At 40.9% G+C, this 72089-nt stretch overlaps 1 protein-coding gene across 1 annotated transcript; it reads right to left on the reverse strand.

Annotated features, from left to right (window-relative positions):
- Nucleotides 1-31639: 31639 nt before the first annotated feature.
- On the reverse strand, nucleotides 31640-32703 carry OXGR1 (oxoglutarate receptor 1). Its single transcript, XM_036893675.2, is given in 4 exon segments — nucleotides 31640-32161; nucleotides 32163-32387; nucleotides 32389-32505; nucleotides 32507-32703. Coding segments are annotated over 4 exon segments (1020 nt in total). The 5' UTR covers nucleotides 32663-32703.
- Nucleotides 32704-72089: the final 39386 nt, after the last annotated feature.

Genomic DNA, 72089 nt, shown 5'->3' on the forward strand with positions numbered 1-72089 from the left:
CTTTAATATTCCATGAGTCTCAGGTTTTCACTGAGCTTGGGGAAACTTATAAAAGTTATGTCCTGTTGTAGGAAAATATTTGGTGCTCGGAACTAACTTGATTAGGCACTGGAGAGGACACAAATGATGACAGCCATTTAGCACCTAGGTAAGGAAATGAGAAAGCCAATTAAGAGAAATATTCTCATGGCACCAACAATGGCTTATTCAGATCCTTCTGGCAGTTGTGTAGCGTCTGTTCTAAAAATTATGATGTGTTTTGAAATTACTTCTTGAGTGTATATACATGGTGTGTCAGACATTCATGTAATTATGTTATTCAAAAAAAAAAAAGGTTCCAGTATCTGCGGATACAAACATGCTGATAACAAATAAAAATACCAACCTCCCGTTCCCTCCAAACTTGGCAACTTAAAGATGGTCCACACGAGCTGTCAAGTAACAAGTGCTGATGACAGCTTGGTCCAATCAATTGGTTAAAATACAATTATTTGGGAGGAAAATATTAAATTGTTTCTGTTTATCTGCCAGAGGCAATTTCCTGATTTTGTTTCAATAACTCCAGTCACGAAGGGCTGTCATTTGGAAGAACCAGCTCCGGCTGGTTGGTTCTACCCTATTTACATGATAGCCACGGAGAGACTGATGCAGATAAAGAGAAAGCACTGTCGTAATATCTAAATGAGCAGATATTGATGTAATTAAGTCATGTCGTAACTGGATGCACACAGAGTACAATCCTGTATAGAGTTCCTGAGGAGCTGTTACTGAATCTTTGGCCCCATGAGCAGAAGTTAAGCTCAGAGACCCTGGATTCAAGTACCCACTCCAGCATTTATTGGTTGTGTGATCTCACTTGCTATCTGTGCTTCAGTTTATTCTTGTGTAAAAACACATATACATATATATGTACATAGATATACATAATGTATACATGTGTTCACACATATGTGTATAGGTGTATATATGTGTGTGTATATATGTATATGTGTATATACATCTAATAGCTCCTAACTCTTGGGTTTGTTGTAGGGATAAATGAATGGATACAGATGAAGCAGAGCCATGCCTAACACATAACAAGCATTATATAAATATGAACTGTAATTTTAGTTAGAAGACTGTCATGAGGAGAATTAGAAAGAGTATTAATTAGGAAAGAGATAAGCAAATGTTCTTTGTTATACTACTGGGAGAAAAGTAAAGGATTTAAAGACAGTATGAGGTAATTGTAGAGTGGATACAAGACACCTTGGTAAATAGAGGGGGTGACTATGGGTTTCTTTCCTACTGTAGTACAGACACTGGGCTAGGCACATTTCCTATGGCAACTCAGACAGGCTTTCTAACAGTCTGAGAAGCAGTTGCTATTATCTCCACCTTGCAGGTGAAGGGATGGAGGGCTCAGGGGTGCTAAGTCATTAGCTGAGATCACAGAGCCCTAAATGTGTGAGGCATGCTCCATGCCTGTGGTCTGTGCTCTGCGGCAGGGCTCTCTCCCTTGAGAAGGCATGGAGGTGGTGGCACTGAGGCCAGCCATCTAAAGGAGAAGACTTTAAACTCTTTGGGCTCAGGACCACTTTACACCCATACAAAATACTAAGGACTTAAAAGAGCCTTGGTTAATGTGTGAAATGTAGCACATTCGATATTAAAACATTTAAATTTACTTATTAATTTTAAAATGACAAAAATAAATCCATCACTTGTTGACACAAACAATGTATCTTTCTTAAAAATAGCTACATTTACCAAAGCAGAAAATATTTGTGAGGAGAGGGGCATTGCTTTAGTTTTTCCAAACATCTTGTCTAAAGTTTATCTGAAAGAAATGATTAGAAATTTGCAGGCCGATACTCAGATTAACATGGCAAGCAAAAGACCTGAATGCAAATGATTTGGCTAAATATAAAACCTATATCTGAAAGTGTTTTATTTGTGAGGGGACATACGGTAACAGGCAGATTATGCCCATACAAACGGTACCATACAGACACACTCACTTGGTTTTTTTCTGGTTGAAGAGTTTCTTTAGATTTGACCACAGTCATAGAATTTTAATTAAGCACTCCTTATAAAATGATCAATGGGAAGAACACTTAGCTTCAGAAAAAGACCCAACACTGCATGAAACCAGTCCTATGAAAGTTTCTGAACTTCTTGGTGAGAGAAAATTTTATGCAATTACAAGTATGAGGAAAGGAAAAAGAAGAGGAAGCAGGGGGAATGAGATAAAGGAGGAACTAAGGTGCTGAACTGGTGCCACCAGTGTCTGAACTCACCACATTCTGACTGCTCCAAACAGCTCCCTCCAGGTGACTAGGAACCTGAAAAATCCTGGAGATTGCCTCTTAACATCAAGAATATTGTTCAGATCTTTTTCGAGGTCTACTATTTTATATATTTTAAGATGCACAATTGGGATGAAAATGTGCACAAGTGACAAGAACTAACATGTATTTAGTGCTCACTCTTACATGAGGCATTCTTCTGAGCCTGTGCAAGGATCCAGGTCAACTGGAATGAGTTCCTGAGCTGCGTGAGTTTACAATTTACTGCATTTCATTCACACAACAAGAAGTGCTAGTGGACAAGGGTAATAGAATAAAGTTATACAGTATAATATAACTAGTTATATGATTAAATAATGGGCAATAAAAATGCTAGCAAAGCGTATTTATCCATTAGAGAAACAGTCTGACCAGTGGTTAAAATTGTAGACATTGAAACAAATTACTTGAGTTCAACACCAATTCTACTGTTTACTGCTTCTGCGACCTTGGATGAGTCCCCTAATGTCTCTATGCTTCAGTTTTTCATCTATAAAATGGGGACAAGATTATAATTTCCATTGTTGTAAGGATGAAATGAGTTAATATATGCAAAGTGCTTACAGTACTATAAAGAATTTACTATCATCATCCCCATCATCACATCACTGTCATCATCATCATTATAGGGTCTTATAGTTCCTCTTAATTCCTATTAGAAATGTCTCCTCTCTAGTGCATGCCAAGCTAAGGACAGAGTAAAGAGTTAAGCAAAAGGATTGCTCTTGTAGGAGAGAATTTAATCCTCACTATTTCTGCTCACTTGGGATCCCTCTGACACACAAGGGGATTCTTTGGTCTGGAAACTGTACCTGTCACTAGAGATGAGTGTCTCATCCGAAGTTTCCATCCGTACTTCATCCATGTGTCTATTTCCAAAGACAAAAGCTGACAGCAGCCTCCGTGTTGAGTACTACCAACGTATGCTCTGTAATGAAGGGTTCCCTCCTTCGGTGCATTCTTCATTCTCCTTTTTCCTTCGATTCTGCCACAAGCTCCATTTAACCAAATAACTCACAAGATCATGTTCTATGCTTTCTTGACAATTTCTCCCTTGCCTTCCATTCTTCCTGGGAGTTTAAAACTAATGATTATCTGTTGGAATAAACAAGATATCGTGGCATCTCCTCCCCAGCCCACGTGCTCGGCGCTCTCCTTCCCCTCGCAGGTGCAGCCTCAGGTTCTCAGCTTCTCTGTGCATCAATGCTTATGAAGAGTTAGCTTGTGGCTCACAGTGATTTTGGTAATATGGAGATATTTTATACTTCAGCTGAAACAAGGAATGTGATTCACAAGTGAAGACATAGCATTACCTGGCAATTCATTTTTATCACGAAGTAAGACTCTAAAGCCGATATGCATTTCTTGCAATCTAGAAATAGACATGCACAGACAAGAGATGAACACTACTGCCACCAACGACCACCAGGGGCATCAATGCAAACAAGGGTTGTAAACTAACAAGCCAAAGGATGGGCCAGCTCACATAATCATTGCCTTATATCCCAGGGAGCCCAGGGCACAGATTCCTATAACAGGGGACCCTACTATTTTCCAAACAATATCCCCACACACTAGACCCCATCTCTTCTGATTCAGGGCTTTTTTGGAAAATTTTCTAAGCAGAGTAAGTTGACTGTTGATTTTGTCAACCAGCAGTGCTGGAATCTTTAATAGCCACTACACTACTTTTCATAAAGGACCTTTCTGGAACAATTTTTTAAAAAAAACACTGATATCAGTGGGCTAATTAATTTACAAGGTAGCTTAGAAATTGCTTCCTATCGGTGGGAAAATACATACACTTACTAATTTTGCCTTTTTAATTCATATCCAAAGGTCGAATTGTATTTTATAGAAAGAAATTGCATTTCTGCTTTAAATGCATCCTTGCTCTGATTTTCCCAGCTGTATTTGGCTAAGACAGCATTTGAGGCTTTTCATTGTCTCATGTACTGACGGCTTTCTCTGAGGCACTGTACTTCTAATGGGGGCCTTCTCTGCCCTCTAGTGGTTGTTGTGTTTCTGGCATTTGAGGCAAGGTAACACAACTGGGCAGTGAAATTTCACCTGGGGGGACGAAGAAGGCTTGGGCGGCGCTCATCCTGGCATTTGAAGTGGTTTCTGGACCACCTTCACGGAGAGACAGGCACTGCAGGACGACGTCACCTCACGTTCCATGTAAGCAGGTTCAAACTGCCACTTCGTTTTTTCCAGTCTTTTCCTGGGCTCCCCAACCCAGAGCTGCGAGAAATTCTGTCTCCTTTAAACTACGTTTGATAGTTTATCATGAGGACTGGTTATTTCTGTTTGCAAGTTGGCAGAGAAGAGGCTATTTCTGTCCTCACATTCTGACTCCTGGAGAAGAAGCTTTAAAATTCACTCCTCTGAGAAAATGAAAATGAATCGTGTCAATTTTTACGGCCACTGAGTAGAGCCATATGGAATTTTGTGGGGCTCTTCTTCCAGTTTTCAAGTCCACTGAACTACGTAGGAATCAGCTTATTGTTATTCTAATGATTGGGCTTTCAGAAACCAAGGTGATTTGAAAAATATGCTCTAAGATGTTGCGGCTGTGTGGCCTGAGGCAGATTTATTTTGGTACAGCCGCCAGGCCCTCATCATGCCTTCTGTAAATTTTGATCCCTAGTAATTATTGGAAACGACACCAACTCTTCTTAATTAACCCCTCTGACATAAACAGAAGGTGTGCTTCCTCCGTGCGTTTCCTTCAGAGGCCTGCGTGTTAGGATGGAAAAGATGTCGTTGCTCTGTACTCTCACTCCTTATTCACCACTAATCCTCCGAAGATTAAAATGATGAGATGGTTGTTCAGACTGGTATTTCCCGTTAATCTTAGAAGCAATGCCTATACCCTGATGGCCAAATGGGCCAGTTCCAAATCGGAAGGCAGGATGAGGGAGCAGTATAATATGTCACAAAATGTGTCCCATGTAGCTAAGGTGTGGCCACCAAAACCATTTTCCACAATTCTTACATCATGTTTTCAAAAGACTACTGTTTTAAAATTTATGTTTTGAAATAGAGCGTACACCTACCCCCATTTTCCCCCTCCCGTGACATTAGTTTACTATTGAATAATGAGAAAACAAAGACCCTTGTGCCCACTACCTTTATAAAGTTATGTCGCACTGTTTTGCAAATTAGTGTGTAGACGTCCTTTCTGGACAGTTCTAGAACAGAACTTCGTGCATCCCCTACTGATACTTCATAGTGTCCAACTTCTAAAACACTTAACAATCTGGTAGATCGGTAGCTCACTGCAGTTCAGTTTTTCATTTCCCTGAATTCTTCTGGGAAACATCTATGTATTTTTACGTATTATTCCTACTGAATTCTTTTTTTTTATTCACTCATAAGAGCTTTTAAAAATATATTCTGGATATGTAGGGTTAGCTGTTTGTACAGCAAACATCTTCAACAGACAGTCTGTAAAGACAGCATGAGGCTTGTCTTTTTTTCTCTCTCTGTGGTGTGTTTTGATGAATAGAAGCTCTTAATTTGTTTACATAGCTAAATTTATCAATCATTTATTTATGGTTTGTATTTTGGGGGGCTTGTTTAAAAATCCTTTCCCTCCCAAATTTTTAAAGATGGGCTGCGAAATCTTCTAAACTGTTACTATATTGTCTTTCATGCTTGTGGCAGAGAAAGCTAACTGCCAAGTCATCGTGCCCTCTGCCTTTTCACAGGACAAAGTTATTGTTGATAAGTAGCTCCTCAATCAGCGATTAGTTAACCCATCTTCGCATCTAAATGGAGCCAAACGACTAGTTCTTGCCAGTGGAATATGTGTAGAAGTGATGTGGCACTTAGATAAAAAGTGTGTGCCTTTTCTCCTTCCTCATCCATAAGTGTGCAAGGGTTCTGGAATACTAGGATTTGGTGAAGCCACCAATGCAAGGAACATAGAAGCTTGAATCACTGTTCGCAGATCAGCAGCCCACCAATCAGGACCTTCTGTTGTGGTAGCCACTCCATTTGGGGACTGTTTTGCTTCATCAGCTAGTATTACCCTAACCAACATGTAATTTGTTATCTTGAAGTGGGAAGCTACCTTAACAAATTCAAAAATATGAGCATTGACCTAGGGGATGAGTGGCAGGCAGCAAGGAAAAAACACAAAGGAACACAGAAATTCAAGAACTCTTTTCCATAGCAAGTTAGCAAGAACCTTTTGCGGTAACGCTGAAAGCAGATCGAGTGCCTGGAGGATGTGCAGCTGTGCAAGGAGTAGTTCTAAGGTGCTAAAATTGTTAGTGTGTATTGGTTTCTACTCATTGCTTACAACAAAGTGTAAAATGAAAAAGATGAGTCCCAGCAATAAGTGGTTGCCTTGAGAGCAGAGACTGAAAGGAAATTGAGAGTCCAGAAATGGAGAGTTTCAAGAATTGGCAAAGCTGTTTGTACACTCCAAACCATAGTTTAAAATTTAGAATGAAAAGGACGTGGAGCAACAAAGGTCCATTAGAAATTCTGTTACACAAAGGGATTAGGCCCTGTGGCAAAAATCAGATTAAGGCCAGTTTTTTCCAATTCAAGGTTGTTTTATGAGGTAGCCCCAAGGCACCTGTTATGGCATCGAGAGGGGCAACCGTGGGAGGTGGGCAACAGGAAGCAATGGTACAAATCAGAGTGAGAATTATGTCTCAGGAAGAGCTAATGTGGTTATTCATGCATGCGATTTACCGGGAGCAAAGAGATGGGGCACTGCTAAGTAGCAGGAATTATCTTGGTAAATAAACTGTAGGTCTGACTTTTAAAGTCCTCTCTCCTGCCTCCAAACTTGCCCCAGGAGGAAGCTGCCAGTGAAAATGCAGCCCCTTCAGGAAGGACTTGCTCCTCAAGCCATTTCACACAGGGCTTTAGGGCAGTGGTTCTCCCCAGGTGTGGTCCCAACCCAGCAGCTTCACCATCACCCAGGAACTTGTTAGAAGTGCTAATTACCCAGACCCCCTGGATCAGAGAATCTAGGCATGGTGCCCGGCAGTCTGTGTTGTAACTAGCCGCCCTGGGAATTCTGATTCTTGCTAAAGTTTAGAGGAGAAAGAATCAGGAAGTCACATCTGGCTCATGGGAAATGGTGGAAAAGAAGTTTCTTCTACAGAATAGAATTATGTCTAATCAAGGAACCCCCACCACAGCCAGGGAAGAGGTTCTCAATTCCTCCACGGCAAGATTTCAAAGTGCCTTTGACTATTGTCTCCTTTCTCTTCCTTTTTCTGAAGGAGCTTCTTTCTTGAAGTTATCTTCAATTTGCTCTGCCTTCATGTACTGGGGTTGAGGGCAGTCACCAGTCAGTTGTCACAGACAGATAACTAACCTTTTAATTCCTAGATAAACAGATATAGGCAGAAAGACAGACATGAGCAAGGTGGAGAGAGAATAAACCCAATAAAGACCCCTAAAAGGGACTCAAAGAGTTAACCAGATAAAACCAGAAAGCCAGAAAGGGCTCACAGAGTTAATTAGCTGAAGCATCAAGGGCCAGGAGTGACTTGAAATGTCTAGATGTTTCCCAGATGATAAACGAGATGAGACACTTCAAAGCACAGACACTCCCCAGATAAAGAAAAGCATCACAGTACAGGCACAGCAAACATCAGAGTGCAGCCCATGTCTTCATTTTACCAATCAGATCAGGTCCAAGGCCAAACATTGTCAATCAGGGACTTCTCTGCCCTGCCAAAAACCCCATAACAGAAGCCTCAGAGTAAGCAGGCTGCCGTTTAACTTCGGCAGGCCCGCTCTGTCCCTCTGTTCCAGGGTGTGATGATAAAACTTGCTTTGCTTTCTTGACTTTGGTTTCATGTCTCCCTCTGGCTTCCCTGTGACTCCTAACGGAGTTCCTTCCCAACACAACTAGACCGTTTGGAGAGAACCGTAACCAGTTATTGGATTGTGAGGAAAGGGCTTAAGAGGAAGACTGAGGGCTTGTGCAGTGGAGAGGTCATATGTTGAAATGCGTTGAATCCCCTACACTTATATTTAAAAATGAGTAATAAACACTATTGTGTTGAGACCATTTCTAATCCTATTTCTTTCATTGTTATAAATACATTCCATTTTTAAATTTCTTCATAAGTTAGTCAATTGTTTTATATTTTATTTTTTATTTTTCTATATATATATATTTTTGTAGATAATTATTTTTTATTGAAGGGTGGTTGACACACAATATTACATTAGTTTCAGGTGTACAACACAGTGATTCAACATATATATACATGATCATTCTAGCTACCAGCTATCACCATACAAAGTTGTTACAATATTTTGACTATATTCCTTATGCTATATATTACATCACGGTTACTTATTTATTTTACAATTGGAAGTGTGTACTTTTTTTTTTTTTTTGAGAGGGCATCTCTCATATTTATTGATCAAATGGCTGTTAACAACAATAAAATTCTGTATAGGGGACTCAATGCTCAATGCACAATCATTAATCCACCCCAAGCCTAATTTTCGTCAGTCTCCAATCTTCTGAAGCATAACGAATAGGTTCTTACATGGAGAACAAATTCTTACATAATGAATAAGTTACATGGTGAACAGTACAAGGGCAGTCATCACAGAAGCTTTCGGTTTTGCTCATGCATTATGAACTATAAACAGTCAGTTCAAATATGAATACTCATTTGATTTTTATACTTGATTTGTATGTGGATACCACATTTCTCTCTTTATTATTATTTTTAATAAAATGCTGAAGTGGTAGGTAGATACAAGATAAAGGTAGAAAACATAGTTTAGTGTTGTAAGAGGGCAAATGTAGATGATCAGGTGTGTGCCTGTAGACTATGTGTTAATCCAAGCTAGACAAGGGCAATAAAACATCCACGGATGCAAAAGATTTTTCTCAGAACAGAGGGGGTGAGGTTCTAAGCCTCACCTCTGTTGATCCCCAGTTTCTCACCTGATGGCCCCCCTGCGACTATGCCTGTCTTAGGTTGTTACTCCCTTGAGGAATCTTACCCTCTGGCTAACCAGTCATCTTCCGGGGCCATACAGGGAGATGTAAAGTTGGTAAGTAAGAGAGAAGCCTTACTGTTTGAAAAGCTTAGCTTTTTACTTCTTTGCAGATTTATGCCCTGTGACTTCTATGCCCAGCATTTGTCTTGAGGTATCTCTACCACTTGGAAGAATTATGATACTCGGTAACTTCGATATGAGGCACGAATTCTATTTAAGGGTTGTAATTAGGAAGGAAGAAGAAAAGCTATAGAAGTAGCAGGCAGAAGAACACCTGGGAGGATTGATTATTTATTTGACATATCTTCTTGTAGAGTAACTTCAGCATGTATAGGTTTTAAACTACTAATTAAATTGCACGCACACATTAACATAATAGGAGTACAGTTATGTAACCAAAGCATACCTGTAATTACCAGCCATCTCCAGTGAAACCAAGAAAACCAGTTAGCACCTTAGGCATTTGTGAAAACTTATCTATGATATGGTGGATATTGTCCAACTGAACTTGAACAGTCTGAGAGAAATCAGACAAATTAAAACAACCCATTCCTGGGGACTGTTCAAATCAAATATGTTCTTTTAACAGTAAATAGTCTGTAGTTGTAATATTTTGGAGTGCTACAATTTGTGCTTCTCCTATTTCTTGGTTGAGTTCCAACAGTATAGATTCAGTCAAATTTGTTGTTTTACTGTATGCACAGGCCAGCTTAGATATCTCCTTCTTCATTCCCATGGCAAGTCCAGGAACTGGTGGGATGAGTGCATCTACACCTGTAGCCGTGTGTGGATCTTTGTTGGGGTTTTTTGATGATCATCTTCTGGCATGAGTCTTCCAGAGAGTGCTGATGTTGGAAGTTCTTTTTCATATCATGTCTTAGTTCACTTTCAGGGTAGCCAAATTAGGCTTTGATCCTCTGTATAAACACAAACAGACCCTTTGCCTACACTTTTATATGCCCTTTATACCATTGTGTAGAACTCATTGGAGGTCACCACACAGAAACTGCTTTTTTTGTTACTATCATTAATCTACACTTACATGACGAATATTATGTTTACTAGGCTCTCCCCTATACCAGGTCTCCCCTATAAACCCCTTTATAGTCACTGTCCATCAGCATAGCAAAATGTTGTAAAATCACTACTTGTCTTCTCTGAGTTGTACAGCCCTCCCCTTTCTCCCATCCCCCCCATGCATGCTAATCTTAATACCCCCCTACTTCTCCCCCCACTTATCCCTCCCTACCCAACCATCCTCCCCAGTCCCTTTCCCTTTGGTACCTGTTAGTCCATTCTTGAGTTCTGTGATTCTGCTGCTGTTTTGTTCCCTCAGTTTTTCCTTTGTTCTTATACTCCACAGATAAGTGAAATCATTTGGTATTTCTCTTTCTCCGCTTGGCTTGTTTCACTGAGCATAATACCCTCCAGCTCCATCCGTGTTGCTGCAAATGGTAGGATTTGCCCTTTTCTTATGGCTGAGTAGTATTCCATTGTGTATATGTACCACATCTTCTTTATCCATTCATCTATCGATGGACAATTAGGTTGCTTCCAATTCTTGGCTATTGTAAATAGTGCTGCGATAAACATAGGGGTGCATCTATCTTTCTCAAACTTGATTACTGCATTCTTAGGGTAAATTCCTAGGAGTGGAATTCCTCGGTCAAATGGTAAGTCTGTTTTGAGCATTTTGATGTACCTCCATACTGCTTTCCACAATGGTTGAACTAATTTACATTCCCACCAGCAGTGTAGGAGGGTTCCCCTTTCTCCACAGCCTCGCCAACATTTGTTATTGTTTGTCTTTTGGATGGCAGCCATCCTTACTGGTGTGAGGTGATACCTCATTGTAGTTTTAATTTGCATTTCTCTGATAAGTAACGATGTGGAGCATCTTTTCATGTGTCTGTTGGCCATCTGTATTTCTTTTTTGGAGAACTGTCTGTTCAGTTCCTCTGCCCATTTTTTAATTGGGTTATTTGTTTTTTGTTTGTTGAGGTGTGTGAGTTCTTTATATATTCTGGACGTCAAGCCTTTATCGGATGTGTCATTTTCAAAGATATTCTCCCATACTGTAGGGTTCCTTTTTGTTCTATTGATGGTGTCTTTTGCTGTACAGAAGCTTTTCAGCTTAATATAGTCCCACTTGTTCATTTTTGCTGTTGTTTTCCTTGCCCGGGGAGATATGTTAAGAAGAGGTCACTCATGTTTATGTCTAAGAGGTTTTTGCCTATGTTTTCTTCCAAGAGTTTAATGGTTTCATGACTTACATTCAGGTCTTTGATCCATTTTGAGTTTACTTTTGTATATGGGGTTAGACAATGGTCCAGTTTCATTCTCCTTCATGTAGCTGTCCAGTTTTGCCAGCACCATCTGTTGAAGAGACTGTCATTTCGCCATTGTATGTCCATGGCTCCTTTATCAAATATTAATTGACCATATATGTCTGAGTTAATGTCTGGATTCTCTAGTCTGTTCCATTGGTCTGTGGCTCTGTTCTTGTGCCAGTACCAAATTGTCTTGGTTACTATGGCTTTATAGTAGAGCTTGAAGTTGGGGAGTGAGATCCCCCCTACTTTATTCTTCTTTCTCAGGATTGCTTTGGCTATTCGGGGTCTTTGGTGTTTCCATATGAATTTTTGAATTATTTGTTCCAGTTCATTGAAGAATGTTGCTGGTAGTTTCATAGGGATTGCATCAAATCTGTATATTGCTTAGTGCAGGATGGCCATTTTGATGATATTAATTCTTCCTAGTCAAGAGCATGGGATGAGTTTCTATCTGTTAGTGTCCGCTTTAATTTCTCTTAAGAGTGACTTGTAGTTTTCAGAGTATAAGTCTTTCACTTCTTTGGTTAGGTTTATTCCTAGGTATTTTATATTTTTTGATGCAATTGTGAATGGAGTTGTTTTCCTGATTTCTCTTTCTGTTGGTTCATTGTTAGTGTATAGGAAAGCCACAGATTTCTGTGTGTTGATTTTGTATCCTGCAACTTTGCTGTATTCCAATATCAGTTCTAGTTGTTTTGGGGTGGAATCTTTAGGGTTTTTTATGTACAGTATCATGTCATCTGCATATAGTGACAGTTTAACTTCTTCTTTACCAATCTGGATTCCTTGTATTTCTTTGTTTTGTCTGATTGCCGTGGCTAGGACCTCCAGTACTATGTTAAATAACAGTGAGGAGGTGGGCATCCCTGTCTAGTTCCCGATCTCAGAGGAAAAGCTTTCAGCTTCTCGCTGTTCAGTATAATGTTGGCTGTGGATTTGTCATAAATGGCCTTTATTATGTTGAGGTACTTGCCCTCTATTCCCATTTTGCTGAGAGTTTTCATCATGAATGGATGTTGAACTTTGTCAAATGCTTTTTCAGCATCTATGGAGATGATCATGTGGTTTTTGTCTTTCTTTTTGTTGATGTGGTAGATGATGTTAATGGACTTTCGAATGTTGTACCATCCTTGCATCCCTGGGATGAATCCCACTTGGTCATGGTGCACGATCCTTTTGATGTATTTTTGAATTCGGTTTGCTAATATTTTGTTGAGTATTTTTGCATCTACATTCATCAGGGATATTGGTCTGTAGTTTTCTTTTTTGGTGGGGTCTTTGCCTGGTTTTGGTATTAGGGTGATGTTAGCTTCATAGAATGAGTTTGGGAGTATCCCCTCCTCTTCTATTTTTTGGAAAACTTTAAGGAGAATGGGTATTATGTCTTCCATGTATGTCTGATAAAATTCCGGGGTGAATCCATGGCACCATGACCAAGTGGGATTCATCCCAGGGATGCAAGGATGGTACAACATTCGAAAGTCCATTAACATCATCTACCACATCAACAAAAAGAAAGACAAAAACCACATGATTATCTCCATAGATGGTTGGGTAGTTTTTTGATTACCACTTCAATTTCATTAGTGGTAACTGGTCTGTTTAGATTTTCTATTTCTTTCTGGGTCAGTCTTGGAAGGTTGTATTTTTCTAGGAAGTTGTCCATTTCTCCTAGGCTTCCCAGCTTGTTAGCATATAGGTTTTCATAGTATTCTCTAATAATTCTTTGTATTTTTGTGGGGTCCGTCGTGATTTTTCCTTTCTCGTTTCTGATACTGTTGATTTGTGTTGACTCTCTTTTCCTCTTAATAAGTCCGGCTTGAGGCTTATCTATTTTGTTTATTTTCTCGAAGAACCAGCTCTTGGTTTCATTGATTTTTGCTCTTGTTTTATTCTTCTCAATTTTATTTATTTCTTCTCTGATCTTTATTATGTCCGTCCTTCTGCTGACCTTAGGCCTCATCTGTTCTTCTTTTTCCAATTTCGATAATTGTGACATTAGACCATTCATTTGGGATTCTTCTACCTTTTTTAAATATGCTTGGATTGCTATATACTTTCCTCTTAAGACTGCTTTTGCTGTGTCCCACAGAAGTTGGGGCTTTGTGTTGTTGTTGTCGTTTGTTTCCATATATTGCTGGATCTCCATTTTGATTTGGTCATTGATCCATTGATTATTTAGGAGCGTGTTGTTTAGCCTCCATGTGTTCGTGAGCCTTTTTGCTTTCTTTGTACAGTTTATTTCTAGTTTTATGCCTTTGTGGTCTGAAAAGTTGGTTGGTAGGATTTCAATCTTTTGGAATTTACTGAGGCTCTTTTTGTGGCCTAGCATGTGGTCTATTCTGGAGAATGTTCCATGTGCACTTGAGAAGAATATGTATCCTGTTGCTTTTGGATGTAGAGTTCTGTAGATGTCTATTAGGTCCATCTGTTCTAGTGTGTTGTTCAGTGCCTCTGTGTCCTTACTTATTTTCTGTCTGGTGGATCTGTCCTTTGGAGTGAGTGGTGTGTTGAAGTCTCCTAGAATGAATGCATTGCATTCTATTTCCTCCTTTAGTTCTGTTAGTATTTATTTCACATATGTTCGTGCTCCTGTATTGGGTGCATATATATTTATAATGGTTATATCCTCTTGTTGGACTGAGCCCTTTATCATTATGTAATGTCCTTCTTTGTCTTTTGTTACTTTCTTTATTTTGAAGTCTGTTTTGTCTGATACCGGAATTGCAACACCTGCTTTCTTCTCTCTGTTGTTTGCTTGAAATATCTTTTTCCATCCCTTGACTTTAAGTCTGTGCGCGTCTTTGGGTTTGAGGTGAGTCTCTTGTAAGCAGCATATGGATGGATCTTGCTTTTTTATCCATTCTCTTACTCTGTGTCTTTTGATTGGTGCATTCAGTCCATTTACATTTAGGGTGATTATTGAAAGGTATGTACTTATTGCCATTGCAGGCTTTAAGTTTGTGGTTACCAAAGGTTCAGGGTTAGCTTCTTTACTATCTTACTGTCTAACTTAACTCGCTTGTTGAGCTGTTATAAATGCGGTCTGATGATTCTTTATTTCACTCCCTTCTTATTTCTCCTCCTCCCTTCTTCATATGTTGGGTGTTTTGTTGTGTGCTCTTTTTAGGAGTGCTCCCATCTAGAGCAGTCCCTGTGGGATGCCCTGTAGAGGTGGTTTGTGGGAGTCAAATTCCCTCAACTTTTGCTTGTCTGGGAATTGTTTAATCCCTCCTTCATATTTAAATGATATTCGTGCTGGATACAGTAGTCTTGGTTCAAGGCCCTTCTGTTTCATTGCATTAAGTATATCATGCCATTCTCTTCTGGCCTGTAGGGTTTCTGTTGAGAAGTCTGATGATAGCCTGATGGGTTTTCCTTTGTAGGTAACCTTTTTTTTCTCTCTGGCTGCCTGTAATACTTTGTCCTTTTCTTTGATCTTTGCCATTTTAATTATTATGTGTCTTGGTGTTGCCCTCCTTGGATCCCTTGTCATAGGAGTTCTGTGTAACTCTGTGGTCTGAGAGGCCATTTCTTCCCCTAGTTTGGGGAAGTTTTCGGCAATTATTTCTTCAAAGACACTTTCTATCCCTTTTTCTCTCTTCTTCTTCTTCTTCTGGTACCCCTATAATGCGGATATTGTTACATTTTGATTGGTCACTCAGCTCTCTTAGAATTGTTTCATTCCTGGAGATCCTTTTATCTCTCTCTGCATCAGCTTCTCTGCGTTCCTGTTCTCTGTTTTCTAGTCCATTAATGGTCTCTTGCATCTCGTCCATTCTGTTTTGAAGTCCTTCCAGAGCTTGTTTTATTTCTGAATTCTCCTTCCTTCGTTCTTGCATATTTCTCTGCAAGTCCATCAGCATGGTTATAACTTTTGTTTTGAATTCTTTTCAGGAAGACTGGCTAAATCTATCTCCCCAGGTTCCTTCTCAGGGGAAGATGTAGCAGATGCCGAAGCTGTCTGGGTTAGTCTTGTCTGGATCATGTTTTTTTGCCTTTTCATGTTGACAGGTGCTATTGACTGTCAGCTGGGAGGGCCAAAATTTTCACTTGCTACTGGCCTTTCTTTACTGGGACAACTGCGACCCCTAGTGGCTTGTGTTGGGTAATTGCGTGTAGACTGGGTCTTTGTGTCTTGCCCGGCCGGAGTGGAGGAAGCTCCCTTTCTGAGGGCGTGACCAGCCTTAGGCTGCTTCTCTGCTTTCGCAGCACCCAGAGGGGTAATGGACAGGGGGGCTGTTTGGCTGTTTAACTCCGTGAGGGGTCTCAGAGCTGTTGCCCAGGGGGTTAGTGTGCCTGGTTTTCCCTGTAATTTCCAACCACTGGGTTGTGACCTGTGTTGTTTCCGTCTAGCTGTTAAATCCCTGTCCCTTTAAGACTTTCAAAAAGCACTCGCTTTTCTTTGTCACAGGGGCATCAGCTTCGGGACCTGCTCAGAGGTCTTGCTGCCCTATTTCATTAGTTACCAGCCCTCTATGTGCATGCACTGTGTCTGCGCTCTGGTGCAGGTGTCTGGGGCTGGGTGTTCGGCAGTCCTGGGCTCCGTCTCCCTCCTGCTCTGACTCCTCTCCTCCCGCCGGGAGCTGGGGGAAGCGTGCTCGGGTCCCGCCGGGCCGGGGCTTGTATCTCACCCCTTTCACCAGGCGCTGGGTTCTCGCACGTGTGGATGTAGTCTGGCTGTTGTCCTGTGTCTTCTGGTCTCTCTTTTAGGATTAGTTGTATTTGTTGTATTTTCAAAAATATATATGCTTTTGGGAGGAGATTCCCACTGTCCTACTCACGCCACCATGTTGGCTCCACCCCCTCTTTGTTTTATATTTTAGATGTGGCCTTTTAACGGAGCAGATTTTACTGCTTCAAAGCGTGGCCTGCAAGTCTTATTTTTTTAGCTGGAATATTTAGACTTTTCACATTTATTGTGCCTCCTAATATATTTGAATTCATTCTTCCACCTTATTTTATGGCCTTTGTCCCACTTTTCTCCTTCTTTTTCCATTTTCTTTCTTGATTTCATTTGGCTTCATCGATATTCATGTATCTGTCCTTTATAACTCCCAGGTGAATAGAATTAGATGAATGATAATCGGTGGGTTCTGACAGATATTTGTCATTGTTCTATGGAAAGCCTTCCTTTGTATAATATATTTGTTTGCTTTGTAATTAATACAAAAGACACTTGTTACTTAATTACCTAACTATTTTTGGTTTTTTGCTATTCTCGTTTTTATCTCCTTCTGAAAATCTTTTGGGACCTCTGCCTCTCTATTCTAGGTTCAACTCTCACATTTTTCACTGTCTTACCTCTTTGCATTGCATTCCAGGTAGTTTTTTCTAATTTTGCTTCCAAGCCATTAATTCTCTTTTTTGCTAAATCTAATCTGCTGTTTTACCAATCCATTAAAAGTTTGTATTTCAACTTATTATACCTGTTATTTCTAGAAGTCTGTTTTTTAAAATTTGCTTCATCATTTTATATCTCATTTTTATCACTCTTCTTAAGACTTTCTTATGTTTTTAAACAAAATAATTGTATTTTTAAATCAGTGTCTAGTATTACTCACATATGAAATCTTTTACACTCTAATTCTTCTATCCTTTAATCCAGATATGTTTCACCCATTGTGCCCTCTGTTGGCATTTCTTGAAGTTTTCTTTTTTAAATGTGTTTCTCATTTTCCTTGGAAACTTTACCAGTAGGAATTCTTGGAGACCTAGGTTAAAGTTGTGTTCCCTCAGGGAGGTTTTGCAAATGCTTCTGTGAGTTGACTGGTGGTACTACCCTCGTGGAAATCAATTTAAATTCAAATCTCCACTTGAACTTCAATTTTAACATGCAGGTAACAACAAATTTACATGAGGGCTTAATGCTGACTATGATTTCTCAGGGGCAAATTCATTTTCCTTCTATGCAGCGTCAAAGTAAATGCAGGTTATTTTACATGCTGTTCCCTCCTGCTTTGTTGTCTTATTTATCATTCACCCTAACGTGGAGAGTAGAACTCACTGAAGTGCCCAGTTTTGCAAGGATCCCCTGTTAGAATCCCTACATTTTTGAGTCCCATTCATTATGTCTTATCCCTTATAATTAGGGTGATGATAGTTCATTCCAGACACTTTTAGTAATAAAAGTAAGTACTATTAATAATTACAGCAGGGCAACTGGCATTAACTACTAGCGTCCTAGGTAAACTAAGATGTATGATCACCCTCCTTATCCTGACACAGTTATCAAAACTTAGGCTCAACAGGACCAGGATTTTGCAGGTACTATTTGGAAAACTGCAGCTTTTGCTGCCTGCTGTTTTCTAGTTTCCCACCTTTATATTCTTTCCCTTTGCAGATTCTTTGATTTCTTACCAGCTCAGTGAGCATTTTTACAGGTGTTTATGAAAATATTTTATTTAGCGATTTTCATTGTTTGGAACTGGAAGGTTGTGCAGTAGATTATTTAGCATTTTATCAGAAACAGAAGTCTTTTCCCTCATCTTCAAGGGCAATAGAAAGGCTCAATTTATGCACGAATTTTTCCACATCCAGAAATTGGTCAAGTAAGAATTGGGATTAAAAAGCAGGTATTTCTTATTCTAAAGGCTTCTTTTTGTTGTTTTTCTATATACTCCTGGCATACTGCTAAGAGCCGGAAATACAAGTAAATGGGGCCAAGTGTTGGAGGAGTTAAAAATCTCACTGAGGAGAAAAAGAACACGGACATCCAAGAGTGGTAACCCAAGTCCTGCGTGAGAAAGGCCTCGGGGTGCTTCGTGCGTGAGGGAAGAAGCCGCAGGGCTGGCCGTGCTGGGCTTGGCGGGTGGAGAAAGATTCACAAGAGCTGAGCTTCAGCAACATTCTTCATGAATGTTTGAAATTTGAATAGGGGTTTGTTTAACATTGGCCTTGTTTTAATTCTTCAGTATGAATGATATCTGCATTTGCCCTGAATTTAGAGGAGAAATAAAAAGCACTATTATTTAAACTTTTGGGTGGATTATATGAATCCAAAAATGTTGTGCAAGAAGGAGGTAGTTTGTTATCTGATACAGAGAGCGTCAGTGGTAGTGCATATGTGATTTTTTTCTGGGTTTTCATGGTCTAAGCTTCAGATATTCATAATGTTGCATCTGATAATGGGATAATACTAAGTATGTACAGTAATGTCAAATACTGTGGTATTGCTCATCTCCTAGGTAGATTTAAACAGATAACTGGGGCTTTTAACCAATTAGCACCCTAGGATATTTCTGTGGATTTACCATATAGAACATACGTCAGAGTCATTGGTGAGAGGGATTTAGATAATTATATGTGTTCCTGAAATTCTCTTTTTGGATTGAGTTCTTTACAATACAACCAGAATAATGATAATCTATAATTGTAAAAAGAACTGGGAAAACATTTCATTGAGATTTGGTAAGTAAATGCACCATAACGTAAATAATCAGCCTAAAAGGCACATATATGCAGCTAGTTTGCAGGATTATAGTATCTTTGAAAGCAGAAACCTTATTACTGAGGTTTCTCTCTCCAGTGAATAGCACAGTACTTTCTGCACAGGTGGGGTTTAGAAGATGCTGGTGTTAGTTAACCTGAATAGAAGTTAAAACTGATACTGTACTCCTAACTGTAGGCCATGCAGTCCTCTGCTCTATAAGTCCGTGTGCGCAATAAGCAAAGGTATAAACTGAGTAAAGAACATTTTATGTATCTATATTTAATTTTTCAAATGTTTGTGGAAGGTAGTGTGATTAATCCAAAAACCATCATTTAAAAGCATTAATGTAGAGATAGTGAGTGTTTCCAGAAAGAAAAGCAATGTTCAGGGTATGGACATATTGCCAAATCACGAAAAACAAATCCTATGATATTATGTCATTATATAACATGTACCCCTATATTGTATGATATGTTAGCATAGAGACAAAATAAGAGTAAGGAAATAGGGCAGCTCCAAGAAACTCAGTGGTTTAGGTGCATTTTCACAAATCCCACGTTCCTAAAACCTCTGAAATGCACACAAACTTACAAAAATCAGAGAATGTTTCCCCTGCTCTGCAGTCAGGAAATAACTCTGGCTTCATACTACCAGCCTCTGAGACCTTCCTCTAGATATCAAAAAGTTAGAATACACTGAAAGAGGATCCCCGGAGCACTCCCAAGTCCTTGCTGCAAAGCATGTAACAGTTGCGGCAGTTAGCGTTGGGCATTTGGAGTAACCTCACTAATCTCCCCCGGTTTAGTATCCAAGAGCTCTTTTTTGTTCTTTGAACAGTCATTCTTTTAGAACCTCCTGGTCTATCTCAAGGATGTCTCTGAAAGTGTTAATTATAGGTGTTTTGAAATTTTTCTTATACTCCCTACAATGTTTCTGTTTCCCTGAGTGCTTTTTGCCCCATTAGTTCATTTTGGAGCCTCCAGTTCCTGCTGTAACTTTCATCAGTTGCTCATGATTTATGGCTGTCCACTCATTCTGAAGATGAAGGTTTTAAGAAGCTGAGTTGACAAGGCAGGTCAAGCTGTGGGCATCACTGTGGGCGAGCAGGCTGAGCTGTCCCCTAACTGTTAGGACCCATGAGCTTCCTTTGTGTAAATCTTTTCTCCTTTTGTGTAAGTCAGCATAGTGTAGTGTTTCTGCACATGGGCTCTGAAATCAGACTACCTGGGTTGATGAAGAAAGCAGTTAAAACAGAGCCGAGCACATCACTAGTGCTGCATAAATTGTATGAGTTAAAGCTAGTTCCATTTCTCTAGAGAAGAATACACCAATATTCTTCTAGGAAATGTAAGCATAAGTGTTAAAGAGCCACATATTTCTATGCAGTATTTAAGCCCTCACTTTTGTTCTGCTTTTAATTGTATCTATTGTCCTCAAGTCAAGAATCATTTCTGGTTCAGCATCCCCAGAATGAAAAGCTTAGGATTCACCTGGTGTGGACAATGGGCAGTCATTGGTCTACATAGGAGAAAGGAGAGTATCTAGGGATGCAATCTTCTTCTTATTCAGGCTATAAATCAAACCTTGTGTTGTCAGTCCCACTTAGAACCCTCTTTTAGAGGTGGTAGTTCTAGTGCCTGAGCATTTTACAGCTAGGAAGAATACACTAGCCTCCCTCTGGATTCCCTACACAACAAGCTTTATTTTCACTTGGTTTCACCATTCATCCATCTGCTTTCAGTTTCCAAATTTTTCACTGAAGTTATGTTCCCATTGTCATTTTAGTTTCATTTTAGGGGAGGAGATGAGCAGTGAAACTGCCATGTTTAAGTGGAAGTTTCTCCCACATTTTGGAGGAGTAAGTCGTAAGAAGCACTCATGGGAAGGCAGGAAGCATTCCACGTGGGTCCTGCTCCTCCTTGGTGGTAGATTATAGTGGGAGACAAAGGAGATGCTCGCTCTCCCCCTGTGAGCCACAGTAAGACATATGACCAAGGACAAAGCATATGCTGCCAGTGTTTTCAGGCTGGGACAACAGACAAAGCAATAGTGCAGGTCTCACCATCACCCTAGCTCTCTGTGTGGGCATAATTTCCTGACTGTGGTGTAGAGACCTGAAGTCTAAGCAGAGTGCAGTGGTCTCGTTGAGCTAAGGAGGCAGAGGTCAGAGTCTGACAATGCTGAAGTGTCTGAAATATTTGGAGCAGAGCATGAAGGATGAAGGGCACCATCAGGGGCAGGAATATATGGAGGTTCCCTGTGATTCCTAGGCCACGAGCTGTGTTTGCAGGGAGAGACTACTTGAGATTAACCTAGAAGAAGCTGTTACAGCAACAGAGACACTAGTGGTCAAGAGGTGCTAGGGGACATTGGCTGTTCTGGTCAACCAGAGAGTAAATACCTCATTAACACCCCATTAATACATCTCACTGAGACAACAGAAAACTGTATGTTAGAGGTAAAGACCGTGCCCCAGAGTCAGGTCTATTTAGACATGTTTTGAGAAAAAGCCTAAAACTAAGTCTGAACAGATCACAGGAGAAACAGCATTTGGCAGTTGAGTCCTGCTATGTTAGAAGACTTGAAAAATATCTTGGACTTTTGAATCTCTTCTTAAGCATTGGTAAAACCAAGTCAAGGTACTTGCAAGGTGATTAGCAAGTAATTGATGCATCTACTAGAGAAAAAGTCAACAGTCTTCAGAGGACATTAATAGAATCTAGAGCCGCTACAGTGATTTATTCACAATATCTAGTGTTCAGTAAAAAAAGATTCGACATGCAAAACAGAAAAAATGTGTCCCAGAGCAAAGAAAACATAAAGCAATTAGAAATTGACCTTAAGGTTATTTTACATTATTGTTATTGTTACTTTAGTCGGTTTGTTTTTTAAGAAACCACTGTGGTAGGCTACATAATAGCCTTTCAAAAATGTCCCTGCCCTAATCCCCAGAATCTATGGATATGTTAAATTACACAGTTAAAGGAACTTTGCAGATGTGATTTAATAGTGGATTTAGAGATGGGGAGATGATCCTGGATTATCTGGGTGAGCCCAATATAATCACAAGAGCCACAATAAAAGCAAGGCAGGAGTATCAGTCAGAGAACAGGTATGTTCAGCTTGAAGTACAGGTAAGAGAGATTTGAAGATGACATGTTACTGGATTTGAAGGTGGAAGGAGGGGACATGAGCCAAGGAATGCAGGTGGCTCACAGAAACTGGAAAATACAAGGAAATGGCTTCTCCTCTAGGGGCGCCAGAAGTAAGACAGGACTGCCAATTCCTTGACATTGGCCCAGTAAAACTAGTTTCAGACTTCTGGTCTCTAAAAGAGAATAAATTTGTATGTTTTTTTAACCAAAGTATCATTGATATGCAATCTTATGAAGGTTTCATATGAACAACATGGTCGTTTTCAACACTCACCCATATTATGAAGTCTCCCCAACACACACCCGATTGCAGTCACTGTTCATCAGATGCTATAGAGTCACTACTTGTCTTCTCTGTGCTATTCTGCCTTCCCGATGACCTAACAATATTGTGTGTGCTAATTATAGTGCCCCTTAATCCCCTTCTCCCTCTCTCCTCACCCACCCTCCCCTACCCCACCCCTTTGGTAACTGCTAGTCCCTTCTTGGAGTTTGTAAGTCTGCTGCTGTTTTGTTTCTTCAGTTTTGCTCTGTTGTTATATTCCAAATGAGAGAAATCATTTGGTACTTGTCTTTCTCCACCTGCCTTATTTCACTGAGCATAATACCCTCTAGATCCAGCCATGTTGCAAATGATAGGATTTGTTTTCTTTTTATGGCTGAATAATATTCCATTGTGTGTATATACTACATCTTTAGCCACTCATCTACTGATGGACCCTTAGGTTGCTTCCATATCTTAGCTATTGTAAATAGTGCTGCAATAAACATAGGGGTGCTAACATAGGTGTATGTCTTCTTTGAATCAGGAAAATTGTTTTCTTTGGGTAAATTCCTAGGACTGGAATTATTGTGTCAAATGGTATTCCTGTTCTTAGATTTTTGAGGAACCTCCATATTGCTTTCCACAATGATAAAACTTATTTACCTTCCCATCAACAGTGTAAGAGGGTTTCCATTTCTCCACATCCTCACCAGCATTCATTGTTTCTTGCTTTTTGGATGTTGGCCATACTAACTGGTGTGAGGTGATACCTCATTGTGGCTTTAATTTGCATTTCCCTGATGATTAGCGATGTGGAGCATCTTTTCATGTCCCTATTGGCCATTCAAATTTCTTGATTGGAGAAGTTTCTGTTCAGGTCCTCTGCCTATTTTTTAATCATGTTATTTGTTTTTTGGGTGTTGAGGCATGTGAGTTCTTTACCTATTTTGGATGTTAATCCCTTATCAGATAAGTCATTTATGAATATATTCTCCCATATTGTAGGGTGCCTTTCTGTTCTGCTGATGGTGTCCTTTGCTGTACAGAAGCTTTTTAGTTTGATATAGTCCCAGTTGTTCATTTTTATCTTGTTTCCCTTGCTTGAGAAGATGTGTTCAGGAAAAAGTAGCTCATGCTTATATACAAGAGATTTTTGCCTATATTTTCTTCTAAGAGTTTTATGGTTTCATGACTTATATTCAGGTCTTCGATCAATTTCCAGTTTATTTTTATGTATGGGGTTAGACAATAATCCAGTTTCATTCTCTTACATGTAACTGTCCAGTTTTGCCAACACTAGTTGTTGAAGAGGCTGTCTTTTCCCCATTGTATATCCATGACTCCTTTATCATATATTAATTGACCATATATGCTTGGGTTTATATCTGGGCTCTCTATTCTGTTCCATTGATCTATGAGTCTGTTCTTGTGCCAGTACCAGATTGTCTTGATTACTTTGTAGTAGAGCTTGAAGTTAGGGAGTATAATCCCCCCATCTTTGTTCTTCCTTCTCAGAATTGCTTTGGCTATTTGTGGTCTTTTGTGATTCCATGTGAATTTTAGAACTATTTGTTCCAGTTCGTTGAAGAATGCTGTCAGTATTTTGATAGGGATTGCATTGAATCTGTAGATTGCCTCAGGCAAGATGCCCATTTTGACAATATTAATTCTTCCTATCCATGAGCATGGGATGTATTTACATTTATTGGTGTCTATAATTTCTCCCATGAGTGTCTTGTAGTTTTCATGGTATAGGTCTTTCACCTCCTTGGTTAGGTTTATTCCTAGGTATTTTATTCTTTTGGATGCAATTGTAAATGGAGTTGTTTTCCTAATTTCTCTTTCTGCTCATTCATTGTTAGTGTATAGGAATGACTTGTAGTCTGTGAATGTCTTTGGGTTTGAAGTGAGTCTCTTGTAGGAAGCATATAGATGGGTCTTGTTTATTATCCATTCTGTAACTATGTCTTTTGAGTAGTGCATTCATTCCATTTACATTTAGGGTGACCATTGATAGATTATGTATTTATTGTCTTTGTAGGCTTTAGATTTGTAGTTACCAAAGGTTCAAGGGCAGCTTCCTTAGTATCTAACAGTCTCTCTTAAGTCACTTATTATGCTGTTTCAAACACAATTTAAAGGTTCTTTTTTTCCTCCCCTTCGTCTTCCTCCTCCACTCTTTATATATTAGGTGCCATATTCTGTACTGTTTATGTGTCCCTTCATTAACTTTGTCAGTAGTTGTTTTAATTTTCTGTTTGCTTAGGAATTAATTGGTCTACTTCCTTTATTGTGGTTTTATTTTCCCTGGTGACAGCTGTGTAGCCTTAGGAGCACTTCCATCTAAAGCAGTCCCTTTAAAATACACTGTAGAGATGGTTTATGCGTGGTAAATTCCCTCAGCTTTTAGTTATCTGACAGTTGTTTAATCCCTGCTTCAAATTTAAATGATAATCTTGCTGGGTAGAGTATTCTTGGTTGGAGGCCCTTCTGTTTCATTGCACTGAATGTATCATACCACTACCTTCTGGCCTGTAAGGTTTCTGCTGAGAAGTCTGCTGATAGCCTCATAGGGTTTCCTTTATTAAGTGAGTTTTTTTCCCTCTCTCTGGCTGCTTTCAGCACTCTCTTCTTGTCCTTGATCTTTGCAATTTTAATTATTACATATCTTGGTGTTGTCTTCTTAGGGTTCCCTGTGTTGGTATTTGTTTGCATTTCCATGACCTGAGAGACTATTTCTTTCCCAATATTGGGGAAGTTTTCAGCAATTATTTCCTCAGACTTTATATCCCTTTTTCTCTTCTTCCAGTTCCTGCTAATGTGAATATTGTTCTGATTAGAGTAGTTGCACAGCTCTCTTACTATTCTTTCATTCCCAGAGACCCCTTTTTTTCTCTGTGCCTTGGCTTGTTTTTTTTCCTTTTCTAATTTCTATTTCATTTACCATCTCCTCTACCTCATCAAATCTACTTTTAAATCTGTCCATTGTATATTTCATTTCAGATACTGTATTTTTCAAAGTTTATATCTCTTTGTTGAAGTCTTCCCTGAGATCTTGAATATTTTTCTGTAGCTCCATGAGCATGACTATGATTTCAATTTTGAAATCTTTATCAAGAAGACTGTTGATGTCAGTTTCACTAAGCTCTTTTTCTGGGGATTTTTCTTGAATTTTTGTTTGGAACAAATTCCTCTGTCTCTTCTTTTTTTTTTTTTTTAGTGCTTCTTATGGGATAACAGGTTTGTGTAGGAGATGCCCTCTAGTACCCAGGAGCTCTACTCTCTTGAGCTGCCGAGCACCTGCATTGTTGGGGGTCACAGGTGTGTGGAACCAGTGCCTGCCGGGAGAAAGGGCCTCTTTCCTGCCTTCCCAGCTGTAAAACCTGCCCTCCACTGCCAGGTCCAGTGAACTGAGTGTACAGGGTCGAGGCTCTGTGTTACACCCCTGCAGCTGCTGTAGTTGGGGCCGCCCTCCAGCTGGCTTGGTGTGATGGTGGGAGCAGCAGGGGTGCAGGACTGGTGCATGCCGGGAGGAAGTAGCAGCAGGCACATACCACAATGGGGGGCTTTGGGGTCACATTGCCAGCCAGAGGGATGGAGTGTCTGAAGCTCCTGAGAGTTCCCAACCTGCTGGGCTGAGTGTGCCAGGATGATTCTGTCCACCTGCCCTTTCTTCTGAGCAGCAAGCTCTGTGTAATCTTTGTCGCTTTAGTGCCCTTCTTGCTGCTGGGAAGTCTTTCAAACTACCGATCTTCCTTATGTCCCGGGGGCCAGTGTGCATACCTGTTCTCCACAGTGGCTGGAATCTCAGTCTCTCCATGTATTCCATCCGTCATTGTCTTCCAGCCGCGCTAATCTCCAGAGCACCTTGTAACGTGGGTTCATGCTCCCAGAGCAGATCTCCAGTGCTGGGTGTTCAGCAGTCCTGGGCTTCTACTCCCAACCCATCCCATTTCTCTTCCTCCCACCTGGGGCTGGAGTAGGGGGAGGGGCATGGATTCTGCCAGATCACAGCTTTGCTACTTTACCCTTTTCTGTGAGGTCTTCTCTTTTCCCCAGATGTATGCAGTCTGTTCTGTAGTCTTCAAGTTGCTTTTTCAGGATTAGTTGTATTTACTGTATTTTTGTGTTTTATGTGATTTTGGGAGAAGGTTTTTGCCACATTTCACACTCTGCCTTTTTTTCCAACTCTTTTTTATTAAGCCACTAAATTTATGGTATCTGTTACAACATCCAGAGGAAAGAATACAAACCAGACATAGGATTTGATAGAGACGTTAAAGCAGCTACTTAAAGATACTTAAAAGGGTAAAGGAAAACATGATTTATTTAGTGAATAAGAGGAAACTTCAGAAGGAACTGGAATTAAATAGATATTTTATAACTGAGAGTAAAATAACTGAAGTAAAAATCTCTCAGGGGGCCTCTTTGGTCCTTTGATAGGTAATTTGTTGTTCAATTTAAAATTAATAGACATGCAAAGAAACACATGACCAGTAAACGGGAAGAGAAAGGCAGACAATAAAATAGACCCAATGGTCACACAGATATTGCAGTAGACAGAAAAAGCCTTTAACTGATTCGTCAGTTCTAGAAAATGTAGACAAAATAGATCAAAAAACAAAACAACTAGTAAAATGGTAGAATTAATGATAACTAAACATGCCTTCTATAAATGAAAAAAAATCTGAAATTAGAAATCAATGGATGGCTTTAATAGCAAATCATAGATGGTACAAGGCAGGTTTACTGAAAGACAGGTCAGTAGAAAATATTCACACAGAAGTGCAGAAAGGAAAATAGAATAGAAAGAAAATACATCACTGCATATAATCATTTAATTTCCTCCTGGGGCCTCAATAACAGAAAGGGCTCTCACCCTTCAGAAGTTTCTGTGTTGCTGGCCTTATATCATTTGATATCATTTGAGGTCACTGATACAAAATGATATAATATCAGGTAGATTAAATTGAATGGTGTTGCCAGGTAGAATTGAAGAATATATAGAATCAGAACAGGAAGTGAATATTCATCCTCACTGTTACATGGCCTTGTGGTTATTAATGTTTTGTTCTACCCCTCCTCAGAGCTTTCTGGGGGAAGATGAAAATGGCCTGTCCTGGTCCAAAAGGCCACCAGTGGCACTAAGGTGGGTTTGGAGGAGAAGCGTGGCGGCGTAAGGCGAGCTCCTCTGGGAGCCTCCTCTCCCAAGGGTGCAGCTCCAGCTCTGGGTCATAAGCACAGCTGTTAACTCCAAAGAGTTAACAAAACTTTGGCCCATATTGAAAGGAAACACTCTCAACACTTTCCCTGTCGTGGAGAAAGCACCGGAGAGGCAGCCTTCAGGTCCCTTCATCCCTCGCTGTGCTTTCCCAAAGGAGAAGGACCAGCTAGATCTGATCAGTCTGAGTGAGCTATGTGCAGAGGGGAGGAGGCAAAAGGTACTTGGTGGGCCAAACATCTTTAGAGAAAAGCCATAGCCAATGAAAGCAGAGAATGTTAGAATTTTAAGTCCCCACTGTGAAAGGCCTAGTGGATCAAGACACAACAGCAAGCTGTGACTGATACACTAGTAAGGCAAGGAGCTTGGATAACTTTCTGCTACAAATTCAGGCTGATACATCCTGACCCCCTGCTCAAGACACTATGTACCTCCTGAGACAATTAGTGTTTCTGTAAAAAGAAAAGAAAAAGAGGGAAGGAGAGAGGGAGAAAAGAAACTACATCTCATCTAACCTGTAGCTCTACCTCCCAGTTTGCAGCAAATATGGTCATGGAGGCATGTGAAAAACAGCAGAAGGGAGTTAAAACAGCCCAATCCATAAAGTGGAAGATTCCACAGGAAAAATAACTCAGTTTCTTCAGTAAATAGATGACAATAAATAAGGGGAAGGGGAACTGTAAGAGATTAAAAGAAATTTAATAGACCTATCAACCAAATGGAATACATAGACCTTGTTTGTATCCTGATTTGAAAAACCAAATGTAAAATGATTTTTGAGGCAACCAGGAGAAAGAAAATAAGGATTAGACATTAGATAATACTGAGGAATCATTTTTATTATGTTCTGATTTTGCGTGTTTGGAAAGAGACCAGTGTGGAAGCACTTACAGGTGAAACCACTATGTTTTCTAGGATTTGCTTTTACATATTCTAGGAAAAAAATATGGGAAAGGATGGATGAAACAAAAGTGGTAGGATGTTGATGATTGGTGAATTAAGTCATGGGTATGTGAGGTCATTTTGCTACTTTATTTAATTTTTTGACTATTTGCAAATCCCCTTGATATAAAGTTAAAAAGAAAGTGAAGGGCTTGCTGCATCTCCAAAGCTCAAAACAGGTTTTTCTGGAACCCCTGCACTTGGGTGCAGTGAACCTGACCTGAGCTTCCCGTTCTTACATGGGGGGCAGAGCAGGTAGCTCCTCTCCAGAGGTCAGTTAAAGCTCTGCTCTTCTATTCTCCTGCTTTCTCTGCCTGTCACTGGGTGTATGAGGCCAGGTCTTTGGGTCCCATTCTAGTCTCAGAAGTATCATCAATATCTTTTTTGGCATCAGTTCCAAACATAATTAGCCCAGAACTCTTTACTTTGGAAAATAAAGCTGACCCTTTGAATCCAATATAACTTAGATCTTTGTGAGTATATTCTATCAGCAGAGCCCTGGAGGGCAGACAGTCATCTGCACCTGACCCATAACTGCAGGAGCAGGTCAGAGAAGGGAATGACAGAACAGCAGAATGAGGGAAGATATTTTGAGCATAAAGGAAAATTATGCATGTTCCCAAGCTGAGGTCAATTATCCAGGGTAATAGAAATGTTTAAAATTTGAGAAAGTAGCAAAGTCTGTAAGAGAGCTCAACGGGGACCAAAAATCACAGTGGAAGACTTAGTACCGGAAAGAGATGGTTTAGTGCTCAGTGAACTGGTGGGAAGAAGGAAGAGGATCATAGTACCTACAGAGACAAGTCGAGACAGACATGAAGGAGACTGAAGTGGCTGGTTCCTAGTGAGCAAAATCTTTGAAATAAGAAAGAGCTGAGATAGTGAGAAGGGGAAGGGGTGTGCGGCCAGGGCTAGGATGACAACAGCAGTGGGAAGGGAGCTCGTCTGGCCACACTGTGGTGAGGGCCCAGCAGCTGGGCGCGGCACTGTGGGGAGAGGAGAGAGGAGCTACCCAGTTCCAGGTTCCCAGTGGACCTCTGCATACGCCGCTCCCTGCTGTGTGGCCAGAGTGGATGGACAAGTTGAAACAATTCATGCCATATGTTATGCAAAGGCTCCAGGCAAGGTGGCACAGAAGACAGCAGGTGGAGAGAGTGCCATCATCCAGGAAAGGTCATGTGCCAAACACTGGCTTTCCTCTTGCTTCCCCTGGCGTGCCTGCCAGAGATTCCTGATGAACAGCGTCACTCAAGCCCAAGTCAGATGTAATGTCCTAGAAGAACCTGGAAGTTGCAAAATGTTCCTATGGTACCTTTCCTTCTGTTTAAATCATCTATTCCCACCTTATCCTATAACTAGTTTTTACAATTAGCTTTTTTATTCTCTAAACATGGAGAGCATAAGTTTCATGTATATATAATAAACATAAAGTTGTACTTTCACAGAAAAATGTCATCAGCCTATTCAGTGATTTTAAATTAATTTGTTAATTGTACCAACACATTTTAGCAGGGTTTTAAATATCCAGACTAGGCATTTTCCCAAATATTTCTACTTAGTGATAATTAAGCACACATACAATTCAAAAATGGCCTTTGCTAAAACACTGGATATTATATTTTCAGGATTGTCACAAAAGAGAAAGGTACCTATAGAGAATTAGTGTTTCCTGGAATATTTTCCCACAGAAATCAAAACAATATTAGATTTTATTTAGTACCTGATACATACATGATATTTAAAAGCACATCTATTTTCCAAAAAGCGGCCCCTCCTTCCCCAGGATGTACTGATAATTACTAATACAACTTGATAATTTTTATCACTTCAGTAACAACTTTTGAGATGATCTACAACAATTAAGACATAATACCCCAAATATCTTGCAGGTAATTAATTTTATCTATTTACATTGACATCTTTGAATTGTTGCTAGTGTGTAGCTCCGGGGGAAAGCATGTTCTCAGCCCAGCCCAATAAATCAGTGAAACCTGTGAAGCTGAAGTCAGTCAAGGGAAGATAAAGCGAAAGAAACCTGTTTATTTGCTCACAGGAAGCCTGGCTCCCGTCTGCCACCTTCCCTGCTGCTCTCATGTGCCCGTTTCTCTCCTGGCAGGGCGTGTGCTCCCCTCTCCCCATGCCCTTTCCTGGCGGAGCGCCACAGGCAGAGCCCTGGTGACTGACAGGTGCCAGATTGATCACACAACAGAGGGAAGGAGAGAATAGCTCTTCTCCAACCCTTGTAAACACTACTGATACAGAAATGGACTAAGGCCAGGCAAGAGATTCTGGAAAAATTGTTATTTTGCCCACAGAGTGCATCATACTTTAATCTAAAAAACTGACTAAAGCCTAGTAAAAAACACAATTGAGTAATCTGAATGCACAGTTTGGAAAAAAAATTGTAAGAGACATGAAATTTAAAAAAAAAAAAGAATACTGAGGAAGATACGAATAATGCCTTGACTAGTCTAGGAGTTCAATACAAATAGTTCAATACAAACTGCTCCATTGAGCAGTATGAAGGAACAGGAAACTGAATGAAAAGATTGGCTTTCTCCAATCTTGGCACTGGCTGAGAGACCTAAGCCAAGTGTGTGAACTTCAGTTATATGCATACACATATACATGTGTACATATATGTATGTATACACACACACACACACACTCAGCTGGGGGGACTGGATGTTCCCCAAGATGCCCATGAGTTCTAATAGTTTCAGTTCGGCATTGGAATCCTTACTGCTCTGCATGCATCCCATTCTTCTATCCACCCAAGGAAGGATCTCAATAAACGGTTCTGAAGAACTCATAGTAGCCCTGTATTATGTATTATGTATTCGTAATCACCTAAATACACACTATTTACTGGGAGTTCCATTGAGGGAGGTGTTCTGGACTTCCTAGACATTAAGGTAAACTATCAGCAGCCTTTTCTTTTTGGTTGAGTAAATGAAGTATTTCAAGGATGGTTTGAGTAACTGATTTTCTTTGCTTGCTCCAGGTCCCCACCTGCTTTGCATCTCACCACTGAGCAGATGGCCTGCTGAAAGTTGTCACTGACCAGCACATACAGTAACAGGTTACCAAAGGTGTTCAGGGCAGCTAATGGTCTAGAAATGATGTAAACTTCGTGGATCTGATTCTCAGAGGAGCAGCTGATTGAAAGCAGGCGAGATTCAATCCGAATGACCCTCAAGATATGTAAAGGTAAAAAACACACATAGAATACCAGGAGTAGCAGAATGGTTAGCCTTCGAGCTTTCTGCTTCAGGCAACTGTGAGTCTGAGGTCCTTGGGTTAGGGTGTAAAAAGTCATTGCATAGTCAAGTGTCACTATCACCAGGGCAATGCAGAAAGTAGTTGCAGTCAAAATTAGATTGTACCATTTGATGGTCGTGAGGTCATCTGAAATGGTGAGTTCAAGGCAGGCAGATCTATTGGTCCCAGTAGTTGATGTGATCGGGAAGGTCATGGGAATGACAGGCGCCAGAGGCCAGTGAAACTATCCACACCCCAGCACAGGACACCACGGCCCGTTGCATTTTGTGAATGGAAAAGCAGCTCATCGGGTGAATGACCACAAAGTATTGGAAGATGCTGAAACAGGTGAGGTAGAGGATGCGGCTGTACAGGTTGAAATGGAAGCCAAAGTGGATGAACTTGCACATGAAATCCCCAAAGGTCCAGTTTTCACCACTGACCATTGCAGTGAATCAGGAAAGGGAAGTTGGTCAGGTACAGCAGGGCTGTGCAGGCCAGGTTCACCGTGATGATGGTGCTGCTTTTCCAGGGCCGCATTTTGAAAACATAAGTGGAAATTGCCCCCTGCATTCCCAGGAAAGCCCACTAGGAAGATGATGCTGTAAATAAGAAGCAGGTAGTGCCTCCTGAGTGGAATTTTTTCATCAGTGCAATTTCCAAAAGGAGCTGCATAATCAGGGAAATCAGAAGCATTTGCAAAACCATGTAGTGGTTCATTCATGGCTGTCTCCTTTCATCTTGCAAGAAAACAAGAGAGTTCAGTTTGGCAATAGGAATCGACCGTGCAGTAACTCACTGATAAAGGAAAATAGGAAACATTAATGATAGGGTAATGAAAACAATGATCTACACTTCAATGAAAATTGCTGTAAGATCCTAAATTTGCCATTTCTTTCGCTTTAAAGTCAAAAGAGGCTCTGTGGAGAAAAGATTGAATTTCTAAGAAAATGAGCCTGAGGCAAGTTACTAAAGACATTCCAAATAATATAAAAGGTAAATTACCATGAGAATTAAAAATAAGAACTGGGGGGAAAAAACTCCACTGTGGAGATACAGAAAACCATCGGGCAAGGTTGCTGTTTGGGAAGCCACAGGATATTACCGCTAGAGACTTTACAACAAGATGACTGTACATCCAGCTCGAGCCACTTCACCATGGGTTAACCTCTGAAGTTTACAAAACACTGAGAAGTACTTCTTATTATCTCTATTTTACAGAAGAGATGAGAGGGAGTGAGGTTATAGTGATCTGTCCCTGGTAACATACCTTGTGGCAGAGCCGGGATTCAAACCTGTGCTTGTCTGATGTAGGACCCATTCTCTTTCTGCCTTACCTCATGCAGCCTCTCGATCTGGATTTCCCTAAATAACTGCTTGAACTGCAAGTGTGGAGGCATGGAAAGACGGAACGCCGGAAATTTTTTAAATGTAAATTTCATGTGTTGCACCCTTATGCATATGGCAGGTTTCATTTTCAAATTTTAGCTCTTCCAACCCATTTTAATAGCTAACATGATTTGTTCAAGTGGGGGCGGTGTGTTTGCAGGAGGAGAAGGAGCAGCAGAATCATGCAGTGCTAAGAGCTGGGGCTCTCCCACCAGACTTCCTGACTTTGATTCTCAGTTTAGCCATTGAGAAGTTGGGTGTCTCTAAGCGTAGTGCTTAAGCCCTCCAGTGCTGGGAGGAATGGGATTTTAACTTCCTTCTTGCTTATCAGCGGTTTCTGGAATTTTGACAGTGAATTTCTCTGATGAGAAACGCATGAAGATTATTCAAAAGAAGAATTACTTACAATCAGCTATTATTCAGATGTAAATAGCTGTTGGTAAAATGCATCCACTTAACCCATTTATGGAGTGTCCACCGTGTATTAATTAGGCACAATGCCAGCTCCTAGATACAAAAGGCGTAACACACACAGATGTACAAGCCACTATCACAGTCTACTGGGAAAGATGGACATAGAAATAACTTCAACAAAATATAATCCTAATTCATGGAGTTGTCAATATATCAAAAGGGGAGGCAAGAAAAACACTTAGAGCACTATGGTGCACATAATAAGTGCTCAGTAAATGTTACATAGCTGTTCTCACAAATCCTCTGATAAACGAAAACCGCAAGGCTACTGAGATCACAGAGAGGGGAGGGAAGAGCTACCTGGAGAACAGGGGAGGGCACTGAAGAAAGGGCACTTAGGGGGACATTTCAGCTGAAACTAGCAGGAGGAAGGGAAAGGCATTGCAAGCAAAGGGAATAGTACGTGTGTAGGTGTCTGCACAGAGTTCAGGGGATCCAGGGGAACTTGAAGTAGCTCAACATGGCTGCTGTATTAGGGAGCACTGGGAGATGGAGCTGGAAATAAAAGTAACAGTGCCTCCTGTGTATAAAACACTACTCTAAGTGTCTTATGCATTTAAGTTTAATCCTCACAGCAACCCGGTGAGACAGTGCTGTGATCACCCCCAGTTTACAGATGAGGAAACAGGCACAGAGGAAGCCATGACTTGCTCAGAGTTCACACTGCTAGTAAGTAGTGAGCCAAGATACAGACAGGGGCAGTCTGTCGGCATCGCTGGCCTGCTTCTCACAACCAGTAGGCAAGAGGGGAGTACGTGCCCTGCAATATCAGAGATGAATTTGTCCTTACCCCTGGGGAGAGAAGAGCTCAATAAATGAAGCATCCTAAAATATATGATTTGGGGCAAAAATGTCAGTAACAATAGTACCCACCTCTTCAGGTTGAGAGAGGATGAAATTAGTTTACACATCTGAAGGCTGCCTGGCGCACAGAACATGCTGCCATCATCTTACTGCTACCTGGGACTAAAATCTCCACTAATAAGCAAGCTTTCCCTCAGTGTAGTTGGTATATTTCAGACTGGCTCAACTTAAATCCGAAATTAATAGATTTCTTCCCTGTTGGTTGGCCTTGAATATATTCTTCCAGATCTCACTTAGGGTGCACATCAGAATGCATTAAAATATTTATTACTTTTATTCTGTATGGACTGGGGAGAGAGTAGCCCAGGGTTACAAAACTAGCCACTGGGCAGCTGTTAGGATCCTCAAGAGGAAAAGCCAGTAGGCCCTGGGACCATGCATCACAAAAGCAAATATTTCTGTCCTTGTCACTGCAATGTACTCTCCCTGGGATACTCTCTACAGAGCTTTCCCCTAAGCAGTACTGGAGATAGTGGGAGTCAGGCCCTGCTGACCAGCAAGCATGCTCTGAGGCCAGGAAGCCACAGCAGGTAGCATTTTCCTTTGGCCTAATGCCCTAAATGGGCTCATGCACAAATAAGAGCAGTAACTTAAACCCTAGAGAAAATGGTCGCAGTCAGGGAGTCCCTGAAGCCAGATGTTAGGAAGTCCAGGTTCAAGTCCACACTGACTGTCAACTCCTCAAAAGCAGAAACAGGAAGTCACTTTGTACCCCAGGGACCAACACACAGGAGGTGCTCAGTACCTATATGCCAAATACATAGAAGAACAATGAGCCTCATCAGCAAAATTTATTTTTTGCTGAAGGGCTAGTGAAGCTGCAACCATTATTAGAAGAAAAAAAAAGTTTGCTTCTTTAATGACTTTTAAAGTAACGAACATAATTGCAATTTCCGTCATTGCTAAATAAACGCCTGGCCTAGTTATGGGGTCATTTTAAACAGTAATCATGCCAGGAAAAGACAGGTTGTAGGTGGAAACAGCCAAACTTAGTGTTTTGAAAAACAACAGTTCAACTTACGATTTAATGAAGAATGACTAACCAGGTAAGAGGGAGGAGGGGTTGACGGAGAAAGTTAACTGCTCTTCCATAAGCCTCAGCAAAAGAATGGTTCGAGTTTACAAAATATGTGTCAAGTTGAAAACAGCAGACGAGAGCTGGTCAGGGCTGTGAGCTAAGTAGCATGAGGCAGTTTTGCTCCCGGACAGTCCCAGAGTCCTGTGCAATTCACTGCTACCACCCAGAGCACCAGATATCCGCCGAGGAACCGTTTACAGCCAAAGGACATTAAAGAAGAATGTGGTGTATTCCCTACTTTTTGCTCCAACTGTGAATCTCAACTGTAGGATGTTTATAGACCATCTAGAACTAATAGGCTCTTCGTAAGCTAGAAATAATGATCTATTAAGTTTCAGCAAAACCAGAGAGATACGTTTGAACTAAACTAGATGCCCAAATAAAAACAAGCACCAAAGATTTGGGAAATTTTTATAAAGGAAAAAAACATAATTTTAGCATCTATTTTTTAGTCTGAAATTGGGAAGGGATCGCAATTGTTTGAGGCTAGCTGCAGGATATCAGTGTTTGGGGAGCACACAGCCTGAGGACGGCCATCCTCACGGCGGCTTGCCCAGGAACCTCACACTGGGATCCCAAGCTTCTGTGAAGTTAAAGGAAAGACCAAAAATGGAACCTATTCAAGTGGCAACGTGTGCACCACTTTACGTCCACAGGTCACTCGTGCCTATGTGGTAGTAACAAGTAAAGTGAGATTAATGATGACATGGCATTTTTCTAGACTGTTAATTTTGTAGTAAACTCATATCCAACAGTCCTCCACTCCCCACCACCCCCAGGTCCCCCCACTCCCATCACACTCTGGGCTTTTTGATGCTGTCCTGAGGCTGTTAACATCCATTCCCTCCTTCTCCCAAGCTGCCAGTGGGCCAGGGAGGTCCAGACTTGGAGCACCCCACCACTTACCTTCCTTCGGAAGTCTTGGAAACACTACAGCTGAGGTTGCATTTTTGGTTATTAAAAAGAAACTCAGATAGACATCTTACTCACAAAGATGCATCTTAGTTTCCCGATCTACATCTTTGTGAGCTGATTCCATTTTGTAGTAGTGGAAAACACTAGTGGTCCTGAGTAGTGGACCTCGGGACAATTCATAATCCAGACAAATTTGTAAGGTGGGTCAAAGTTGTCCCCCTCAGCCCTGAAGGAATCCCTTTCCCGACTCCTTCCCTCCATCCCAGATTTCAAATAAGAGTTTGCAACTCAGCTACTCTGAAGATAATCAGCGCTTCCCATGTTGCTGCAGGTCCCAAAGCTGTGACGTTAGCTATGTGATCTTTGGGAGAATAAAAAAAAATTTTTTGGAAGTGCTCCTCCAAAAAAATGCACACGTGGACACAGAAATTTTACCTACAACTTTACACACAATTAGAGACAGTCCTAAACTAGTTCTCTAAATCCATATCAATGAAACAAAGTTAAACAAGACAGAAAAAAGAATGACATTTCAGGGGGAAAGTTTGTGTTCATTTGCTTGCTGGGGGGCTGTGGGAGAATGTCTTAGGATTTTGCAAATAGCTCAAAGTCCAGACATGCAGTGCGAGCCAAGAACCCATCCAGAAGGCAGAGTTGATAGTTGTCAGGTGAGCTCTGTCTGCAAGGCCCACCCGTAGCCCCCAAGCTTGATGGTGAAAAAGGCACCCGACGGATCGCTAGTCCGTAAGTTCTCCAGGCCTCCCTGGGACAAACCTACAGGCCTGTCAGGCTTTTCTTTCCTCAGAGTGCACCCGGGTGCCCTGCCAGGGCTGCTCCTGCCCCTGTGAGCAGTTAGGGTCCGTGTTCTGTGCCCCTGTGCTTGGGAGCTCCAGGTCAGCACAGGGCCCCCGCCTGCCGGCGCCTGCCTGTTGGCTGCCCCCCAGGGCAGCTCACCTGACACCCCAGACACGGCCGCGTGAGCCCCGCGTGGCTTCTCAGCGCTGCCAACACTGGCCGGGGGACCCTTCCTCCCCTCCCCTCCCCTCCCCTCCGAGCCGGGGACTGAGGCCCTCGGTTTCCTCTGCGGGCTTCAGACAGCGTCGTCGCTCTCAGACATTCAACGCCAACACGGGGACAACAGCCTCTAACCCTGGGGACCTCGGGGCATCACCCTTGCCACCTTGGCGCAGAAGTGCCCAAAGTGGGTGTTTACAGAGGTGCAAAAACAGCCTGGCAGGAGGACTTTTGCCCCAGAGGCTTGCGGTCCTGTGGTCTGGGTCCAAAAATACCCCCTGCTTGTCCACAGTTCAGGGCTTTTATTTAGCTTGGAGTGGAAGCAACGAAAATCCGGGCCCTCTGTATTACAGACTTGCGCTGAGGAGTCTTTTCACAGTGTCCAGCTTACAAGGCCTGGCCTCCACAGCAATGTGAATGTACTTAACGCCACCGGACTGTACACTTAAAAATGGTGAAAACAATATATTTTATGAGTATTACCACAATTTTTAAAAATTTGGTTAGAAATTTTAGTTACATGGTCTCACTTTACAAAGAAGTACACTGGGAATTAGAGTGGTCCAGGTGACACGACTGAGGTCAGGGCCAGGGAGGTCTACGTGAGACCAGCGCACCCAGCCTCGGTTCTTCCTACTCCATTCTGGGGCTGGCTGGGCCATTTGGTTGAAGGTATTGCTTTGTCAGAAATCAACATGCTATAATCCAACACTCTAAATCGCCTCCATCAACAAGATGATTATTATGAGCTAATTGTCTTTTTTATCTCTTAATGTTTCATATAAATAGTACTTCTTACTACCATTCAAAATTATCATCTATAAAGCAGTCATTTTCAGGAAAACATAAATTAATAACCAGTACAGATCTTAAACATTCTTTGAATAAAGAGAATAATGTAATTTATGTGTGTTTAAAGCAATTGTATTAGGAAATAATGTCACTGACTTGCACTATGTTTTAAGCATCACGTTTAGGACCTTGAAGCGGCTTTTTAACCCACTAAGCCAAACACTTAGATAAGGGTAAAGTTCAACTTCCACTTACAATTGGTCTGTGGCCCAGATTCAGAAATGCAGTTTCTCCTTTTCAATGAGCACCCAGCAGAACAGGAATCCAGCCCTTAAACTCCCAGCTGTTTGAGCAGCCCAGGTGCCCCCTGCAATGTACTGCAGCTGCTCCTTTGCAGTGGGGAGAGGACTTATCTTCATGATAGCCTGGATACTCAGAACTTCTCTAATTAGGAAGCATTGACATCTTAAGCTTCCCGCTCCCAAAAGCCCTGTGAACCTGCAGAGAAGGCAGATTCAAGCAGCATTCTCCAAAGAGCCATTCATTATTAAGTTGGGGGTTGATTCGGGGAAGAAGTAACACATTAGAACTACTCTTAGTTCTTAGAGTTGAGTGAGAAAGGGGCACCTCGTTGGGGTCAATGTAGACTGTTTTGTTTTTCTCCCCTGGTTATCATGACCCAAGAGTTAAATGGTCATGTTTCTAGATAATGCTTCATCTCGGGCTAACTTTATCATTCCTGACCATTGGTATTAATCATGTCCATTATGTTCTGTAGTCTGATGCTCTGACATATGGAGTCTTGCTGACCCTGAGGAGTCTGCCTCTCCCAGGGTTAGCCAATTCCCAGCGATAGTGAACTCACCAGAGAGTGTACTACTCTCAAATGCAGACCGATCGATCCAGAGCCCGTATTCCCAGCAACCTCCTTCATGGGGCTCTCAAACTCTGGGCTACTGTCCGCCTGCCCTAATCCCCACAGGGTCAGGTACCAGGCCACTAGGAACAGCAGCTGTTCCCCTGAGCCCGCTGAAATGATTCAAACTACCATGACAAGCCTGCTTCCCCTGCCTCACCTGTTCCTTCCCACAGACACCAGAATTAAGGCTCTTGTCACACCCCACCCTCTCCTTCTGCCTCCTGACCAACCTTGAGCTTCCCTGTGTGCCCCTCCCTGCCCCCAGTGGTGTGGCACACCCCCTCCTCTTGGGATCTAGGAGCATAACAAGCTATTTTTTCCATAGCAGTTGTTTCACTATGTTGGCCTCACTATACGTGAATAATAATAAAATCTATATATTGAAACACTATTTATGGCCTTGCCAGACTTTTTGTAACTTCAGCCACAATACAAAATGTCTTGGTATAATAGCGGTGTTCTCATGTGATGAATGGTCTTGATTTAAGATAAAAATGGTTAACTTGTTTTCTAATGCCTTTAAAATGGATTGCTCAGTGAAGATGCCCTGTGTAAATTAAGGAAGTTTTTTATCTATATTCTACTGGGCATCAAATTCAGTTATTGTGATGCCTTCCAGGTCCCTACAATATGTCTACAATGAGAAAGACATTATAGTAGAGTGGACAGAATCCTAGAAGTTTGAGACCTGAGTTTTAGTGTTTGGAAAGCAACTCAATTAGCTGGGAAAGGAAATTCCCTTCCTAGGCCCATCTAGAAAAAGCAGAGGTTGGTTGGACAAGACACTTAGCCAATTCTGCATTAAGGGGATCTTAGTTGTGAAAACCTAGGAGAAGCTCAAAGCCTCGTTGCTTAGGAAAGTAAGTATGATATTGCTGTGCCAATGTGAGTCATCTGCTATGCTTCAATAGGAACGCTGATAATTTTTTAAGTGCTTTCAAATTGATGTGTTGTTGATATTTCTTCAAAAAAGAGGCTTTCTGGGAATTTTGAGAACTGTTGGGAAAGAGAGACTACACTGTCTATCCTAAGATCCAACCCCAGTATAATTTGGAAGATGGTGACAGTCTTCTAGGTGGATAAAGAACCTGGCAATTGGTGGAGATAGACTGATGGCCACAGTAAGGATGGGATTGCCAGTCTGCTCAGGGGGAATTTCTGTGTGAAGTATGGAGACCAGTGGAAGTAGGGAGAAATGGGATATTGGAGACAAAAGGAAATGTGGTATAGAAAAGGAGTACAGAAAAGCCAGAGAAGAGAGAAAGCCACCATCAAGAAAGTGAACACTTTGCCTCTGCTGGTGCAGAGTCCCCTGTTTGAACCATCCTTCCCAGCCCATCTTTCTGGCCATACTAACTATTCTATGACTACTCATAAAGATATTATAAGATTTAATAAAATACGAAGTACTTTAAGAGTATTTTTGTCCAAAGGCTTCTTTCTTTTCTGAATACTTACTGTACTTACAATCTGTACCATACAATACAGCATTTATTCATTTTTAAACTGTTTAGCTTAGAGTCTTACCTAAGTCAGTGAGACTGTCTACATCTCAAGAGAGGGTAGTTCATTTTCTCCTCTTTGCATCTTCACAGCACCTTAAATATGTAGTAGGCAAAAACAATTGCCTATTGTTGTTAGGCAATTATTATTATGCCCATGAATCTGATTCCTCATTTGAATTTAATTAATACTAAGGTCTTTAGGTTTTAGGCCAAGCAGTCTCCCACTGGCATTTGCCCAATCAGTTGAACATATGAAAAGAACACAGGAGGAGAATAGCCAGGAATTTAACAGAATGAAAACAAAGCTGGAAGATCGAATGGGGCAATTAGGAAATCACTGGTGACATGAGAACCATTTCAGTCCCATGGGAGGGACTGAAGTTAGTTAGCACAATGGATGGAAGAGTAAAATGAGACGTCCCAAGTGCTTGGTTAGGAATGATGGGAAGAAAAAAATAACAATGTAGCTGGAAGTGTGACATACTTCAAGGAAATTTTTATTTACTCCTTCTTTAAGATGGAGAAAACCTAAGCATTAGTTTAGAGAAATTTTTAAAAAGCCGATAGAGAAGAACAGATTGAAGAGGGGTAATTAGTGGACAGAGAATATGATAAGAGTTGGGAGGTATGACTCAGCAAATAACAAAAGTGTGAATCCTGGCCTGGCTTCTACCTTTGTAAGTTATATAACTTCTCTCTTTAAACTTCATTTTGTTCATTAGCTAAACTGGGATAACAAGTTTGTTGTAAGACCTAAATGAGATAGTGTGTAGAAAGTCATCAGCATATAGTATGCATTCATAAAATAGTAGCTATTATTTAGTCAGGAGCACAAATGGAAGGAGAAAGGCCACCAATTCCTCTGAAATAGGAAATAAGAATGGAGGAAGATCTGCATGAACTTGAGGTGACATTCTGTCATTTCCAAGGCTGGTCTAGAGGTTCTCGATGCTGGCAGAATATTACAATCAAATGGGGAGCTTTCAACAATGGCTTGGCACTCACCCCAGACCGGTTAAATCAGGAACTCTGAAGGTAGACATGGACATGTACTGGTGTTTTTTAAAACTCTCCAGGTTAACACACTATGTAAAGTTGAAAATGATTAGGATGAGTTTTTATTCTCAACTTTGACTATACATTGCAAATACTTTAAAAAATTTCAAGAGCACTTATGCCAACCTTGAACTAATCTCAAAAGCACTATAATTAACAAAAGAAGCCAGAAACAAAGAAACCCACTTTGTAAATTCCATTGTGAATTCCATTGAGATCAAGCAAAAAATACTTATGAGGATACAAATGAAAATAGAGGTTGCTTATGGGAGAGAAGGAGGATTGACCGTAATGGGCAAGAGGAAACTTTCTAGGTTGATGTAAATATCCTGTATATCTGTCTTAACTAAGATGTTGGTTACTGAGATGAAGACATTTATCAAAATGCATTGAACTGGATACATGAATTCTGTGCATTTTACTGTTGGTACACAACTCCAAAAGAAGATTTTATTTAATTGGTATGGGGAAAATGGAAGTTCCTACGGCCAGGACCCTCACCTGACCCTAAACTACTTGATGTAATGAGCCTTCTGCTAGGCTAGAGCACACCCATAGGCAATAAACTATTATTAACTGAGTCACTATATAAAGAGCTCTGCCCTGTGGTCTGGGAAGCGGCAGAGATGGAGGTGGATTATGAACCTGCAGACTGCTGGATGACGATGTGATTCTAGTATCTGACCTACTATCTTGAGAATAAAGCCAGGTATAAACCCTTTTACCCCAAGAATGTTCTGTTGTTATGTCTGGGTCTCACTAAATCCATAGTGAACTTGTCCAGGGCTAAAACCCTCAGGCAAGACAATTGGTATGGGAAATGGGTTGAGTATTGTGACTTTTATAATCTCCCTAGGTGGTTAAAATATAAAGGGAAGTCTGAACCATTGGGTTGAATCATCTGCTGAGATTGAGACAAGAGTGAAGAAACAACTCTGAGAAATCTGAGAAAGGTTTGAAATTAGAAAGTGGAGTTGAATGGGTACAACCTTGCTTCTCAGGGTGGAATCATGGATTATCTGCATCAGAGACCCCTATGGTGCTTTTATAAAATGTAAATTGCTGGGGCCCACACCAGATGTACTGATGCAGTCTTTGGGAATGAGGCCCAATAGTTTGCATATTGATGAATTTGCCCCAGTTGAATCTCATACCCTAAAGATGGAGCACTTCCTGAATAAAGGGACCAGCTGAGGAGGATAAGCAAGCATTTCAGTGGAGGGCATTTCATAGCAGGTGAGGGCAACTCTATCTTGGGGCAGAGAAAGTATTTGTAAACTTTCAACCTAGGCAACCAGGACAGTCACATCCAGCTTAAGAGGTGATGTATAGCTGTAATGAGAAAACAAATAAGCCTGGAAAGTCAAGGGAAAGGAAAGGATGAACAAAGTGAGGAACAAGTCTGAGGTCTGGGGCTCAGTTCATGGACCATTGATCTTGGGATGTACCTTTTGGGTAGCAAGCAGGGCTTCTTAAAGATGATTCCTCTGAAATGAATAAAAAATGATGGCAGGATTAACAACTGTCATGAGCTGTATTAGTAAAATGTCACATTTCAAAGAGGAATACAACACGCATTTAAGATGAACCCTGGGTGGGATTTAGACAAAGCTACATGTTTTTAGGAAGAAATTTCAGGATGGTAAATTTTCAGTAGTTATTGCAAAAATATGGAGGCTGAGAATTGCAAAAAGTGTTCAGGTAATATGACAAGGTCCAATTTTCCTGGATTATTGCGGGCGGCAGGGGAAGTACATCTAGAAGAGTAGAGGGAATGGGTAAACTCTAAAAAGTAGATTGGGAGCATCTTGCGGAGAGACTAAATTCCCTTTCCAATCCTGGCTCTGAAGAAAGAAGCTGTCATGAATCATGAATCCTTCAGCCTACAAGGAAACTATTTCTGCCCAACAACTACAGGGAGATTAGAAGCAAATCCTTCCACATTGAGCCTCTGATGAGGACACAGCCCTTGCAGCCTGGTGAGACCCTGAGCAGAGGACCAGCTAAGCTGCACTTGGACCCCAACCCTAGACTCATAGAAACAGTAAGATAATACATGTGTTGTTTTAACCACTAAATTTAGGGTAATTTGTTATGCAGCAGTAGATAATGAATACAGATATTGGGGAGAAGTCTGTATATAATTAGGCAATGGGGAGCCGTTAAAAGTGTTTGAGAAGGAAGTGTAACAAAAGCTATCTCGAATGTGTCTAGGACCTTATCACCCACTGACTTTTTCTGTCAGGCAGATATTTAGTTCAATTATCTTATCAGCAAGTTTCTGCTAAGAAAAAGGATGACCTAGGAAACAATTTGAAGAAAGGAACCAATTTGTTGTTGTTACTTTAAAGATTTTAATCCATCATATTTCATGTTTCTATATAAAGTTATAATTAGTATATATTATATTTTGGTTATTCAGGTTTTCCTCTTCTTGTGTTCAGCTTTGTGGTTAAGGTCTTATTTTCCCATTTTCTTTTTGGACCTTTGAAATAACAAAAAAGGATGTCGAGCAGAATCACACGGTTCCTTAAGCTAGCTTCTTGTTTTATGAAAGACAAATATATTCAGAAGCCAGTGCCAAGTCTCTTGCCAGCATAAGGGGAAGCTTTACTACACCAGCATGTCACACAAACATTACCTTTGTCTTTACCTCTAAGAGGGGATGCACCCCCACCCATCCAAGCACACACACATGCACCATATAAAACTTTCACACTCGCTCCTTTGCCAACGTACCTGTAACACAACTCACGACTTTGTGAGACTCGGTGGCATTACTAGCAACCAGTACAGGATAAGCTAAGTTTGGAGCAAAGAGAAGAATGTTGTTCCAGCATTGCTCTCACCTTCTGATCCCTAACTTTTTCTATTCACTATGTGAACAGAACATTAATCACACTTACACTCCAAAGGAAGTTCAGAGATTCAAATTCTTCTCTGCCAAAGTAATGGCTGTTTGCATTTTCTATAGCAGCCAATGCTGGTGCATTAACTTCACCTAACATTAAAAAAACTAATTTGTTCCTCTCCCTTCCTATCTCTGTTGGGATTTCTCCTCTCTCATTAGATTCTTTAGAGAACATTAGGCCATGATGGGTTGTTGAAATTCATTTCCCAGCCCTGCTAGTGTCCTGTGTCACTTTCCCCTTTCAGCAACCACATTGAGTAGTAGCATCTTATTTTCTTTGTCAAGCTTCTGCGTTTGAATTAAAATGCCTCAGAAACACACATAACAGGCTCCATAGTTTATTATAGCATTTTCAATTTCTTCCTTTTGACCTTTTGGTATTGCTTTCATGATTAATTTTTTTCTAGGGACCGGTTGACACAACAGACCACTGTACTAACCTATTAAGCTTTGAAAAATCAAAGTTGAAACCTGATTTGAGTAAGAAAACCAAATAGTTTTCAACTAGCCTGGGCTTTATAACAATAAGCCAGACAAGTTCATTGCCATGATGGACAGGCTGCATGTGGAGGAGATGGTGTGAGTAAGAACGGATGGAAATGGAATGTGATGTAACTAAGATGTAAAGATAGCATCGTGTTTAATCTTAGAGCGGCACATCTTAGTCCTCACTTTTAGAAAAAATAAAAACACAAGTCCTTTAATTATAGAAGCTATTTCTTCCTTTCATAAACAGTCCTCAGGAGCCTGCCCTTTCTGCTTTAGGCAGTGATAGATGTCATCAGGTAAAACTGTTAAGCTGTTTATTGTTCCTCCCTTCCCAATTATGCCAGATTGATATTTCATTAAATTGAAAAATCTTTTAAATCCTCTTTAATAATAAATCCTGCTTTAATCCCCATTGCACGTTTCACTGTATCTGGACTTTCGTGAAATTCTTACAACTGTCCAGTGCTGAGAAGAGACAAGGCAGGCCCCACTGGGTTCCTGCTTTGAGAACAGGTGACTCGCTCATCTCTACTTCATCATCCAAAGTGGTTCGTCCCCGGCCTTTGTAGTCCTCCCTGACCCTCCTCTCTCCGTGTCAAACCTCGCCGATGGCTAGTCCCATGGTTTTAGATGTCTTTGGAGTCTTTACAGCTGACCTTTGTGTTTCATGTTATTTTAAACTAGGGGCAAATAGGTCGCCCAAATCTCAAAGTGATATTCTTTGAAGAGCTACATCCATATTTGGTTATCCTATTATATATTTACTTGAAAAAGAAATCCTGCCACTCTGTTCCCTTCCCGTGATGCCCTTGTGGGCGGAGAGCAGGGGGTGAAAGTCTGTAAAGATGCAAGCAAGCTCTAGAACACTCCTGAAAAGCAACCCTGCAGACCAATTGTGCTTAAGGAACAGCTCCAGGGGAGGCTTGTTTTCATCACATGTGTGCCCCGTGGCTTCAGTCGCGGGCACTTTGAAGGCTGAGCCCTTGGACAGTGTTCTTGCCTGATATTATTACCTGGAGCGGACACTTGGCACCATCTCTTTTGGTACCACAGACCTGTGCACTTAATAGGCCTCGAGCAGGGTCTGCTGTACAATCTGCAGGGCCCGTTACAAACTGAAAATGTGGGGCTTCCTGTGTAAAAAGCTGGAGACAAAGGCCTTGAAAGGTATTGCAACATGGAACTTTTTCCTTTCTTCCACAGCATGGCTCTTGATTTGTCATGGTGGTTTTTTTTTTTATTTGCTATTTAATGTCATTCTAAGTAAAGAAAAATTAACATTTAAAAATTGTTAGCATGAAATTTACCCTTCATCTTTATATAGTACAATGCCAGTTTAAATGCCAATATATGAGCATTTAACTCTCGTGAAGCATCCTCACAATTACACAGCCATATTTCAGAGCTCACGTGTGTTCGCATATTTTGGTTTTACCATTACAGAAGAAACATTGCACAAAACTAACTCAGCTGTTTTTTATGTCATTTTTTTCATATGCATACATTCTACCAAGTCTATCTTTGGCTTGCTGATGGCTAAGGAAAGGCTGAAAGGAAAACGAACTCTAGGTTGCCCTATCTTTTCCTTTCTCATTGGCTTATAGTAACGCAAGTGAAAAATGATATGACAGGGTTGCTTGCTCATTAGTGTTTATTGAAATGCCACTGTCTTCTTTCTGGGTCTGAAGCAAGTTCTGGGTCAAACAGAAAGCACACCTCTAGGGGTTGTCAGTGCCCCCGCATGCCCAGTCCAAGACCCAACACACTTACCTGACTTGCTTTGAGTCCCAGCTTTGTGAGTCCACCAGAAATCTTTGCTCACTGAGCGTCCTGAATGCTATTTGTAAATAGGGCTGCAAGGAGTGGCAGTGGGCATGCGTATTGCATGTAGCCTCTCTGCTCCCACACATGCTTCATTGTCAGTCTTATTTCACTTATAAAACACAAGTTCAAAGGTAACATTATTAAAAATCTCAAGACAGCCACAGCAGAGCATCAAGCCAAATAAGGGACCCTCTTCAACATGGGCCCTGAGCTACTGCGTAAGTTCCACACCCGTGAGGTCAGCCCTGGCCTTGAATTGAGAAGACACTTGTTTGACCGACTCAGGTTCAACCCTGGAAAGGTTATCAAAGTCAAGAGCATTTTCCAAAGTGTCAATTGGGAAGGAACATTTAAGTTACTGTATCTTGTGTTTGCAGGTCATAAAAGACCTCAAAAATTTGATTAAGTTCACCAGGAAGATTTCTATCACCTCTGGTTCCCTGTTCTATGCCACAAGATTCTTTTATAAACTGTGAATGAACAGATATCTCCAGTTTGTGGCCAGTTTTATCCCTGAATGACTGCATGTACATAGCTTCTCAACTCCTCGCCTTGAAGCCACCCCCTTTTATACACCTGGGTCAGTCTAGCTAAGAGCCTGGAGTGACAATATCTTCTGGACATGACATGTGCACCCGTGTGGTTTATTAGAGACTTTCATCTTAGGTGGACTCAGTCTGCAGTGGATGACACTCTATCCACAAGGGAACACTATGGCGATAATGATGGCTTGAGAGTCTAAAGGGGAACTGTGAAGAAGGACCTTTGCAAAGGGCCCACAAGGAGCCATGTAGTCTTTCCACAGCAATGTGTACACACTCCCACATACACACCCAAAGAGAGAAAGCAGTGAAGGATTTCTCTTCTCAAAGACTGTGGGCTAATTATCTGTAACTGAGTTTTTTAAGCTGGCGTTGTGCACAGTTCAAGCTTTGTTTTATTAACTTACTGGAGGATGCTAGACATTGCCAATAATCTGCTTTCCTCAGACAGAGCAGCTAGTTGTCAATCTCCTTACTTCTTTAACTTACTTCAGGTAATGACTTGTTGCATATCAATAGAAATAGCCATGGGGCCAAATGCATACGTTTCTCCCATGAGCTTTATTCAGCCACATTTTCTGTGTGTGTGTGTGTGCTGTGGAGGGCTTGAGAAGCAAACCGTCACTCCTCTGCCATTTCCCTTGAAGCAAGGAATGAGAGCTAGTCTGGTGCATTCAGGGGCATGGTGTGCTGGGCTCTGAGGTCAGAGCAGCAGCGACCATCCTTCCCCTCCTTGTCCTGGGCCCTGACCTCAGCCCCACAGGTGTGCAGGGGTAAAGGCCAGTTTGGACCTGCCTCTGCTCTGGCTGCCAGTCCTGCGACCCGTCCTCTGGCTGTCGCAGCATGCCAGAGGCATTGTGCCTGAAGCTGAGGGAGTCGAGTGGGCAGGGCTGGGTCTGGAGCACTGGAAAAAAGCCCCGTGTCCTCAGTGCCTCGCAAATCCTTCGGGAGCCTCCCCTGCACCCGGCATTCACTGTGACTCATGTTCCCATCAATCAACCCAAACAGGCCACCGAGATTGATAGGGAGCCTTCTAAAGAATATGCTGGTGACGTGGACAGGGCAGCCGTGGAGTCTGAAATATTGACCAGCATAGTTCAGAGTCTGACTCTGGATATTTCTAAGCAGATGACCTTAGACAGCTTATTTACTTCTAGAAGCTTCTAATAAGTAAGAGATGAAATATCCCCTTGCCCACCTCACAATTTGTGAGAAGACTGAAAAAGTTTTTAAAGTTCACATATAATAATATTCCACATAGAAACTGTTAAGGGCTATTGCAGCACCAGGCATTACCATCAAGGGCTTGGTACCACACCAGGCAGTGTGGGTCACAATATCAAGATTTCATGCCTCTCTGAAATAAGCTCATAATCTAGCCATGAGGAAAGGTTCCACGTGTGGTACAAATGTGTTCTTTTAGATTTCCACATTATAAGTTGTTAATAACAAATAGCACTTCACTCTGTGAAGTTGGTTCTATTATTATTCCCATTTTACACAGGAGATAATGAGAGGTAGTGGTCTTGAATAAATGTTGAAGATCACATAGCTGGAGAAAAATGGCAGACCCTAAATATGAAACCCATGAAGTCTAACTCTAGGGGCCAAACTTCACCTTGACGCCATACCATCTCCTTTTCTTTGTGTTAAGTATTTCGTAAAGACGATAATTAAGTGGACTTGTTTATAGAAGAGATCAATATGGTAATCCTCTCAAAGGCCCTGTGTGAATGTCTTTCCCTCAGAGCCCTACATGAAGCTTTATGATAAGCCATGGTAATAGCCCAAACATAAAAACTAAGCCTCCTTAATGTGCTCCCTGAAAGTTTGCAAAATCCATCAGCCTATCTAAAATGTAGAGCTCTTGATGAGGGGCTTCCTGGAACACTCCCAACAGGAGCCTCTGAGGCCTGGTGGTGAAGATATCTTCCAGGAATTCTCAAGCATGTCCTGTAGATGTCAACAGCTCTGCCCACCATGGGGCTGCATCTGCCGATGGACACCATGTTCCCTGGTATAGTTTACTAGGACTTTTTCCTTATGCCTACTTGCACGAAAGTCCTGACCTATGGCATAGTTCCTCTGACTGCTATTGGTCCCATGCATGATGAAGTTAAATTTAATAGTATTTTCGGCTCTTGGGGGTCAAAAGTATATGCTACATGATAAAGAGCAACTTGAAAACATCAAGGAGCAACACAGTTTAAAAGAAGAAGAAGTCTTAGTGAGACAGCTGGGCCAGAGCAGAATAGGACAGACTTAAGAACCATCCCATATTCCTTCTTCAACCATCTGAGAGAACTCACTGGATCCTGAAATTTCACTTACGTCTTCTAGCACCTCCTCCCCAAAATAGCACGATCTTGACGCAACTGCCCCTAATTCTGACCCGACAAATGACTATCTTGGGTTCATTTCAGCTTTGCTTCCCCACGCTGCCATGTGAAACCTAGAAGCCGAATTCTAAGGGCTTGGGGTAGTAATGCTGAAACTCTACAGATCTCTGGATACCAGAAAATGGAGTATTTTCCCTGAATGGCTCTTTTCTTGAGTCTTTTTCATGAGTTTTCTTTTAATGGCTGAGTGTAGAATAGGGGTGTGTTCAGTCAGACTCCCAGAATGCTTTCGGGGACGCCAATCCTGTGCAGCTGAGATGTTCGGTGACCACTTTCTGATGGATATGCACCATGAGAGATCTTAGAGACCTTCCCTTTGGGCAGAGTGCATCAAAGTGGAGTGACTCAAAACCAGAGAACTTTCTTAAGTGAACTTCTGAGAGATACAGCGCAAGTGGACATTTGACATCCAACCGGGGACTTGGCTACTGAGCCCCAGGAGGCCAGCGTAAGTCAGACAGCCTGCAGTGTGCCGCCATACAATGTATGCTGAGTTTTGGATGCCTGTGCTCCACAAGAACAAGTTTAAACTAAGACAGACCCTCTAAGAATTTAACAAGGAGCCCCAGCCCAGGCCCAGGATGAGCTAAATGCCAGTGTGTTCTGGGATTTCTAAACCCAGCAATATTCAGAAGGATCATCACACATGCAATTATTGGGCAGGGTTTTGTCTTCCCCACTAGGCTCTGCCTGTATCTTGCACACCACTGTTTGCCCTGTGCCCAGCACAGGGGCTGGTGCCTGGTAGCCGTTCAGCAAGCTGGAGCTGTGATTTTATTGGGTGAGTGTCTTTAGGGAACAACCTCCAGCATCTGATCCGATAGGGCTGTAGGTGTCACATAAGCACCCAACCAGTGCCCTGTAACATACCCAGTACATTAGCAGACCCCAAATTTTCATGCTGCCTCTCTCCTTGGGGCCAACTCTTGTGAATTCTGCACATGACCATGTTTTAGAAAAACAGAGATGAATCTGTATTTCTCTTGCCCCCTTAATGTTGTTCCGTTGAGCACACTGGCTGTGGCTGTCATCTAGAATGTGTCCTGATTTGTTTTCAGTTCTTTTTTTTGTTAATGGCAAAACTTAGCTCATTAACATAAATGGAGGAAGGTAGAATGCATTCATCAATGACCCTTAGTTTTGTGGGAAATGTGCTGTATACCCAGGAAGCAATAAAAGTTTCCAACCCGGGCAAGTTAAAGGTCAGCAGAAGGCTCCTTCCCAGAGACTGAGGCAGCCTCGTGTGTTTGGTGTCAGCATTGTTGATGTTTGTTACATAACATTCTCCTTTTTTTTTTTTTTAATTGACTGCTCCGTTTTCTTTCTCAAGTTCAGTTTGTTAGTAGGAATGCAGAAGGGATTAAGGATTTATGTTAATGTGGATATGTGGGGGAGTTATTTCAAGTGTAGCATCTTTCCACTGGGTCTGTACGGGTTACACACATGTCCTTCCCCATCTCCAAATGCAGCAGCTTTAACCTGTCAGAAGAGCTGAAATTTTGTTGTGCTGTTATTTCCCCCCACAATAAAAGGATGGGCCGACCCATAAATCCCTTCAGGAAATCAGGCAACTTTGCTTTTGGCTCCAACTCATGTTGAGAATATTAAGCATATGAAGAGGCATCTTTTTTGCAGGTGCTCGGCTTAAGCCAATATACCCAGTGCATTTAGCAGACCCCAAATTTCCATGCTGCCCCCCTTGCTGTGTGTGCACGCCGGCTTCTGGATGTGTGTGTTCCGGCTGATTTGGGATGATGGGTATGCATTCTCACAGTTAGTCTCCCAACACCCCTGTGAGGCCCAATCGTACTATTCTCCTTGTCTTATATGTGAGGAAACTGAGTACATAGACGTCTTCAACCCGTCCAGCATCTCCCAGGCTGTCCCCATCACCGTTTCAGTGCCTCTCAGCCCAGCACTCACCCTTCTTTATCCTGCTTTGTGAGCTGAGGGCTCCACCAACCTCATTTCTCCTTATCTGCCCACAGGTAGCCCTGCAGGGAGGTGGTGAGGCTGGACGAGGGAGAAAGGACATGTATTCATTTTCTAGGACGGTCATAACAAACTGCCACAAACTGGGTGGCTTTAAACAGAGAGGTATTCACTCTTGGTTCTGGAGCCTAGAAGTCTGAAATCAAAGTGTTGGCAGGACCACACTCTCTCTAAAGGCTGCAGAAGAGAACCGTCCCATGCCCTCCTCTTAGCTTCTGGGGTTTCTGGCAGTCCCTGGCATTCTCTGGTATTCCTTGGCATGTCTACATGCATCACTCTGATCTCACACACTGTCACATGGCCATTTGCCCTCTGAGGGGTGTCTGCACATGGCATTCTCTTCGGATGTGTCTGACCCTGTGTCTCTTCTCTTCACTAAGGAGACCAGCCATATGGGGCTGAGGGCCCACCCTGCTCCAGGGTGCCTTCATCTCACCTGACATCTTAGTTCCATCTGCAAAAACCCTATTGCCAAATAGGGCCACAGGTCCTAGGGGTTAGGACTTCAGTTTATCTTTTGTGGGGATACAGTTCTACTCACAGTGGGACTTTTCCTTCTCTTTGCTTCTCTTTCTGCTACGAGATCCACTCAGAAAACCAGCTACGGCCCAGTAGAGTCCACTGCAACCTGGCTGCGGTTCTCAGGGGTTCGAAGCAGGCAGCTTCCAGCAGCCTCCTTCCCGCAGGGGTAGGGAGCAGGTTCCTCCGCCCACCACTCCTTCAGCCGGGGCTCCAGATCCCAGCCCTGCAGGACCCTCCTCAGCTTTCCCAACTCCTTCCTCCTTCAGTGCCCCCCACCCTTCCACTTGGGGGCTGCCCTCCTGTCTGCCACTCCTGCTGACCCTGACCATTTCCTTTCACTCCATCTTAGAGTGAGTGGATCGTCTTTTACCTGGTTAGCAGTTCTCCCAATTAAATTCTCTCTGCTAATACTGATATCCTGCCTGGGCCCAGGTTCAGGGGCGCTGGACTGGGAATGCACACCTAAGCCAGTGTGGTGTGGTGCTTAAGCATCTGAGCTGTGCCTTAGGAGAAAGAACTGGAACTTTGAACCAATCCTCAGTTTCCTTCTGTCAGTATGAAATGGCATGGATCAAAGCCACCCATCCTAGCTAGTTCTGTAGCCAAGGAGAAGGCAAAATGATTCTCTGGTCTCTAAATGTCTCCAGGTGGGAAATAGTGCCACTGTTGTCCTCCTATGTATTGCAGCACCCCACAGCATGGTAGCCCCTTGGGCTATGTATAGGTACCCGGTTTTTGTCTCCTTCTAGGAGCTTAATAGCATTGCTCTTGCTTACCTCTTTTGAACTTAGCTGTGGGCCTGACTTCTTTTAATGAAAGAAGTATGAAGGGAAGTGGCTGTCATCTCCCAGTAGGGCTTTAAGAGCCAGTGCCCGACTACAGTACCTTTTCCCCTGCCCTGTCAATCGTGGAAGCATGTGTAGCAACAGAACTTCCACCTGCACACGTCCCTGAGTGACTACAAGGAATAGATTCCCAGATCCCGTGAGTTGTACCCCTGAGTAGCATGCATGAGAAATAAATGTTTATTGGACCATTTTTTCCTGCAGCGTACCGAACCTGCCCAGATCAGTACCCACAGACTCCCGTGTCCCAGGGCAATATCTGAAGCTCATACATTTTTTATAATTTATTCATTTGCCTTCTGGGACATTGTGCTTTCCTCATAGTCCTTTACCTCATTGGCATCTCCTTTTTTTTTACAACTTTGCTGGATCCTTCTACCATTCTGTTCTGTAAATGTTGAGATATATCAGAGTTCAGTCTTGAGCCCTCTTTTCCTTTCTACCTACACTCTCTCCCCAGGAATCTCACTCAGTTCCCTAGAATAAATTTATATCTTCCCAGAAGTCTGCTGAAATTACATACATAATGAACTACCTATTAATCATCCATCTGATGCCTCCTTGACCACTTGAAATTTCAGCTACCTAAAAGAAATTCTGATTCTGCTCCACACTTGCAAAATCTTCTGCGTCTTCGATAACCATGCCAGCATTCACCCAACTACTCAAGCCCCAATCCTAGAAGTCATTCATGATCCCTTCCAAGTCCTCATCTAGTCCATCAGGTCCTATTGGCTCCGATTCCAAAATGTTTACCAAATCTGATCTCTTCCCACCACTTCTTCCCCATAATCAACATCACCCATCAGACCCCTAGTTACCTGCCATAACCTCTTATTTGGTCTTTTTCTTTTTTACCCTCAGACCACTAACATGCATTTTACAGGCAGCAGAGATAATGTTCTTGTTAAAAGATGAATGGCATTGTATTGCTCTCCGACTTCAGAAACCTCCAATGGCTCTCAGCTACACCTAGAATCAAATCAAACTTCTGTGGATGAAGGAAATTATAAATCTCATATTGGTTCATTCAGAAAGTGTAACTGACGTTAGAAGCCATGAGCCTATTTCAGAGTTTAATAAGAAACCTTGAAAGAATGGAAGACTGTTGTTGACATGGGTGCTTGAGGAGGCAAACTGTTCAACTAGCATTAGTTGTTGCTAGTTAAATAAGAGGAAGCCAGCTAGTATATACAGACTAGCTACCCACAAATTTAAGTGACATCTCTGCTTATTCTTTTGTGTTCATAGATGAGTTTCCATCTATTTGCTAATAAGGCCAAAGATATTTCCTGTAATCTTAAGGGGGTTCTAAAAAGTCCCAGGACTACTTATATGTATCCTTGAGACTAAAAACGTCTACTGTAAGACATCATGTTTGTAAGATTATTTTGTTGTAAAAAATAATGTTTGGTCACCTAAAGTTGCTAACCAACTTTGCATGGGAGATTGACTTTTACCCACCAAACTTGTGACAATTAATTTCACTCTGACCTGCGTCATCCATCTCTAAGGAAACCAACCCATATAAAAAGACTATTGCAGGTATTTTTTAACCTAGGAAGAAAATATGTATTTCTACCTTGTAGTAATTTGTAAGTAATAATAAATTGTTTTAAAATAAATTAACATTGAGACACTTTACTTTGTATCTCGAATTTTCCTAGTATTCCTTACCTTGGCTCCAGGGCCCTGTGTGATCGGACCGTCTATTACTTCTCTGTCCTCTTCTCCTAGCACTCTTTTCTTCATTCACTATCTCCAGGCACTCTGGCCTTGCTGATGTTTCTAGAACACACCAAGTTCATTTCAAACTTAGGCTTTATATTTGTTGATTGTACTGTCTGGAATGCATTTCACCTCATCTTCCTGTGACTCTCAAGTTCTCCCCAATTGGTGTTAGTTCTAATGTCACCTCCTCCAAGAAGTCTTCCCATAGCATTCTATCTAACCTCCCACACAGGCCCACTAAATCCCTCTCTCATCACCCTGCTTGTTTTCTTCATTTCATTTATTATATACAACTGTGTTATCTGTTGCTTATTTGCCTTTTCCATTAGAATACAAATTCAGTAAAAGCAAGGACATTGTCTGTCTTGTTCACCAGTTTCTCCCTGGCATCATAAACTCAGTCTAGTCTGTGGCCGGCTATATAAAAGATACAGAATGAATGAGTAAATGTTTATAACTTTGAAACATTTTAATGGATAGTAATAACACAGTATCATACTAAATTCCTAGGCCAAGGGCAATTCTATAATAAGAAAATTGCCTAGTTCAGACAATATTTTAGCACACATTTTCTGTGGTCTGCAGCTCTAAGTTGGTTTAGCTTGTGTGTGTGTTTTATATAAGAGACCACTTGAAAATTGTCTGTATTGATCCACCTATGAATTCGCAAGTACTCACCCCACAGGTCGAAGGCTGGCAGGTGATTCTTGCTGCTCTGCGTTGTGGAAGCTAAGCTGAGCGAGCACGGTGCGTAAGTGCAGTTTGTTGAAATAATTGGGATTCCACAAAACCCTCCTGGGAAGAAACCTCTCAGAATGTCTGTCAGCAGATCAATAACTGTACCTGAATAAAATCTGATAGACACAGAAGGTTGCAGTCTCAGCTGTTGGATCTGCGGCTCTAGCTCAAGGTGTGGGCAAGGACTCGTGCCTTCCCCTGCACCAGGTCTGGATAAAGGAGACATAAACGCAGGCTAATGTCAGGCCCTCGAGTATGAATGTGTCAGTCTGACTCTAAGCAACCAGTTGTGGAGAAAATTGGGGTAATTCTTCAGAATGAGTTATCATTTGTATCATTTGCTACTACTAGTAGGGATTCAAAGATGGCTGCATGGTTCAGTAAAAAGAACTCTTGACTTCTGTTTGTGGAAGACAGTGAAGATTATCTGTTCCTTAAAAGCTTAGTGGGATGCACTTGTATGGACTTTTTGGCCTGGTGCTCTTGGTTATTACAACATCAATATTTTAAATGGTTTTTAGTCCATTCGCATTTTCTATTCCATTTCTTTGTATGCCAATTAAAAAAATTGCTTTTGCCAGAAATTAATATTTTCAATCAAGGTTGTAGAGATTTAAGTGTATAGTGTATATATATTATATATACATATTTATAAACTACTCTATGTGTGTGTTTATCATGTATTATATATAGTATGCATATAATATTTAAATATATATAAACTTTCAGAATCTCTGTTATATTTATAGTTTTTCTCTCTTTTGATTCTGTGTCTGTATAGTTTTATTTTCTGTCAGTCTTGCATCTCTCCTCTCGGCATCTGCAGGGCTGGCCGGAATGCACAAGGGATGGACAGACTATATTTAATCGAGCATCTCATTCAGAGATATGCTTTCTTGTTTTTTTAAAAGTTTTACAAATTGTTCTATTTTTCCCAGTTATTGAATATACCACAAAAAAATCAAAAGAGATATTTTCCAATAGATGGAACAGTTCCTGCTGGAATGTTTTGGTGCAGGGTTACTGGCATAAATGGGCCCCTATCTGCCCATCTGCTTCTTTTTCCCATTTGAAAATGAATTTAATTAGAAGCAAACCACAAACTCATACACTCTGGTGTTTTACCAGAAATTCAAAAGTGATCAAAATTGCTTCATATTTAAAGTAAAAAAAATAAAAATAAAAAAAACCAACAAAAAAGCAATGAAACACCAAATCCTTCATGTCCATACTTTTATCCAAATATTTTTTAAAATTGTATTAAGCCTCAGTTCATCAGTTAGTTATTCAAGTACATTCTTGGAGCACATTAAAATTTGTTGTTTGAGTATTTTGATGGGACAAGTATTTTTTTGATAGGCTGCTTCTTTTTCACCTGAAACAGATTTGAAGTCACTTTAGCACAATGTCATCACTTTTTGTCCTCATATTAATTTAATCTTTCTATGTAATTCTGAAAATGACCTGAATTACTCCATTAGACATAATGGAGATGGGGAATTCTGTTAATTTTACTTGTACATATGGTTGATAAAAATTTAATACAAAGTAATTCCTTATATTGTTGATTAAAAAACAAAAACGAAACAAAGCAGTGCCGACAGGATGCTGTGGTTTCTGTGTGAGTCTGTACCTCCTACCATAGTTCCGGTCCTGGGGGTGGGGGGCGGGTGCGCAAACCCCTGTCTTAAAACAGCAAAGAGGAGTAGGTAGGCTGAATCTGTACTAACTGCAGGGCAACCCTCCTGCTATTGTGCTAATATTGGGGGATTTTGTCTCTGAATGTAAGGGACAAAATATTCTTAATCAAGAAACACTCCTGTGGTATTCTTAGTTATTAGGTAAGATTTCAGTTAATGTGATTCAAATTATGTTATTTACTACATACTAGTCTTGAGGATCTGCTTATATTTAATGTAAGATTTAATATCTGCTCCTATTTAAAATACAAAGTAGTTTTAAATTATGAAACAAAACCATTTATTTGGAATTCTAAAAACATCCCTATCATAATGCAAGAAAAGTGACTTTCTGTTTTTTTCTCTCGATTTCTTTGAGTACAATGAATAGCTAGTGGAAATAAAAATTTGTAAAGCTTTTAAAACAGCAAAAATGTCTAGTTTTAAATTTGCCAGAAGGTTTATAAATTTAAGGATTGCTTGGCAGATTAGTTTTGCTTTCGTATTGGTTAAATGAAGTATCTGATATTTCTGTAGTCTTTTGTTATATTTATTTCACTCACACCTCTTCTCTGGGTGATCATTCAGGATTAATATGAAACATTTAACAACACTACTTAAATGTGGGGTCCTCTTGTCAATTCTCTGACCCACTCCCCCATTTTGGTTTTACTCAAATAGTAAATATCATATACTTGGCAGTGAAAATATACAATGCAACCCCTTAAACATAAAATAATTCTGGCCAACCAGAGATTAGACCTGTACTTATTTGTCAGTGTAGTCTTAACCTGACTACGGAGTTTTCAAACTCGAGGCGGGGGTAAAGGGTTAGTTGTGGTGAAAATGCTTCCCTTTACCAGCAGGTGTCACTGTTTCCTACAAGCACTGAACATTTCCTGTCTACCGCAAAGATAGCGAGCGTGAGTTACTTTGCTAAAATCTCTGTTAGGGAAGTCATTGGGTATAAGCTATACTGCTTTGGCATTGAGACAAAGCAACAAGCGAAAGAAGGAGAGACTCTGTCTCCTCACTTCTACAATGAACACAGTGGATTTCAGGCAGCCTAGTGCCCCTGTGATATCTCAGAGGCAGCAGTGCCCAGAGGGAGACTGGGGAATGTGGTGGAAGGCGCTCCCCGCTACTCAGCACCCAGCCATTCGCTGCGCTTAGCCAGCAGCTATCAACCAGAGCACAAGTGCCGGAGAACAGAAATCCAGAGCCACATGGTGATAGTGGACAGACTTGTTTGCTAGCCCATGCAAAGCACTCTCTAGTGATGCGTAGAAATATCTAGGAGAGACTTTGCAGAGTTTGAAGGTTCTGTATGGGCAGGTGGGACCCAAAGCAATGGACGTGAGGCTCACACAAAGGCATGCTGAGCATCTCTGCTGGGTCTGACACTGCAGAAGTAATCAGATGCGGCTCTGGACCCTGCCCTCACCCTGAAGGCAGCAGGACTGTGCCAACAACCCTGGCAGACCAGGAAAATATGGCCGTCACTTTGTATGCCTCCCCTACAAATTATCCTACTACTCTGAAAAATGTCATGATCATTGCTTTCAGTGTTATTAGGATAAAATCATTAATGATTTAAATGATTCTAGAATCAAGTAATAGTATACATGTAAAATTATAGTCGTCTACAGATGTATCAATTATTTGAGATTCTAAAATGTCTCTCCTCAAAAATGTTTAGTTATATTCTAGAAAATTCTGTAGCCCAGGATAGACAAGAAATACATTCTACCTAAATTTTAAGATGTTGTTTTAGGGTTCATTTATGGAAAACTTCTAAGATCAATCAATTCTACTTTGGTCCTGTGACTTCAGAAGCTCAACTGATGAAGAGTATGATGTCAGTCCTTGCTTCTGGATATAAGCTATATTTTGGTCAAATTGCTTAGTAGTAAGAGACGTCTAGAGGGTGACCCTCAGTGCTGCAACAAAGAGGTACCCTTCTACTTAAACTGATGTTCAAAATTATAATCTCCTGAGGAACATTAATTTCTAAGTCAAGAATAATTTGGAACTGGATGGGGATGCCTGCACTGTGGAATGATTTTCTAGCAAAATAAAAAATTTACCGTGGCTTTCCTGCCCTGATCTTTAGGACAGATTTTTCTGTTGATTGTCCAACCTATGTATTCCAACTGCCTAAAGAACATTACTCTTTGGATGTCTCCAGGCATCTTGAACTCATAGGATTGCCAAAGGTATCAAGTGAAAATATGGAATGCCCAGTTAAAATTGAATTTCAGATAAAGAATAACTTTTTTAGTGTAAGTATGTGTATTTCACATGTATTCATTTTTTATATTGCAGGATTCCGTTTGCTAATATTAGTTAAGGATTTTCACTTGTAAGTTCTTAAGGGACATTGGCTTGTAATTTTTCCTATAAAATCTTTTTTAAGATTTGATATCTTGAGTGATGTGGCCTCATAAAATGAGTTAGGAAGTGTTCTTCCTCTTCTATTTTCTGAAAGAGTTTGTGTAAGATTGGCGTGATTTCATCTTTAAATGTTTGATGGAATTCACCAGTCAAACTAATTTGAGCCTGAAATTTTCTTCATAGGAAAGTTTTTGATAGCAAATTCAACCTCCTTAATACATTTTTATTTCTTTTGTATCAGGTTTGGGAGATTTTATTTTTCATCTGAGTTTTTTAAATTTATTGTCATAAAGTCATTCATGCTATTCCCTTTCTATTCTTTCGATTATTTTAAGATCTGTAATGATATGCTCTTTCATTCTTGATACTTGTAATTTTTATTTTCTCTCTTTTTTTCCCTGAGTAGTACCATTTCTCAATTTTATTAATCTTTTCAAAGAACCATCTTCAGGCTTTAATTTTCTCTGTTGTTGCTATTTTCCTTTTCAATGATTTCTGCTCTTATTATTTCACTTATAATTAATTGTGTAGGTTTACAGGTGCTATTCTGTTTTTAGCTTTGTAAGGTGCATTGATATCCTTGATTTCAAACTTGTATCTTTTCTAATATGAGCATTTCCCACTTAGTACTTCTTTAGCTGCATCTCTCAATTTTTGATGTATTATTCCAGTAGTTCGTTTTCCTTAGATGCATGAATACACATACAAGTTTATAGGTGTCAGTGTTTTTAATTGAATCAAGCAAAAATACACAACCCAGTTTTCCTTTGTTTCTTATTTTTTTGTAATAAATTGCAGGGTTTTGTTTGTCTGTTTTGGGTGGTTTTTTGTTTTTTTAGTTTTTTTTTTTGCTTCCTCATTAGGTCTACAAAAATTTATTGGAAGCCTCAATCCCATTTTCTGAAGGCTCTACCACAAATGTAGACTTGTGTGCCCCCTAGTGGCCGGTCTAGGGATGCCTGCGGAAACTGAATACTTGTGCAGATTGTTGACGCTGCCACAAAACAGCCTTGCCAGATGGTAAAACTCCTGAGAGTTTTAATCACCCAGCCATGAGCCTCACTCCATGCCCAATATTTATATAAAGAGAACTTTCACTTTCCTCTCCATCAATGTTTGAATTCGTTTGCACTATTTATTACCTTTCATGGTGAAAAACGAAATGGAAAATATTTTTTTAAATGACTTTTATACACTTTTGGACTTGAGGTCTGTCTCACAAAACCATTGTCACAGAGGAGTTTTAAGACAAATAATAACATGTCATAACACAAAGGAAACCATGTAAACATGAAATTATTTCTTATGCAATCTGGAAATACGTGTAAGAGATCATTTTCACTGTCCAACTACTTTTGGACCTGGCACCAACCCACCTTCTCATATATATCCAATCTAATGAAAGTTTTAAATAAGTAGGCTAAAAGAGACAAGGGTTCCCCATTCTTGGGTGTTTCTTAATAGTTTTAATCCTCAGGTCTTTTGCTAAATATGAAAATCTCAGTATCTTTGCTCCCTCCTAGTTATTCATAGCTGCCATCCAAAAAGTTTCCTTTCAAGCTATATAGTCTTTATTTACTTTATATGATAAAGCAATGATTTCCTTTTTTTTAATAAATACAAAATTGTATTGATTGTTGTCTTGCTTACCTCTGACCCTCCTTACCTCCACACAACCCAAGGGATTTTGCTTTTAAATGCTTTCAAATCCCAGTTTCATTAGCTATAGGTATCTCAACCCTTGTTGATATCAGATGATACTATGAATGATTCAAAACCAAAACAATCTGCAGCATCTTGGGTATCATGAATTACCTACATCTCAAAAACCTCCGCTGTCTCTCTCAAAGTAACACAGTTCATGCTGCATTCATTCTTTTTTTTTTTTTTTTAGATAATTATTTTTTATTGAAGGGTAGTTGACACACAGTATTACATTACATTAGCTTCAGGTGTACAACATAGTGATTCAACATTTATATACATGACAATTCTAGGTACCAGGTATCACCTTACCAAGCTGTTACAATATCTTGACTATATTCCTTATGCTATACATTACATTCCGGTTACTTATTTATTTTACCATTGGAAGTGTGTACTTGTTTTGTTTTTGTTTTTTGTTTTTTGTTTTTTTTTGTGAGGGCATCTCTCATATTTATTGATCAAATGGTTGTTAACAACAATAAAATTCTGTATAGGGGAGTCAATGCTCAATGCACAATCATTAATCCACCCCAAGCCTAATTTTCGTCAGTCTCCAATCTTCTGAGGCATAACAAACAAGTTCTTACATGGAGAACAAATTCTTACATAGTGAATAAGTTACATAGTGAACAGTACAAGGGCAGTCATCACAGAAACTTTCGGTTTTGCTCATGCATTATGAACTATAAACAGTCAGTTCAAATATGAATACTCATTTGATTTTCATACTTGATTTATATGTGGATACCACATTTCTCTCTTTATTATTATTATTTTTAATAAAATGCTGAAGTGGTAGGTAGATACAAGATAAAGGTAGAAAACATAGTTTAGTGTTGTAAGAGAGCAAATGTAGATGATCAGGTGTGTGCCTGTAGACTATGTGTTAATCCAAGCTAGACAAGGGCAATAAAACATCCACGTATGCAGAAGATTTCTCTCAGAACAGGGGGGGTGAGGTTCTAAGCCTCACCTCTGTTGATCCCCAATTTCTCACCTGATGGCCCCCCTGTGACTGTGCCTGTCTTAGGTTGTTCCTCCCTTGAGGAATCTTACCCGTCTCTGGCTAACCAGTCATCGTCCGGGGCCATACAGGGAAATGTAAAGTTGGTAAGTGAGAGAGAAGCCTTATTGTTTGAAAAGGTTAGCTTTTTATTTCTTTGCATATTTATGCCCTGTAGCTTCTATGCCCAGCATTTGTCTTGAGGTATCTTTACCACTTGGAAGAATTATGATACTCGGTAAATTTGATATGAGGCATGAATTCTATTTAAGGGTTGTAATTAGGAAGGAAGAAGAAAAGCTATAGAAGTAGCAGGCAGAAGAAAACCTGGGAAGATTGATTATTTCTTTGACATATCTTCTTGTAGAGTAACTTCAGCATGTATAGGTTTTAAACTACTACTTAAATTGCGCACACACATTAACATAATAGGAGTATAGTTACATAACCAAAGCATATCTGTAATTACCAGCCATCTCCAGTGAAACCAAGAAAACCAGTTAGGCACCTTAGGCATTTGTGAAAACTTATCTATGATATGGTGGACATTGTCCAACTGAACTTGAACAGTCTGAGAGAAATCAGACAAATTAAAACAACCCATTCCTGGGGAATGTTCACATCCCTTTTGTTCTTTTAACAGTAAAGAGTCTGTAGTTGTAAGATTTTGGAGCGCTACAATTTGCACTTCTCCTAATTCTTGGTTGAGTTCCAACAGTATAGATCCAGTCAAATTTGTTGTTTTACTGTATGCACAGGCCAGCTTAGATATCTCCTTCTTCATTCCCATGGCAAGTCCAGGAGCTGGTGGGATAAGTGCATCTACAGCTGTAGCAGTGCGTGGATCTTTGTTGGGGTTTTTTGATGATCATCTTCTGGCATGAGTCTTCCAGAGAGTGCTGATGTTGGAAGTTCTTTTTCATATCGTATCTTAGTTCATTTTCAGGGTAGCCCGATTAGGCTTTGATCCTCTGTATAAACACAAACAGACCCTTTGCCTACACTTTTATATGCCCTTTATACCCTTGTGTAGAACTCACTGGAGGTCACCACACAGGAACTGCCCCTTTTTTTTTTTTCTTTTTGGTATCACTAATCTACACTTACATGACGAATATTATGTTTACTAGGCTCTCCCCTATACCAGGTCCCCCCTATAAACCCCATTACAGTCACTGTCCATCAGCATAGCAAAATGTTCTGGATCACTACTTCCCTCCTCTGTGTTTTACAGCCCTCCCTTTACTCCTACCCCCCCATGCATGCTAATCTTAATAGCCCCCTACTTCTCCCCCCCCTTATACCTCCCTACCCACCCATCCTCCCCAGTCCATTTCCCTTTGGTACCTGTTAGTCCATTCTTGAGTTCTGTGATTCTGCTGCTGTTTTGTTCCTTCAGTTTTTCCTTTGTTCTTATATTCCACAGATAAGTGAAATCATTTGGTATTTCTCTTTCTCCGCTTGGCTTGTTTCACTGAGCATAATACCCTCCAGCTCCATCCATGTTGCTGCAAATGGTTGGATTTGCCCTTTTCTTGTGGCTGAGTAGTATTCCATTGTGTATATGTACCACATCTTCTTTATCCATTCATCTATCGATGGACATTTAGTTTGCTTCCAATTCTTGGCTATTGTAAATAGTGCTGCGATAAACATAGGGGTGCACTGATCTTTCTCATACTTGATTGCTGCATTCTTAGGGTAAATTCCTAGGAGTGCAATTCCTGGGTCAAATGGCAGGTCTGTTTTGAGCATTTTGATGTACCTCCATACTGTTTTCCACAATGGTTGAACTAACTTACATTCCCACCAGCAGTGTAGGAGAGTTCCCCTTTCTCCACAGCCTCGCCAACATTTGTTGTTGTTTGTCTTTTGGATGGCAGCCATCCTTACTGGTGTGAGGTGATACCTCATTGAAGTTTTAATTTGCATTTCTCTGATGATTAGCGATGTGGAGCATCTTTTCATGTTTCTGTTGGCCATCTGTATTTCTTTTTTGGAGAACTGTCTGTTCAGTTCCTCTGCCCATTTTTTAATTGGGTTATTTGTTTTTTGTTTGTTGAGGTGTGTGAGTTCTTTATATATTCTGGACGTCAAGCCTTTATCGGATGTGTCATTTTCAAATATATTCTCCCATACTGTAGGGTTCCTTTTTGTTCTATTGATGGTGTCTTTTGCTGTACAGAAGCTTTTCAGCTTAATATAGTCCCACTTGTTCATTTTTGCTGTTGTTTTCCTTGCCCGGGATATATGTTCAAGAAGAGGTCACTCATGTTTATGTCTAAGAGGTTTTTGCCTATGTTTTCTTCCAAGAGTTTAATGGTTTCATGACTTACATTCAGGTCTTTGATCCATTTTGAGTTTACTTTTGTATATGGGGTTAGACAATGGTCCAGTTTCATTCTCCTACATGTCGCTGTCCAGTTTTGCCAGCACCATCTGTTGAAGAGACTGTCATTTCGCCATTGTATGTCCGCCGTGGCTCCTTTATCAAATATTAATTGACCATTTGTGTCTGGGTTGATGTCTGGATTGTCTAGTCTGTTCCATTGGTCTGTGGCTCTGCTCTTGTGCCAGTACCAAATTGTCTGGATTACTATGGCTTTATAGTAGAGCTTGAAGTTGGGGAGTGAGATCCCCCCCACTTCATTCTTCTTTCTCAGGATTGCTTTAGCTATTCGGGGTCTTTGGTGTTTCCATATGAATTTTTGAACTATTTGTTCCAGTTTGTTGAGAATGTTGCTGGTAATTTGACAGGGATTGCATCAAATCTGTATATAGCTTTGGGCCGGATGGCCATTTTGACTATATTAATTCTTCCTAGTCAAGAGCATGGGATGAGTTTCCATTTGTTAGTGTCCCCTTTAATTTCTCTTAAGAGTGTCTTGTAGTTTTCAGGGTATAGGTCTTTCACTTCTTTGGTTAGGTTTATTCCTAGGTATTTTATTCTTTTTGATGCAATTGTGAATGGAGTTGTTTTCCTGATTTGTCTTTCTATTGGTTCATTGTTAATGTATAAGAAAGCCACAGATTTCTGTGTGTTGATTTTGTATCTTGCAACTTTTCTGTATTCCGATATCAGTTCTAGTAGTTTTGGAGTGGAGTCTTTAGGGTTTTTTATGTACAATATCATGTCATCTGCAAATAGTGACAGTTTAACTTCTTCTTTGCCAATCTGGATTCCTTGTATTTCTTTGTTTTGTCTGATTGTCGTGGCTAGGACCTCCAGTACTATGTTAAATAACAGTGGAGAGAGTGGGCATCCCTGTCTAGTTCCCGCTCTCAGAGGAAATGCTTTCAGCTTCTCGCTGTTCAATATAATGTTGGCTGTGGGTTTATCATAGATGGCCTTTATTATGTTGAGGTACTTGCCCTCTATTCCCATTTTGCTGAGAGTTTTTATCATGAATGGATGTTGAACTTTGTCAAATGCTTTTTCAGCATCTATGGAGATGATCATGTGGTTTTTGTCTTTCTTTTTGTTGATGTGGTGGATGATGTTGATGGACTTTCGAATGTTGTACCATCCTTGCATCCCTGGGATGAATCCCACTTGGTCATGGTGTATGATCCTTTTGATGTATTTTTGAATTTGGTTTGCTAATATTTTGTTGAGTATTTTTGCATCTACGTTCATCAGGGATATTGGTCTGTAGTTTTCTTTTTTGGTGGGGTCTTTGCCTGGTTTTGGTATTAGGGTGATGTTAGCTTCATAGAATGAGTTTGGGAGTATCCCCTCCTCCTCTATTTTTTGGAAAACATTAAGGAGAATGTGTATTATGTCTTCCCTGTATGTCTGATAAAATTCCGAGGTAAATCCATCTGGCCCGGGGGTTTTGTTCTTTGGTAGTTTTTTGATTACCGCTTCAATTTCGTTGCTGGTAATTGGTCTGTTTAGATTTTCTGTTTCTTTCTGGGTCAATCTTGGAAGGTTGTATTTTTCTAGGAAGTTGTCCATTTCTCCTAGGTTTCCCAGCTTGTTAGCATATAGGTTTTCATAGTATTCCCTAATAATTCTTTGTATTTCTGTGGGGTCCGTCGTGATTTTTCCTTTCTCGTTTCTGATACTGTTGATTTGTGTTGACTCTCTTTTCTTCTTAATAAGTCTGGCTAGAGGCTTATCTATTTTGTTTATTTTCTCAAAGAACCAGCTCTTGGTTTCATTGTTTTTTGCTATTGTTTTATTCTTCTCAATTTTATTTATTTCTTCTCTGATCTTTATTATGTCCCTCCTTCTGCTGACCTTAGGCCTCATCTGTTCTTCTTTTTCCAATTTCAATAATTGTGACATTAGACTATTCATCTGGGATTGTTCCTCCTTCTTTAAATATGCCTGGATTGCTGTATACTTTCCTCTTAAGACTGCTTTTGCTGTGTCCCACAGAAGTTGGGGCTTAGTGTTGTTGTTGTCATTTGTTTCCATGTATTGCCGGATCTCGATTTTGATTTGGTCATTGATCCATTGATTATTTAGGAGCGTGTTGTTAAGCGTCCATGTGTTTTTGAGCCTCTTTGCTTTCTTTGTACAGTTTATTTCTAGTTTAATGCCTTTGTGGTCTGAAAAGTTGGTTGGTAGGATTTCAATCTTTTGGAATTTTCTGAGGCTCTTTTTGTGGCCTAGTATGTGGTCTATTCTGGAGAATGTTCCATGTGCACTTGAGAAGAATGTGTATCCTGTTGCTTTTGGATGTAGAGTTCTATAGATGTCTATTAGGTCCATCTGCTCTACTGTGTTGTTCAGTGCTTCCGTGTCCTTACTTATTTTCTGCCCGGTGGATCTATCCTTAGGGGTGAGTGGTGTGTTGAAGTCTCCTAGAATGAATGCATTGCAGTCTATTTCCCCCTTTAGTTCTGTTAGTATTTGTTTCACATATGCTGGTGCTTCTGTGTTGGGTGCATATATATTTAGAATGGTTATATCCTCTTGTTGGACTGAGCCCTTTATCATTATGTAGTGTCCTTCTTTATCTCTTGTTACTTTCTTTGTGTTGAAGCCTATTTTGTCTGATATTAGTACTGCAATCCCTGCTTTCTTCTCGCTGTTGTTTGCTTGAAATATGTTTTTCCATCCCTTGACTTTTAGTCTGTACATGTCTTTGGGTTTGAGGTGTGTTTCTTGTAAGCAGCATATAGATGGGTCTTGCTTTTTTATCCATTCTATTACTCTGTGTCTTTTGATTGGTACATTCAGCCCATTAACATTTAGGGTGACTATTGAAAGATATGTACTTATTGCCATTGCAGGTTTTAAATTCGTGGTTACCAAAGTTTCAAGGTTAGCCTCTTTAGTATCTAACTGCCTAACTTAGCTCGCTTATTGAGCTGTTATATACACTGTCTGGAGATTCTTTTCTTCTCTCCCTTCTTATTCCTCCTCCTCGATTCTTCATATGTTGGGTGTTTTGTGCTGTGCTCTTTCTAGGAGTGCTCCCATCTAGAGGAGTCCCTGTAAGATGTCCTGTAGAGGTGGTTTGTGGAAAGCAAATTCCCTCAGCTTTTGTTTGTCTGGAAATTGTTTAATCCCACCGTCATATTTGAATGATAGTCGTGCTGGATACAGTATCCTTGGTTCAAGGCCCTTCTGTTTCATTGTATTAAATATATCATGCCATTCTCTTCTGGCCTGTAGGGTTTCTGTCGAGAAGTCTGATGTTAGCCTGATGGGTTTTCCTTTATAGGTGACCTTTTTCTCTCTAGCTGCCTTTAAAACTCTTTCCTTGTCCTTGATCTTTGCCATTTTAATTATTATGTGTCTTGGTGTTGACCTCCTTGGATCCTTTCTGTTGGGGGTTCTGTGTATTTCCGTGGTCTGTTTGATTATTTCCTCCCCCAGTTTGGGGAAGTTTTCAGCAATTATTTCTTCAAAGACACTTTCTATCCCTTTTTTTCTCTCTTCTTCTTCTGGTACCCCTATAATATGGATATTGTTCCTTTTGGATTGTTCACACAGTTCTCTTAATATTGTTTCATTCCTGGAGATCCTTTTATCTCTCTCTATGTCAGCTTCTATGCGTTCCTGTCTCTGATTTCAATTCCATCAATGGCCTCTTGCATCTTATGCATTCTGCTTATAAATCCTTCCAGAGTTTGTTTCATTTCTGCGATCTCCTTTCTGGCATCTGTGATCTCCCTCCGGACTTCTTCCCATTGCTCTTGCATATTTCTCTGCATCTCTGTCAGCATGTTTATGATTTTTATTTTGAATTCTTTGTCAGGAAGACTGGTTAGGTCTGACTCCTTCTCTGGTGTTGTCTCTGTGATCTTTGTCTGCCTGTAGCTTTGCCTTTTCATGGTGATAGGAATAGTCTGCAGAGCTGGGACGAGTGACGCCTGGAAGGACTTCCCTTTCTTGTTGGTTTGTGGCCCTCCTCTCCTCGGAGAACAGCGGCCTCTAGTGGCTTGTGCTGCGCAGCTGCGCGCAGACGGGGCTTCTGCTTCCTGCCTGGCTGCTATGGAGTTAATCTCCGCTGTTGCTGTGGGCGTGGCCTGGCTCGGGAAGCTGCTCCAAAATGGTGGAGTCGCGTTGGAGCAGGAGCTGCTGGGAGGCTATTTATCTCCGTAAGGGGCCTCGCTGCTCCCTGCAGCCCAGGGGTTAGGGTGCCCAGTGATCCCTGGATTCCCTACCTCTGGATTAAGTGACCCGCCCTGCCCCTTTAAGACTTCCAAAAAGCACCCGCCAAAACAAAACAACGACCACAAAAAAAAAAAAAAAAAAAAGGTGGCCGCTCGTTTTTCTTTATTCTCCGGCGCCAGCCTCAGGCATCTGCTCACCGGTCTTGCTGCCCTGTTTCCCTAGTATTGGGGTCCCTATCCCTTTAAGACTTCCAAAAAGCGCTCGCCAAAACAAAACAGAAAAAAAAAAAATTAGTCGCTCGCTTTTCTTATGTCCTCCAGCACCCGGCCTCCGGTGCCCGCTCACTGTTCTTGCTGCCCTGTTTCCCTAGCATCCAGGGCCCCCTGGGCACGTACTGTGTCTGCGCTCTGGCCCGGATGGCGGGGGCTGGGTGTTCGGCAGTCCTGGGCTCCGTCTCCCTCCCGCTCTGCCTGCTCTTCTCCCGCCGGGAGCTGGGGGGAGGGGCGCTCGGCTCCCGCGGGGCCGGGGCTTGTATCTTACCCCCTTCGCGAGGCGCTGGGTTCTCTCAGGTGCAGATGTGGTCTGGATATTGTCCTGTGTCCTCTGGTCTTTATTCTAGGAAGGGTTGCTTTTGTTATATTTTCATAGATATATGTGGTTTTGTTAGGAGATTTCCGCTGCTCTACTCACGCTGCCATCTTCCGCCCATCTCTCTGCATTCATTCTTATTCGGTGCATTGATCCATGGGCATGGCAGATTCAGTCTTCATGATTTTTCTGCCCAGTGATATCTGTCCCCCATGTTGTGTCCACAACCACGGTGGCAATGGTGTGAAGTTCAAGTATGACAGAGATTAAGGGTTGCCTGATTGCACAGTAATTGGTCAATGCGAGAGACTTGAGAATTAACATTTTTTTTAGTCATGTAAGGGCTTCCTATATGGAAATTCCATGCAAGTCAGATATTCCACATTTGAGAAAGTGACAGATTCAAATACTCCAAAACTCAACTAGTTAAGTCCTAAGCTTTCAAAAAATGAGATATCTTTTGGGGAGACAGAGGTTGGAAGAAAAAAACTTGTGGAGGTTGAGTTACTTAAGATGACCTTTTGAATATTATATTCCAAATTTCAATCAGCTTAAAGTATAAATCTTAGTCCACTGACATTGGAAAAACTACAGATAGGTGAGGTCATTAACAATTACTGAGGCTGTTAGTGTGTGTGTGTGTGTGTGTGTGTGTGTGTGTGTGTGTGTGTGTGTGTGGTGTCTGGTATAGTGTACACCAAGTGAGGGGTCTGCTGGGAGGGAGGTTATTTGGGTAACAAATTTTAGGTTAAGTCAGTGAAAAACGTATTTTTCCAATGTAGATTCAGCTCCTAATAGTACACGTTATAGCCACAAGGTGGAGATACAACACAATATTCCTGTTTAATGTCACTGACAAGTATAAAACTCAAAAGAGCTGAATTTAAAGCAAGGTGACTATGTTTCTAGGCTCATATGATGGTTCTTCCCTGTTTACCCTCAGAATTTAATTGTCACTTTGACCCTGCATTCATTAGAAAAAAATTTGCTTGTCCAAGACAGCATACACTTTTGAAAATCACTTCTTTTTAAAATAATTTGCACAATATGGCAAACAAAACTTGCTTCCTGTCTTACCCCTGATGGAGACTATGGGATCCGGGCGTCAATGGGCTCCTGGGTGAGGCCCTGCTGTGTGGCTCGAGAAGTTCTAAAGCCTGTCGGCCTTCTTCATGATCCAGCCGAGTTGTAGCAAATAAAGTTGTTCTCCCTCTTTCCTTCCTTATTTTTGCATGAACTTATCTTTTATATTGGTGTTTAAGAGTTTTGCAGAATATTGAATTTAAGCATTTAATAATATGATCTAATAATATTTTTTTAATTGCTGGTTTCCCAAGTTAACTATCTAGATCACACTGACATCTATTATAACCTTTTAGGATCTCAATATCTATGTTATATCTTTGAAATATCTATACTCAGATAAGGCTACAGATATATAGTTATTTATATTTCATTTGTATGAATTCAATATTTAAGCATACACTCAAGTCTCATATAAAGTTATGTAAAAATACTTATAGATTTACATATAGGTATATACGATAAACTATATATGAATGTATATATAGTTCCATGTAGCTATGGATAAGAATGCATATGTGTGTATGTATGCATTTATATACATAATTTTTTTATTAAGGTATTATTGATATACACTCTTATGAGGGTTTCACATGAAAAACAATGTGGTTACTACATTCACCCATACTATCAAGTCACCCCCCATACCCACTGCAGTCACTGCCCATCAGTGTAGTAAGATGCCACAGAGTCACTACTTATCTTCTCTGTGCTACACTGTTTTCCCTATGATCCCCCCACACCATGTGCACCAATCATAATACCCCTCAGTCTCCTTCTCCCTCCCTCCCCACCCGCCCTCCCACACCCCATCCCCTTTGGTAACCGCTAGTCCCTTCTTGGAGTTTGTGAGTCTGCTGCTGTTTTATTTCTTCAGTTTTCCTTTGTTGTTATACTCCACACATGAGGGAAATCATTTGGTTTCAGACTCTGTCTCAGACTCTGTCTGGCTAATTTCACTGAGCATAATACCCTCTAGCTCCATCCATGTTGTTGTAAATGATAGGATTTGTTTCTTTCTTATGGCTGAGTAATATTCCATTGTGTATATGTACCACATCTTCTTTATCCATTCATCTACTGATGGACACTTAGGTTGCTTCCATTTCTTGGCTATTGTAAAT

The sequence above is a fragment of the Manis pentadactyla genome, chromosome 17 (assembly GCF_030020395.1).
Source record: "Manis pentadactyla isolate mManPen7 chromosome 17, mManPen7.hap1, whole genome shotgun sequence".
NCBI classification, from domain to species: domain Eukaryota; kingdom Metazoa; phylum Chordata; class Mammalia; order Pholidota; family Manidae; genus Manis; species Manis pentadactyla.